Below are 72089 nucleotides of genomic sequence, written 5' to 3'. Positions count from 1 at the left end.
AAGTTTTTGCAAAGAAAAGACCAGAGCTCTGTGGAAAGTTTGATATCAAAAAACAAAGAGCATGGAATACCTGAAAAGGTAAATATGAAGGAAAGGGAAAAGGAGAAAAATGTTATCTTTTTCTTTTATTCAAATTCTCTTTTATAAGGACTATATTTATATCAATCTATGTATATTAATATGTGGGGAAAATGTAGTGTGTAAATAGGGGGAAAAGATAGAACAAATAGAATAAGCTTTCTCACACAAAGATTCACATGGGAAGGGGAGGGGAAGAAAACTCCTATATAAAGGAGAGGAAGAGAGTTTTTACTTAAACCTCACTCTCAGGGAAATCAACTCTGAGAGGGAAGAACACCCAGATCTATTGGGATCTTGAATTCTTTCTTACCCAACAAGGCTAGGGAGAAGGGAAAACCAAGGGGTGAAGAGGGGGAGGGAACATAAAAAAGGGAGGGAAGAAGAGGGGGTGGGGAAGGGAAAAAAGGGAGGGGCTAGAAAGGGAAATATATCAAGGGAGGGGACAAGGGGGACTGATTTTTTTTAATTTTTAAACATTATTTTATTTGGTCGTTTTAATACATTATTCACTGGAAACAAAGATCATTTTCTTTTCCTCCCCTCCCACCCCCCGCCTTTCTCTCTCCCATAGCCAACGCATGATTCCACTGGTTATCACATGTGTTCTTGACTCAAACCCATTTCCCTGTTGTTGCAATTTGCATTATAGTGTTCATTTAGAGTCTCTCCTCAGTCTTATCTCCTCCAACCCTGTAGTCAAGCAGTTGCTTTTCATCAGTGTTTTTACTCCCACAGTTTATCCTCTGCTTGTGGGTAGTATTTTTTAGATCCCTGCAGATTGTTCAGGGAAATTGCATTGATACTAATGGAGAAGTCCATCACCTTCGATTGTACCACAATGTATCAGTCTCTGTGTATAATGTTTTCCTGGTTCTGCTCCTTTCGCTCTGCATCACTTCCTGGAGGTTGTTCCAGTTCACATGGAATTCCTCCACTTTATTATTCCTTTTAGCACAATAGTATTCCATCACCAACATATACCACAATTTGTTCAGCCATTCTCCAATTGAAGGGCATCCCCTCACCTTCCAATTTTTGGCCACCACAAAGAGTGCAGCTATGAATATTTTTGTACAAGTCTTTTTGTCCATTATCTCTTTGGGGTACAGATCCAGCAGTGCTATGGCTGGATCAAAGGGCAGACATTCTTTTATCGCCCTTTGGGCATAGTTCCAAATTGCCCTCCAGAATGGTTGGATCAATTCACAACTCCACCATCAATGAATTAATATCCCCACTTTGCCACATCCCCTCCAGCATTCATTACTTTCCATAGCTGTCATGTTAGCCAATCTGCTAGGTGTGAGGTGATACCTCAGAGTTGTTTTGATTTGCATCTCTATTATTATAAGAGATGTAGAGCACTTTTTCATGTCGGGGACTGATTGAAAATAAATCACTGGATTAAAAATTTAGAGCTGAAGAAGAAAGGTTAGAATTAGGGAAGGATATCAAAATGCCAGGGAGTCCACAAGTGACAATCATAACTTTGAACATGAATGGGATGAATTCACCCATAAAATGTAGAAGAATAGCAGAATGATTAGAATCCAAAATCCTACTATATGTTGTCTTCAAGAAACACACATGAGGCAGGTAGACACCCACAAGGTCAGAATTAAAGCATGGAGTAAGACCTTCTGGGCCTCAACTGACAGAAAGAAGGCAGGAGTTGCAATCATGATATCTGATAAAGCCAAAGCAAAAATAGACCTGATTAAAAGGGAAAGGGAAGGTAATTACATTTTGTTAAAAGGGACTTTAGATAATGAGGAAATATCACTAATCAACATATATGCACCAAATAATATAGCACCCAAATTTCTAATGGAGAAACTAGGAGAATTGAAGGAAGAAATAGAAAGTAAAACCATATGAGTGGGGGACTTGAACCAACCATCATCAAATTTAGATAAATCAAATAAATAAATAAATAATTAATTAATTAAGTAGGGGTAAAAGAAGTGAATGAAATCTTAGAAAAATTAGAATTAATAGACATATGGGGAAAAATAAATAGGGATAAAAAGGAATACACCTTCTTCTCAACACCACATGGCACTTTCACAAAGATTGACCATATACTAGGTCACAAAAACATGGCATACAAATGCAGAAAAGCAGAAATAATAAATGCAGCCTTTTCAGATCACAAGGCAATACAAATAACGATCAGTAATGGTACGTGGAAAACCAAATCAAAAACTAATTGGAAATTAAACAATATGATACTCCAAAATCATTCAGTTAGAGAATAAATCATAGAAACAATTAATAATTTCATAGAGGAAAATGACAATGGCGAGACATCCTTTCAAACCCTTTGGGATGCAGCCAAAGCAGTAATCAGAGGTAAATTCATATCCCTGAGTGTATATATTAACAAACTAGAGAGAGCAGAGATCAATCAATTGGAAATGCAAATAAAAAACTCAAAAGCAATCAAATTAAAACCCCCCAGCAGAAAACCAAACCAGAAATCCTAAAAATTAAGGAAGAAATTAATAAAATCAAAAGTGATAGAACTATTGATTTAATAAATAAAACAAGAAGCTGGTACTTTGAAAAAAATGAACAAAATATACAAAATACTGGTCAATCTAATTAAAAAAGGAATGAAGAAAAGAAAAAGATCATCAAAGATAAAAATGGGGATATCACCTCTGATGAAGATTAAATTAAGGTAATCATTAAAAATTACTTTGCCCACTTATATGGCAATAAATACACCAATTTATGTGAAATGGATGAATATATACAAAAATACAAACTGCCTATACTAACAGAAGAAGAAATAGAATTCTTAAATAATCCCATAAGAAAACGAAATCCAACAGGCCTTCAAAGAACTCCCTAAGGAAAAATCCCCAGGGTCTGATGGATTCACAAGTGAGTTCTATCAAATATTCAAAGAACAGCTAATCCCAATACTATACAAACTATTTGACATAATAAGCAAAGAGGGCATTCTACAAAACTCCTTTTATGATACAAACATGGTACTGATTCCAAAAAAAGGCAGGTCAAAAACAGAGAAAGAAAACTATAGACCAATCTCCCTAATCAATATAGATGCAGAAATCTAAAATAGGATACTAGCAAAAAGATTCCAGCAAGTGATCAGAAGGGTCATCCACCATGGGATGCAGGGCTGGTTCAATATTAGGAAAACCATCCACATAATTGACCACATCAACAAGCAAACCAACAAGAACCACATGATTATCTCAATAGACACAGAAAAAGCCTTTGATAAAATACTACATCCATTCCTACTAAAAACACTAGAAAGCATAGGAATAGAAGGGTCATTCCTAAAAATAATGAACAGTATATATCTAAAACCATCAACTAATATCTTCTGCAGTGGGGATAAACTAGATGCATTCCCAATAAGATCAGGAGTGAAACAAGGATGCCCATTATCACCTCTACTATTTTACATTGTACTAGAAACACTAGTAGTAGCAATTAGAGAAGAAAAAGAAATTGAAGGCAGTAAAATAGGCAAGGAGGAGACCAAGTTATCACTCTTTGCAGATGACATGAGGGTCTACTTAAAGAATCCTAGAGATTCAACCAAAAAGCTAATTGAAATAATCAACAACTTTAGCAAAGTTGCAGGATACAAAATAAACCCACATAAGTCATCAGCATTTCTATATATCTCCAACACAGCTCAGCAGCAAAAACTAGAAAGAGAAATCCCATTCAAAATCACCTTATACAAAATAAAATACCTAGGAATCTCTCCTGAGACAAACACAGGAACTATATGAACACAACTACAAAACACTTTCCACACAACTAAAACTAGACTTGCACAATTGGAAGAACGTTAACTGCTCATGGGTAGGAAGAGCCAATATAATAAAAATGAACATCCTACCCAAAATTATCTATCTATTTAGTGCCATACCCATTGAACTCCCCAAAAATTTCTTTACTGATTTAGAAAAAAAAAACCCAACAAAGTTCATTTGGAATAACAAAGGATCAAGTATATCCAGAGAAATAATGAAGAAAAACAAAAATGATGGGGGCCTTGCAGTCCCAGACCTTAAACTATATTACAAAGCAGCAGTCATCAAAACAATTTGGTATTGGCTGAGAGAAAGAAAGGAGGATCAGTGGAATAGACTGGGGACAAGCGACCTCAGTAAGACAGTATACGATAAATCCAAAGACCCCAGCTTTTGGGTCAAAAATCCACTATTCGATAAAAACTGCTGGGAAATTTGGAAGACAGTGTGGGAGACATTAGGAATTGATCAACACCTCACACCCTACACCAAGATAAATTCAAAATGGGTAATTGACTTAATCATAAAGAAGGAAACCATAAGTAAATTGGGTAAACACAGAATAGTATACATGTCAGACCTTTGGGAGGGGAAAGACTTTAAAACCAAGCAAGACATAGAAAGAATCACAAAATGTAAAATAAATAATTTCGACTACATCAAATTAAAAAGCTTTTGTACAAACAAAACCAATGTAACTAAAGTCAGAAGGGAAACAACAAATTGGGAAAAATCTTCATAGAAACCTCTGACAAAGGTTTAATTACTCAAATCAATTGTACAAAATATCAAGCCATTCTCCAATTGATAAATGGGCAAGGGATATGAATAGGCAATTTTCAGTTAAAGAAATCAAAACTATTAATAAGCACATGAAGAAGTGTTCTAAATCCCTTATAATCAGAGAGATGCAAATCAAAACAACTCTGAGTTACCACCTCACACCTAGCAGATTGGCTAACATGACAGCTATGGAAAGTAATGAATGCTGGAGGAGATGTGGCAAAGTAGGGACATTAATTCATTGATGGTGGAGTTGTGAACTGATCCAACCATTCTGGAGGGCAATTTGGAACTATGCCCAAAGGGCGATAAAAGAATGTCTACCCTTTGATCCAGCCATAGCACTGCTAGGTTTGTACCCCAAAGAGATAATGGGGAAAAAGACTTGTACAAAAATATTCATAGCTGCGCTCTTTGTGGTGGCCAAAAATTGGAAAACGAGGGGATGCTCATCAATTGGGGAATGGCTGAACAAATTGTGGTATATTTTGGTGATGGAATATTATTGTACTCAAAGGAATAATAAACTGGAGGAATTCCATGGAGACTGGAACGACCTCCAGGAAGTGATGCAGAGCGAGAGGAGCAGAACCAGGAAAACATTGTACACAGAGACTTATACACTATGGTATAATCAAACCTAATGGACTTCTCCATTAGTGGCGGTGTAATGTCCCTGAACAATCTGCAGGGATCTAGGAGAAAAACATTATCCATAAGCAGAGGACAAACAGTGGGAGTAGAAACACCGAGGAAAATCAACTCCCTGACTACAGCGGTTGAGGGGTCACGTCAGAGGACAGACTCTGAAGGAACACTCTAATGCAAAGACTAACAACATGGCAATGGGTTCAAATCAAGAACACATGTGATACCCAGTGGAATCACGCATTGGCTATAGGGGTGGGGGGAGGAAAAGAAAATGATCTTTGTCTCTAATGAATAATGCTTGGAAATGATCAAATAAAATATTATTTAATGAAGGAAAAAAAAACAAAAAACCCAATAATATTGAATATATTTTTGAGAGTTACAAATAACATTTCCCCATATATTAATATATATAATTTGATCTTAATCAAGCCCTTAAAGAAGAAAGTTTGAATAAAAAAAAACATTTTCCCCTTTTCCTTCTCTTTCTTATTTAGCTTTTCATGTTTCTCTTCATCTTTGTGTTTGGACATCAAACTTTCCACTTAGTTCTGGTCTTTTCTTTACAAATACTTGAAAATCTTCTATTTTATTGAATACCCATACTTTCCCTTGGAAGTATATTGTCAGTTTTGATGTATAGGTGATCCTTGGTTAAAGACCCAATTCCCTTGCCTTTCAGAATATCATGTTCCATGCCTTGTGGTTCATTAGTGTGGAAGCTTCCAGTTTTGTTTGTTCCTGATTGGTGCTCCCTGGTATCTGAATTGTATCTTTTTGGCTTATTGTAGAATATTCTCCTTAGCTTGAAAGTTCCTAAATTTGACAATTACATTCCTGGGAGTTGTCTTAAGAGAATTTTATGTAGAGAATGTTCTACGAACTCTTTCAATGTTTATTTTGCCCCCTTCTTCAAGGACATAAGGGCAGTTGTCTTGGATAATTTCTTATATTATGATATCAATATTTCTGTTCTTTTCTGGCTTTTCAGGGAGATCAATGATTCTTAAATTGTCTATCCATGATATGTTTTCCTGATCTGTCATCTTCTCAGTGATATATTATATGTTTTCTTCTATTTTTTCAGTCTTTTGACCTCGCTTTATTAATTCTTGCTATTTTGTGAGATCATTGTCTTCCAACTGCCTAAATCTGGATTTTAAAGACTAGTTTTCCTTTTTGGTTTGGTGTATCCTTCTTTTTGTGACTTCTAGCTATTTCTCCAATTGGGAATTCTTGTCCTTTAAACTGTTATTTTCACTTTGAACTATTAACACCCATCTTGTAGAAGGCTTCCATCTTATTGATGAGCTGCAATTTAAATTCTTCAAGAGCTTTTGGATAGTTTCTATTTTTTTGGAAGGTTGTGTTGCATTTATTTTAATTTCCTCTTCTATTTTCTCTAAAGTCTGGGTTTTTCCTCTGTGAAAATTATCCCGGGTCAATCCCTTCTTGTTTTTCTTTTTCATTTCCATTTGAATTAATTTATTTAGTCAATTTAGAACATTATTCCTTGGGTAAAATAATCACATTATTTCCCTCCCTCCCCTCCACCCACCCTTACCATAGCCAATGCACAATTTCATTGGGTATTACTTTTGTCCTTGATCAGAACCTATTTCCATGTTGTTGATGTTTGCACTACAATGCTGATTTAGAATGTAGATCTCCAATGCTATCCCTTCCATCCAAGTAATCAAGAAGGTGTTTTTCTTCAGTGTTTCTACTCCCACAGTGTTTCCTCTGAATGTGGATAGTGTTTTTTCTCATGGATTCCTCCAAGATGTTCAGGGTCACTGCATTGTCACTAATGAAAAATTCCATTACATTTGATTGTTACACAGTGTATCAGTCTATGTGTAAAATGTTTTCCTGGTTCTGCTCCTCTCACTCTGCATCAGTTCCTGGAGCTTGTTCCAGTTCCCATGGAATTCCTCCAGTTTATTATTCCTTTGAGCACAATAATATTCCATCACCAACATATATCAGGATTTGATCAGTCATTCCCCAATTAAAGGGTATCCCCTCATTTTTTTAAATTTCTTGCCACCACAAAGAGAGCAGCTATGAATATGTTTCTACCTGTCTTTTTCCTTATTATCTCTTTGTGATACAAACCCAGCCGTGCTATGGCTGGATCAAAGGGCAGACAGTCTTTTAGCACCCCTTGGGCATATTTCCAAATTGGCCTTGTAAAGGGAGAATATTATGGTTGAGACTGAAAAAATCTAAATTTAAATGGTCACCAAGGGATATTCCCAATTAATAAAATATCCAAGTCAGCTGTCAAAATTTTATGGTGATTTAATTACAACAGGGGGAAGAAAATATTAGAGTGGAGAGAGAGAGAGAGAGAGAGAGAGAGAGAGAGAGAGAGAGAGAGAGAGAGAGAGAGAGAGAGAGAGGGAGGGAGGGAGGGAGGGAGAGAGAGAGAGAGGGAGGGAGAGAGAGAAGGAAAGAGGGAGAAAAGGAAAGAGGGAGAGAAAGAAAGGAGTTTAACTCAGAACCACTCTGACTCAGGCTGAGCCAAAGCAGGCACTAAGGCCTTGGAAAGCCAAGGCAGAGAAAGGGGTCAGTCCATATCGCTCATGTGACTGGTCTGAAGGAAAGCTGTCTGTGGGGCTTCTCCAAGCTCAGGCTCCAGTATCAAACTGAACTGGCTCCCACTCCACAGGAAGTCACAAGAACTCAGAGGCTATTCTCTACCTCACTTCCTGCATCTCCCATGTGCCAATGGTGGCTCAAAGTTGACTTATAACAGCCCAGAGGTCTGTCCTTTTTTTTTGCTCATGTCTGTTGAAGGCCATATTCTCAGATAATTAAATTTTGAGTTTAATGCAGACATTCCTAATCTTGTTAAACTAAGAAGGGAGGAGAAAAGTAGTTTCCAAGACCCAATTCAGTTATTCCAAGTATCGCTATTGTTATTGATAGGAAATAGCTAAATCAGATCTTCTAAAGAATGGTCTGATTAGGGTGCAATCGTTTTGAAATTCACACTTTCCAGAATGGTTGGATCAATTCACAACTCCACCAGTAATGCATTAATGTCCCAACATTGCCAATATCCCCTCCAGCATTCATTACTTTCCTTTTCTGTCATGTTAGCCAATCTTCTAGGTGTGAGTGATACCTCAGATTTGTTTTGATTTGCATCTCTCTGATTATCAGAGATTTAGAACACTTTTTTATGTGCTTATTAATAGTTTTTTATTTCTTTGGCTGAAAACTGCCTATTCACGTCCCTTGCCCATTTATCAGTTGAAGAATGGCTTGATTTTTTGCACAATTGGATTAGTTATTTATAAATTTGAGTAATTAGACCTTTGTCAGAGGTATTTGTTATGAAGGTTATTTCCCAGTTTACTGTTTCCCTTCTAATATTGGACACATTAGTTTTGTTTCTCCATCATATCATCCTCAAAGAGTGATAGCTTGGTCTCCTCATTGCCAGTTTTAATACCTTCAATTTATTTTTTTTCTTTAATTGCTACTACTAGTGTTTCTAGTACAATATTAAATAATAGAGTTGATAATTGGGCATCCTTATTTCATGCCTGATCTTATTGGGAAGGCTTTTAGTTTATCCCCATTGCAGATGATGTTGGCTGATAGTTTTAGATATATACTGTTCATTATTTTTAGGAATTGCTCTTTTATTCCTATACTTTCTAGTGATTTCAATAGGAATTGGTATTATATTTTATCAAAGGCTTTTTCTGCATTTATTGAGATAATCATGTGATTTTTATCAGTTTGTTTGTTAATATGGTCAATTATGTGGATGATTTTCCTAATATTGAACTATCCTTGCATTCCTGGTATGAATCCTTCCTGTTCATAGTGAATAATCCCTGTGATGACTTGATGGAGTTTTTTGCTAGTATCCTATTTAAGATTTTTCCATCTATATTCATTAAGGAAATTAGACTGAAGATTTTTAAATTGTCTCTCCTTGAATGATTTTCTAAATCCTCTGTTTGTGAATGAGATGCATCATATTTTCCTCAATTTTTTTCAGTCTTTTGATTTTGTTTTATACTATCTTCCTGCCTTGTGAGGTCACTTGCTTCTAATTCTTGTATTCTTGATTTTAAAGACTGGATTTCATTCCTGGCTTTTTGGTCATCCTTCTTCTTCTGGTCTGATTTTCTTTGGAGGTCATCTTTCATTCTCTTTACCTTATCTCTCATATCCTTTGCCTCATCTTTCATCTCCTTTGCCTCATTTTCAAGCTTGTTGATTTTGGCTTTCAAGACACTATTTTGTGTTTCTAGATGACTTATCTTAGTTTTTAAATTCTTTTCCCAATTGTCTTCAGCCTCTCTTAATTGTGTTTTTAATTGCATTTTGAATTAGTCCAAAGCCTGTATCCAATTGACTGGGATTTCTGTTTTATTGCTTGCCTCATCCTCTGTTCTGTTTGCTCTTAGATCTTTGCCTGTATAGAAGCTGTCTATTGTAATTTCTTTCTTCTTTATCTGTTGTTTGCTCATATTTACCCCCTTCTTTGCTCCTTGTATTTGTCTATGCTCTTGCTCCTCTAATTTTTTTCTTGGTTTTGTGTCTTTCTTCAGTCTCCCCTCTTGGAACTTTGTCAGGAGATCTCTCTGTGCAGTCTGTGGAGGATGGGTGTTGGAGTTTGAGCTTCCCTGTTCTCTAGAGACTTTTGATTGGATTAAAGTCCAGCAGCCTGTGAGGGAGGGGTGTTGGAGCTTTGGATTCTCTGACCTGTGAAGAAGTTTGATGGGATTAAGTTCAGCTGGGTTGGGCTGGGTGTACTCTGAGGCCAAAACCTCCTTGATGGCTGGAGCAATATGGAGGGTCTCTGCAGCTCTGACCAGGCTGTCTGCTCTATGCTCCATCTCCAGCTCTTTCTCTGCTGCCTGCATTGGATGCTCTGAGCCTGGCACAGTCCTGCTCGCAAGGTACACACTCCATAGCATCGCCTTTGCCCGCCTAGAGATTTCCTCTGCTGCTGGAGGCTTAGCCCTGTAGGTTGGGTGGGAGGTGTCCTGGGACCTTCCTTCTGCCTTCCCCTTAAACCTGAGTCTTCTTGGATTCTGGCTTTTTGGGGGGAGTACCTTTTGAATTGCATCCAGCAGGAGGGATCCTTAGCTCTCTCTTGTTTTTAGGTTTGACTTTCAGTCCCCTAGGAGCATTTAATTTGTGATCAGTAAGGAATGTATTCAGAGGTCTGAAATTCTGCTGCTTCTAGGCAGCCATCTTGACTCTGCCACCCTTCTTGTTTTTCTTGATGGTGGGAAATTGTTGTTCCTGGGAACTATTTGCAATCACTGTGGAGGTTTTTCCTCCCCTTTTAATCAGAAATCTGAGTAAGAAGGGCATGCTTCTGTGTATGGAGTTAAGGAGCAAGGATTTTGCCTGAGGCAAGCCCTCAAATCTCCTCAGCTTCTGCTGTTTGCTTCCCTTCTCTGTGTTATCTTCTCACGAGAGCCCAGGGTCTGGTCTCTTCAGACTGCTGGGGTTTCAGCTCTAGTTGTTCTCAGGGGTAGGTCCTCAGTGGTCTTATTCAGCTGCCAAGGACCCAGAGGTGTCCCTCACTTGCTCCAGAGGTGCCCCTTGCTCACTCACTTTTCCTAGTGAGAACTGGCACTGGCTCTGACTCTGACTCCATAGGTGGGATGGGGGAGGATAGATCAGCTCACATTTTGTTGGGTGCTTGTTTACCCCCTTATAGTGTGAAATTACCCAAATCCCATGTACCTTCAACGATGCACCCTACTGTATATTCCCTTCATTCATATGAATTCGGTTTTTTTGTTCTTTTGAGATAGGAAGAGTACTGCATCTAGAGTGCTTCCATGTTTACCCAGAATTCCCCTGAAAATAGAATATTTAACACATTTGGGTCTATCTCTCTAGGTAAACTCACCATTATAGGATCAACTGACACAAAACTTCATATCTTGGCATTTAAATTTGTTCATTTCATCCATTGCTGCTACCCAGATCCTTTTCTACATCAAGACATCTGCTTATCTAATCTCCTGGCTCAGTTTTCCAGGATAAATTTCCCTCCCTTGGTGCCTCACATATGCTTTTTCTGAGTGTATATTTTAGAGATGCTTTCCTGGGAAGGCCCTCTGTATAAAGAAATTTTTCAAACACTGTCCTGGACCATCTCTATTTGTCTCTTGGTTCCAGCTGACCTGATAGGAAGCAGTAATGGTTCTTCAAACCAGTGGTAATTCCTTTTGTTCCCCATTCCCTGAATAACTGCTGGGCAGTAGTGGTGATTCTACTTGATTGCTTAGTATCCTGATTTTGGTCATGGGATTTCAATAGATGTAATTTAAAACTTGAGTCTTAAGAGTATATGATAAAATATTAGTGTAAGTGTGAATGTCTGTCAGAAACATGTAAATTAGAGTGGAGAAAAATAGACTTAACTTATTGAGGAAGGCAGGAGAATGTCCATGAAGGAAGAGAGAGGTGGGCTGTAGATAACATCTAACAGAACCTTGATTACGTGATGAATTTTAGTTGATTTCCCTTTTCATGAAGGGAACTAGCCACTTCACAATCTTCTTGCATAGCTCTGAGCACCTAAAAGGGAAGCCAGGGGCTGTGAGAAAATGGGTGGAAGGGTTAAATATTAAGGTAGAATGGACATAGAGAAAAATAACAGAGAGAGAGACCCAGGAATCAGTGTCATGTCAGCCTGTCAGCTCCTTCTCAGATAGGCAGAGACAGAGAGAGTGAGTGAGCTGAACTCTTTTTATTATGGATGGAAGCAATGGGGATGGTGAGATGTCAGTCAAACAGGTGGCATATCAGAAGTTTTAACATAGCAGTGACAATCAAGAGGCAACAAATGGTAGTACAATATTAAAGCCAGAAATCAGGAAAGTAGCCCATGTGAAGCCTCCTCTCCGCCATCCTAGCTTATACACATACAGTGGTCAGTCTTTGACATTACAAAGAACCTGTAGAACTGGTATGCTAGCTTTCAGACTGCAGATAACATCATAGGCTTAATTTGTAAGTTCAGTAAAATTTTAAGTGCCATTCAATTTAAGCATTCTGCAATTAATCATGTTAAAATATTATTAAAATATATATCCATAAGTCTGGTCAATGAGCACTTTGCTCATTAGAGTCAACATTTGAATACATCTTCAATATCTTCATGATTCATTATAACTGAGACCCTTCACTTCAAAGCAAATTACTGAATGATGATGGTAGAGGTAGAGTTTTGAAGTAGCATTGGGGAGGAAAGAATATTCTAATGCTTTCACCATGATTAGTGTATCTTAATGAGGTAGTTAGATAGCACAGTGGAGAATGGATAGAAAGCCAGGTCTGAAGTCAGAAGACTCAGTTTCCTGAATTGAAATCTGATTTCAGATACTTAGTAGATGTATCACCCTTAATAAATTACTCAACCTTCTTTTCCTCTTTATCAATCCTTGTCCAGCCAGTTGCCAGATACTCTTAATTCTTCCTTCATAACATCATACATATTCACCAATCTTCCTATTCTGACAATACAACTACCACCCAGGTACAGATCCTCATCCCATTATCCCTAATCTATTATAATACTTTTCTATTTTCCCCAAATTTCCCCCTATTCCAATCCTGTGTAGTCCACTCAGACATAAAACTGATGTTCTCTGAATGCCAATCTAATCATGTCTCATACTCCTTGCCAGTCAATAAATACTAATGACTCCCTAAGATCTATGGGATCAAACATAAAATTGTCTTTGGATTCTAATGTCCCTTATTACTTTTCTCCCACTCCTATGTAGTTTTCTTATCAATAATACAATCTTCCATTTACTCTATGTTGTAATGGCACTGTCCTCTTTTCTTTTTCTTTCATAGGATGCTTCATTTCCTAATTGTCCATTTTCACTGGCTATCTATGCACAGAATTCTCTTCAATTCATCTTCACCTGGCTTCCTTCAAGTATCAATTAAATTTCCATATTCTACAAGAAGCCTTTCCCGATCTACTTTAATGTTAGCATGTTTTCTCTGTTATTATCCTAAATTTATACTCAATATATCTAGTTTTTAAAAAGTTATTAGTATATCTTCCTCATTAGACCATGAGCTCCTTGACAACAGGTAACAGAATTTCCTTTTACCTTTTTTTTTCCAAATCAAGAGGTCATAATGTCTGATGCTTAGTAGGGACTAAATAAATGTTTCTTGACTTGTCTTGACTTCCTTTCTATTAATAAATGAGGAACTCTGAAAATGAAAATTTATTGTTATTTTCAGTTACTATATTATTTCATTTTGCTTAGCTTATTTTATTTGGAAATTATTATGGAGATTATTTACTGAGTAGTAACATTGTCCTAAAAAATTAGCAATAAAAATATTACTTCACTCTGATAATAGCTCAACTGGAATATAAAATCAATAAAGTTTATTATTAGAAAGTTAATACAGTCTTCCAAATTGATGAAAATTATATGTTAGTGATATATATTTTTAGCATCTGGATTTTAAATCAACAAGTCTGATGGAATTTTAGACATTATTTCCTTAAAAATCCTTCTTCTCTAGTCAGTAATATTATTCTGCCAATTTGAGACCAAATATGGTTTCATATAGAGCACAAGACTGTAAATTTGACTTAACAAACTACCTTATAGATCATCACATACAATTATCCCCGCTCTATAAAAGAGGCTATTTTAGCCAAGAAGAGTAAAAGATTACATTGAAGTCACATATATAGTAACTATCAAAAGTGGGATTCAAATTTAAAACTTCTATGCCAAATATAGAATATTTTTCATTGTACCAAGCTGTAATTGTCTTTCTACCTAAAACTGTATTACAATCACTTTCACCTTAGGAAAGGGGCTAATTTGTCATAATTGGAGCTTAATATAATTATTTCTATTATTATGAGATTATCTCAAGACTGCAGATTGGTTCCTTCACAACATAAAATTTCTGAGTATATTTCCAGGTGAGGACAAATTTAGAAGTATGTTGTATGTATTAAAAGCCATTGCTCTTCCAGGTAAACATGGCTGCAATCTAGATGCAAATCACTTCCTCTCCCCAGCACCAAACGAAATAGACTACTTCAAAAGAGCATAAAAATCATCCTTGGAAGAATGGAGGGACTCTCCAATATGCCAAAGCAATTAAGGTACATGGGGTTTGAACATTTCCACACTATAAGAAGGAGGAAAAGCTTGCACAAAAAAGTGAACTGAGCTGCCCTTTCCCCACCTCCTCCATGGAACCAGAGTAAGGGCTCAGAGAGCTCACTGGGGACAGCGAGTGAGTAAGGAATGCCTCTTTCTGGGGGGAGGGAAGTAACCAGGGTCCTTGGGATCTAAGGAGGTCTGCTAGGGAACTACCTCTCAGGTCAGTTTCAATGAAAAACCCTGTGCACTTGAGAGATTGCAGACCGCAAGGGGCCTTGCAAACTGCGATCAGTGTGGAGTCTCAAGAAACTGTAGAAACTGGCTGAGCCCAAAACTCTGCTCCTCACTGTAGTGAGGGGGGCGAATACCAGGGTCCTTGGAAACTGAAAGGGATTTCCAGGGAACTACTCCTCAGAGAGGTTTTACAGGAGATTCCTGTGCACCAGTGAGAAGAGACCACAGAGCATGGGGGTGATCACAATAACAAACCTCAGAAGCTGGGAAGAACTAGTCTGAAGCAACTTAAATCCACAGAAAACCTGCCCATATCACCCAGACCTCTGACCAAAACGGAAAGGGAAAACCATCAAAGGGATGGCTCACACTGCCCAAGATCAACCCTCCAAGAAAAAAGGGGGAAAAGTCACTATTGAAAACGTTTAAGGAGGGAAAACCCAGGCGACAGAAGAGAAAGAGGATGAAATTCAAACAAAATCAAAACATGTCCCCCAAAATGGAAATTATCCACAAGTTCTGGGAGAACTCAAAACAGAACTTATCCAAAAGATGGAAACCTTATGGCAAGGAAAATGGGGAAAATTCAGAAAGAGATCAACAGCCTGACAGCCAAAAACTCAAAATTGGAGAAAGAGCTAAAAGCCTCAAACAGAATAGCAGACCAAACTGAAAAGCAAAACCAGTCCTTGAAGACCAGAATTAAGCAACTGGAAGACAATGATCTTGCAAAACAGCAAGAATTAATAAAGCAAAGTCAAGAAATTAATGAATTAGAAGAAGAAAAAATATCTCACTGACAAGATGACAGACCAGGAAAACAGAGGAAGGAGAGACATCTTGAGAATCATTGGTCTACCTGAAAAACCAGAGCTAAACAAAAATCTCAATACCATACTATGAGAAATCATAGAAGAGAATTGCCCTGATGTTCTCAAGTAAGGGGGCAAAATAGAAATAAAAAGGTTTCATGTAACACCCTCCATACTAAATCCCCAAAAGACAACCCCCAGGAATGTAATCAACAAATGCAAGAATGTCCAAGCAAAGGAGAAAATCTTACAAGAAGCCAAGAAGAGGAACTGCAGATATACAGGAGCCCCCATAAGGATCACACATGACCTAGCAGAGAACATGCTAAGAGACCGCAAAGCTTGGAACATGATATTCAGAAAGGCAAGAGAAATGTGTCTCCAACTAAGAATCATCTACCCATCAAAACTGACTATATACTTCCAGGGGAAAGTATGGGCATTCAACAAAATAGAAGATTTCCAAGTATTTGCAAATAAAAGACCAGAACTTAGTGGAAAGTTTGACATCCAAACACAAAGGGCAAGAGAAACATGAAGAGGTTAATATGAAAGAAAGGGAAAAGGAGAAAATCGTTATCTTTTTTAATTCAAACTCTCTTCTATAAGGACTACATTTATATCAAATTATATATATATATATATATATATATATATATATATATATTAATATGTGGGGAAAATGTGATGTGTAATTCTCAAAAACTGTATGCATCACTAAATTTAGAAGGACCACATATAGGGAAAGATTGGGGCATCAAGATGATATGGAGAAAGGGGGGGAGAAAAAAGGAGAGGGGAATCATTGATGGTACTAAGATATACTTCAAGACATAGAGAAAAACTAAATAGAATAATCTTTCTCACACAAAGATACACATGGCAAGAAGAGGGGAAGAATTCTCCCATAAAAAGGAGAGGAAAAGAGTGTGAATTGGTATTACTAAAACCTTACTCTCAGTGAAATCAACTCTGAGAGGAAAGAACATCTAGATCTATTGGGATCTTGAATTCTATCGTATCCAATCAGGCAAGGGAGAAGGGGAAATTAAGAAAGGGGAGGGAGGAAGGAGTATAAAAAGGGAGAGAAGAAGAGGGGGGAGGGGAAGGGAACAAAAACAGAAGGGCTATAAAGAGAAGCCTATCAAGGGAGGGTACTAGGGGGACTGACCTAAAGTAAATCATTGGTTTTAAAGGTTATATATAAAGAAGAAAGGTCAGAATTATGGGAGGATATCAAAATGCCAGGGAATCCACAAGTGACAATCATAACTTTGAACATGAATAGGATGAACTCACCCATAAAACATAGATGAATAGCAGAATGGATTAGAACCCAAAACCCTAAAATATGTTCTCTTCAAGAAACACACATGAGATGGGTTGATACTCACAAGGTCAGAGTTAAATGATAGAGTAAGACCTTTTGGGCCTCAACTGATAGAAAGGAGGCAGGAGTTGCAATCATGATATCATACAAAGGCAAAGCAAAAATAGACCTGATTAAAAGAGATAGGGAAGGTAAATATATCCTGTTAAAAGGGAGTATAGACACAGAGGAAATATCACTAATCAACATGTATGCACCAAATGGTATAGCACCCAAATTTTTAATGGAGAAACTAGGAGAATTGAAGGAGGAAATAGACAGTAAAACCATATTAGTGGGAGACATGAACCAACCACTATCAAATTTAGATAAACCAAATCAAAAAATAAATAAGAAAGAGGTAAAAGATGTGAATGAAATCTTAGAAAAATTAGAGTTAATAGATATATGGAGAAAAGTGAATAGGGACAAAAAGGAATACACCTTCTTCTCAGCACCACATGGCACATTCACAAAGATAGACTATACACTAGGTCACAGAAACATGGCATACAAATTCAGAAAATCAGAAATAATAAATGCAGCCTTTTCAGATTATAAGGCAATAAAATATTGATCAGTATGGGTACATGAAGAGACAAATAAAAAATTAATTGGAAATTAAATAATATAATACTCAAAAATTGGTCAGTTAGAGAACAAATATTAGAAACAATTAAAAATTTCATTGATGAAAATGACAATGGTGAGACATCCTTTCAAACTTTATGGGATGCAGCCAGAGCAGAACTCAGAGGAAAATTCATATCCCTGAATACATATATTAACAAATTAGGGAGGGCAGAGTTCAATGAATTGAAATTCAAATAAAAATACTTGAAAACAAACAAATTAAAAACTCCCAGAAGAAAAACAAACCAGAGATCCTAAAAATTAAGGGAGAAATTAATTAAATTGAAAATGATAGAAGTATTTAACTACTAAATCAGACTAGAAGCTGGTACATTGAAAAAAATAGACAATGTACAGGTCAATGTAATTTAAAAAATGAAAGAAGAAAAGCAAATCAACAGCATCAAAGATGAAAAGAGAGACCTCACCTCTAATGAAGTGGAAATTAAGGATATCATTAAAAACTACTTTACCCAATTATATGGTAATAAATATACCAAACTAGGTGATATGGATGAATATTTACAAAAATATAAATTGCCTAGACCTAAAGAAGAAGAAATAGAATTCTTAAATAATCCCATATCAGAAAAAGAAATCCAACAGGCCTTCAAAGAACTCCCTAAGAAAAAATCCCCAGGGCTTGATGGATTCACAAGTGAATTCTATCAAATATTCAAAGAAAAGCTAATCCTTATACCATACAAACTATCAGACAGAATAAGCAAAGAAGGAGTTCTACCAAATTCCTTTCATTACACAAATATGGTACTGATTCCAAAGCCAGGCAGGTCAAAAAAGGAGAAAGAAAACTATAGACCAATCTCCCTAATGAATATAGATGCAAAAATCTTCAATAGGATACTAGCAAAAAGTCCCCAGCAAGTAATCACAAGGGTCATTCACTATGATCAAGTAGGATTCATACCAGGAATGCAAGGATGGTTCAATATTAGAAAAAAACATGCACATAATTGACCATATCAACAAATAAACCAACAAAATTCACATGATTATCTCAATAGACGCAGAAAAAGCCTTTGATAAAATACAACACCCATTCCAATTAAAAACACTAGAAAGCATAGGAATAGAAGGGTTGTTCCTAAAAATAATAAAGAGTATATATCTAAAAACATCAGCTAACATCATCTGCAATGCGGATGAACTTGATGCATTCCCAATAAGATCAGGAGTGAAACAAGGATGCCCATTATCACCTCTACTTTTTGACATTGTATTAGAAACACTAGCAGTAGCAATTAGAGAAGAAAAAGAAATTGAAGGCAGTAGAATAGGCAAGGAGCAGACCAAGTTATCGCTTTGTGGATGATATGATGGTTAACTTAAGGAATCCTAGAGAATCAACCCAAAAGCTAATTGAAATAATAAAAAACTTTAGCAAAGTTGCAGGATACAAAATAAACCCGCATAAGTCATCAGCATTTCTATAATTTCCAAGACAGCTCAGCAGCAAGAATTAGAAAGAGAAATCCTATGCAAAATAACCTTAAACAAAATAAAATACTTACGAATTTATCTCCTGAGACAAACACAGGAAATATGTGGACACAACTACAAAACACTCTCCACACAACTAAAACTAGACTTGAGCAATTGGAAGAACATTCACTGCCAATGGGTAGGATGAGCCAATATAATAAAAATGACCATTCTACCTAAATTTATTTATCTATTTAGTGCTATACCCATTGAACTTCCAAAAAAATTTTACTGATTTAGAAAAAAACATAAAGCTCACTTGGAAGAACAAAGGATCAAGGATATACAGGGAAATAATGAAAAAAAAATACAAAGGAAAGTGGCCTTGCAGTCCCAAATATAAAACTATACACTAAAGCAGTGGTCATCAAGACAATTTGGTACTGGCTAAGAAACAAAAAGGAGGATCAGTGGAATAGACTTGGGGTAAGTGACCTCAGCAAGACAGTCTATGACAAACCCAAAGACCCCAGCTTCTGAAAAAAAAAACCACTATTTGACAAAAACTTCTGGTAAAACTGGAAGAGAGTATGGGAGAGTTTAGGTCTGGATCAACACCTCATATCCCACACCAAAATAAACTTAGAATGGGTGAATGGCTTGAACATAAAGAGGGAAACTATAAGTAAATTAGTTGAACACAGAAGAGTATACATGGCAGACCTGTGGGAAGGGAAAGACTTTAAAACCAAGCAAGATATAGAAAGAGTCACAAAATGTAAAATAAACAATTTTGATTACAACAAATTAAAAAGTTTTGTACAAACAAAACCAATGTAACCAAAATGAGTAGGGAAGCAACAAATTGGGAAACAATTTTCATAACAAAAACCTCTGACAAAGGTCTAATTACTCAAATTTATAAAGAACTAAATCAATTGTACAAAAATCAATCCATTCTCCAATTGATAAATGGGCAAGGGACATGAACAGGCAGTTTTCAGCCAAAGAAATAAAAACTATTAATAAGCACATGAAAAAGTGTTCTAAATCTCTTATAGTCAGAGAAGCAAATCAAAACAACTTTGAGGTATCACCTCACACCTAGCAGATTGGCTAACAGGACAGCAAAGTAAAGTAATGAATGCTAGAGGGGATGTGGCAAAGTCGGGATATTAATTCATTGCTGGTAGAGTTATGAATTGATCCAACTATTTTGGAGGGCAATTTGCTTTTTGGTTGATTCCCTGGGATTCTTTAAGTAAATCATCATATCACCCACAAAGAGTGACAGCTTGGTCTCCTCATTGCCAATTTTAATACTTTCAATTTCTTTTTCTTCTCTAATTGCTACTGCTAGTGTTTCTAGTACAATATTAAATAATAAAGGTGATAATGGTCATCCTTGTTTGACTCCTGATCTTATTGGGAGGCTTTTAGTATATCACCATTGCAGATGATGTTTGCTGATGTTTTTAGGTATATACTGTTTATTATTTTTAGGAAAGGCCCTTCTATTCCTATACTTTCTAGTGTTTTCAATAGGTATGGGTGTTGTATTTTGTCAAAGGCTTTTTCTGCATCTATTGAGATAATCATGTGATTTTTGTTGGTTTGCTTGTTGATATGGTCAATTATGTGGATGGTTTTGCTAATGTTGTACTATCCTTGCATTCCTGCTATGAATCCTACCTGGTCATAGTGAATAACCCTTGTGATGACTTGCTGGAGTCTTTTTGCTAGTATCTTTAAGATTTTTACATCTATATCCATTAAGGAGATTGTACTTTAGTTTTCTTTCTCTGTTTTTGACCTGCCTGGCTTTGGGATCAGTACCATGTTTGTGTGGTAAAATGAATTTGGTAGAACTCCTTTGCTTATTCTGTCAAATAGTTTGTATAGTATTGGGGTTAGCTGTTCTTTGAATGTTTGATAGAATTCATTTGTGAATCCATCAGGCCCTGGGAATTTTTTCTTAGGAAGTTTTTTGATCGCTTGTTCAATTTCTTTTTCTGATATGGGGTTGTTTAGGTAATTTATTTCTTCTTCTTTTAGTCTAGGCAATTTATATTTTTGTAAGTATTCATCCATATCACTTAGATTGCCATATTTGTTGCCATATAATTGGGCATAATAGTTTTTAATGATTGCCTTGATTTCCTCTTAATTAGAGGTGAGGTCTCCCTTTTCATCTTGGATATTGTCAATTTGGTTTTTTTTTTCTTTCCGTTTTTTAATTAGACTAACTAGTACTTTGTCAATTTTATTTGTTTTTTCAAAGTACCAGCTTCTAGTCTTATTTATTAAATCAATAGTTCTTTGACTTTCAATTTTATTAATTTTTCCTTTGATTTTTAGGATCTCTAATTTAGTCTTCATCTGAGGATTTTTAATTTGTTCACTTTCTAGTTTTTTAATTTGCATGCCCAATTTATTGACCTCTGCCCTTCTTAATTTGTTTATATATGAACTCAAGGATATAAATTCCCCCTGAGTACTGCTTTGGCTGCATCCCATAGGTTTTGAAAGGATGTCTCAGCATTGTTGTTTTCTTCAATGAAGTTATTAATTGTTTCTAAGATTTGTTCTTTAGCTGGTTTTGGAGAATCATATTGTTTAATTTCCAATTAATTTTTGATTTATCTATACATGTACCCTTACTAATTATTATTTTTATTGCACTGTGGTCTGAGAAGGTTGCATTTATTATTTCTGCCCTTTTGCACTTTTTTGCAATGATTTTGTGCCCTAGTACATGATCAATTTTTGTGAATGTACCATGTACTGCTGAAAAGAAGGTGTATTCCTTTTTGTCTCTATTTATTTTTCTCCATATGTCTACTAACTCTAATTTTTCTAAGATTTCATTTGCTTCTCTCACCTCTTTCTTATTTATTTTTTTTTATTTGATTCATATAGTTCGGATAGGGGAAGGTTCAGATCTCCCACTAGTATAGTTTTTCTATCTATTTCATCCTTGAGCTCCTCTAGTTTCTCCTTTAAAAATTTGGATGCTCTGCCATTTGGTGCATACATTTTGAGTACAGATATTTCCTTGTTGTCTATACTGTCTTTTATCAGGATGTAATTACCTTCCCTATCTCTTTTAACTAGATTTATTTTTACTTTGGCTTTGTCCGATATCATGATTGCTACTCCTGCCTTCTTTTTATCATTTGATTCCCAATAGGTTTGGCTCCATCCTTTTACTTTCACCCTATGCGTTTCTACCTTCCTCATGTGTGTTTCTTGCAGACAGCATATGGTAGGGTTTTGGATTCTAATCCACTCTGCTATTTGCTTGTGTTTTATGGGTGAGTTCATTCCATTCACATTCAGAGTTGTGATTACTAGCTGTGTATTTCCCAGCATTTTGCTTTCTACTCTTGGTCCTGCCTTTTCTTCTTTCACTATTTCCTTCTATACCAATGTTTGTTTATAGTCAGCTCCCCCATTCCCTCCCTTATTTTACTTCTCTTTCTACTCCCCTCCCTTCTTATTCCCTCCCTTATTTTCCCCTGTAGTCTTTTTAAAATTTCCCCCCACCCTCTCCCTCCTTTGTACTGCTTCCCTCCCCACCAGAATGTTTTTTACCCTTCTACTCCCCTATAGGGCGCAAATCTATTCTCTTCCCCAATGGATTGGGTTGTTCTTCCCTCTTTGGGTCAGTTAAAAGTACTTAAGAGTTGAGTATTTCCTGTCTCCAACCTCTTTACCCTTCCAGTGTGTCGATGTTCTCCCCCCTCCCGCCATGAGCTTCTTTGTGACATATAAATTTACCCCCATTTGTTTCTTTTCCCTTTTATTTTAGTCATAACCTCTTTCCTTTTTTTGCTCTAGACATGTATATATATATATATATACATACACATATATATTTATGTATGCATATATCTATATACCTATTTATGTCTTGTCCTTTCATCCTATACAGTTTGTCACTGTTCCCTCTGAGTGTAATTCTTCTAGCTGCTCAGGTGATAGCAACAGTTTTTAAGAGTTACCAATGACCTCTTTTCTTATAGGGATACATATCATTTTGACTTATTTAGTCTCTTATAAAATTTTTGTTGTTGTTTTGTTTGTTTTTTCCCCTCTTTTTCAATTACCTTTTGATGATTCTCTTGAGTTCTGTGGTTGGACATCAAATTTTCTGTTCAGGTCTGGTCTTCTATTTATGAATGCTTGGAACTCTTCTGTTGTGCTGAATGACAATACTTTCCCCTGTAAGAATATAGTCATTTTTGATGGGTATTTTATTCTTGGTTGTAGACCTAGTTCCCTTGCTTTCCAGAATATCGTATTCCATGCCTTTTGGTCCTTCAGTGTGGATGTAGCCAGATCCTGTGTTAACCTCACCATGTTTCCACGGTATCTGAATGGCTTCTTCTTGGCAGCTTGTAATATCTTATCTTTCATCTGATTGTTTTTTAATTTGGCTATAACATTTCTTGGTGTTATCAGTTGGGGATTAAATACAGGGGGTGATCTGTGGATTCTTTCAATTTCCACTTTCCCCTCTTGTTCTAGGACCTCGGGACAGTTTTCCTGGGTAATTTCCTCTAGTATTATATCCAGGTTTTTTTTTTTTTGTCGTGGTCTTCTGGTAGTCCAATTATTCTTAAATTGTCTCTTCTTGAACGATTTTCTAAATCATCTGTTTTGTGAATGAGATGCTTCACATTTTCCTCAATTTTTTTTCATTCTTTTTGTTTTGTTTTATAGTGTCCTGCTATCTTGTGAGGTCACTCGATTCTAGTTGTTGTATTCTGGTTCTTAAAGATTGGATTTCATCTCTGGCTTTTTGGTTGTCTTTTTCCTTCTGGTCTGATTTTCTTTGAAGATTGTCTTTCATCCTCTTTACCTCATCTTTCATCTCCTTTGCCTCATTTTTCAGCTGTTTGATTTTGGCTTTCAAGACACTATTTTCTTGTTTTAGTTCAAATGCCTCTGTTTCCAGATGACTTATCTTAATTGTTAAGTTATTTTCCCAATTGTCTTCAGCCTCTCTTAGTTATGTTTTGAGTTCTTCCACAGTCTGTATCCCCCTCTGTTCCATTTGCTGAGTAGTAGCTGTCTATTGTAGTTTCTTTCTTCTTTTTCTGTTGTTTTCTCAAATTCACCCCTTCTTTACTCCCCGTATTTGTCTATGCTCTTGTTCCTCTCATTTTCTTTGTTTTTGGGGACTTCTATCAGTCTCCCCTCTTGGAGCTTTAACAGAAGATCTCTTGGTGTAGTCTCTGGGGGAGGATTGTTGGGGGTTTGAGCTTCCCTGTGCTCTGGAGGCTTTTGATTGGCTTAAAGTCCAGCAGTCAGTGAGGATGGTTGGGGAGCCTGGGCTTCCCTGTGTTCTGGAGACTTTTGATGGGATTAGATTCAGCTGGTTCATTCAGAAGACTCTGCTCTCTAAGGGTTGAGGGGTCATGATCTCCCTGGGCTGTGAGGGTTCTTGATGGGATTAGGTTCAGCTGGATTTTTCAAAAGTCTCTGCCTTCTAAGGGGGGAGGGGTAGTGGCCTCCCTGGGCTCCTGATGGTATTAGGTTCAGCTGGTTTGGTCTGAATGAGCCCTAAAGCAAAAAAACTCCTCCTCCACAATCTGTGTTGAATGCCTGGAGACTAGCCCAGGTTACTTTCAAGGTAAGCTCTTTGGAGCAATCCCTTTGCTGGCCCTAAGTTTTCTCTCCTTTCAGTAGCTCTGAGGGCTCCTGATGGGATTGGGTTCAGCTGGTGCCCTAAAGCTGGGACCTCCCTTGAGACTCAGTTGGAAGGACCCAGCCAGGGGGCTACAGGCTTCCCCCTTCTCTCTATGTTTCCCTGCCATCTGTGTTGGGCGTCCTGGAGACTGGCTCAGGTTGCTTTCAAGGTGATTCCTTCAAAATAGCCAGCCCTGGGGCCCTTTTGCCGGCCCTAAAGTTCCCACTGCTGCTGTGGGCTCAGCACTCTGGGTTGGGGGGGATGGGTCCTGGGACCTTCCTTCTGCCTGCCCCTTAGATCTGAGTGATCTAGGGTTCTGACTTTTGAGGGGCCATGCCTTTTGATCCAGGTCCGGGAGGAGGGTTCCCCGGGTCTGTCCTGTTGTTCAGCTTGAATTTCGGTGTCCTAGGAGCACTCAGTTTGCGATTGGTATGGAAGGGTTTCTGAGGTCTGAACGTTCGCAGCTTCTAAGCCGCCATCTTGATAACTTTTTCAGGAAATTAGTTTAAAAAATATTCTAAGGCAAATATGTAGTATAACAAATAATATGCACTAATTGAAAAATATACTACAGCAAAAGAATTTGAATTCATGAATTTTTTTTTGTCAAGAGAAGTAGATTTGGATGAGTACTCCCTAGAATAAAGGGGAAAATCAATAGTTATGTGGACAGTTGAAATATGATTCCTTTTGCAAATAGTTTGAAGTCACCACAATAAAAGGAAAAAAAAAGACACTTGGAAATTGTAATTACATAGATTCATCTTGTTTACAAGTTTTTTGTTTTTGCTTCTTTATTGGTATATTCTATATGTGTAGTAATCTGACACTATATTTATATATATGGAAGAGTGTCCCCCATGTTTATAGAAGAAATCCTTTGTAGTTACTGTTCTTGGGGCATGACTTTGCTTTATGATGATATTTTATCCTGACTGAAAAATAATATAAACACAACTGGTGGGGGCTTATGAAAAATATTTTTATGAATGAAGAGCCATAAAATCCTTTTATTTCTTTCTGTCTTAGAACAGATACCAAGTATGAATTCCAAGGCAGAACAGCAATAAAGGCTTGGCAATTGGGTTTAATTGAAGCTAAGAAGCTTCTGAGGCCAGATTTGAACTTAAGACATCCCATTTTTAGGGCTGGCTCTCTATCCACCTAGCCCCCTAGCTGCATCAAATAAAATACTGTAAAGAAGGGGAAGTCATCTTCTTCAAGTTTGTGAGTCTGAGTTGGAGGTAGTAGACCCAGAAAGGCTGCTCTACCTGTTTTTCAGTATTTATTGCCATTTTATAGCATCATATAAACTTACTCTTAGAACTACCCAACTGTGAAAATAAGAGAAATCCAAAGCAGAGGGACTGTGGCACATTATGTATTACCTGAGTAAACAATTTACCTTCAGTCACACAGTTAATATGCTTCAGACCCAGGACTTATGGGCTTCTGAAATCCCAGCCTTGTAATACTGTCTGCCTCTCTATAGTGGTTTCACAATATTTAACATCTGAAAATATGAAGAGCACGAATGTTACCTGGACAAGCTATATCTTATTGGTGGTCTATGTCAGTCTGGCAGGCATCAGGACTGTATGAGATGCCTGTGCAGAGGTTAATTAAAAAGCAGAATCATCCATAAGAGGATGGGTAAGGAATGGGAGAAAACTGAACCTATTTCTAATTTTCTTAAATCTACTTTAGTTTTCTCTTTCTCCAAGTGCAATGAAATAACTACTGGCAAATAGGAACTTTCATTCTAAATGAACCAAAAATCATTTCAGTGTCAACAGCCACCTAATTTTTAGAAGGACTAAAATGGTCACATGACTAACTCATTATGTTGCAACTAGGTAGAAAGTGTTTTTATACTGTTGCTCAACTTCTATTGAATACAGTTATTGAATTTGGTTGAGTAGTAGTGTATGACTACAGTTCTCCTGACACTTTCAGGAAAACAGAAGCTTCTCCTGAAAAAATCCCAGGGAGCAACATGTTTGAATTGCCAATGAAGATGGCATTTATATCATTCCTTCTCAAATCGAATGTGGGTAATCAAGCATGTGCAAATTGTATTCCTGTCTCATCTTCTGCATGTAGATTATGGAATGTTTACAGAAATAATTATGAAGAGATTGAACAAAGAGTTTAAAATTAATTAAATATAATCAGGTAAACTTTATGCTACAGTAGGTAGACAGGAAGGAGATAATTTGAAGAGATTAATGTATTCTAGATGGGAAACCCTAAAAAATGTGAAATCTTTGCAGTGGTTTCACATGTGACTGAACCAGCACAAACCAATGGCATTACTCTTAGGAAAATAAAACACATCAATAAATATGCATAGTCGAGGTATTGTGTTCTATAAGAAAACACCATTCAGACAGATTATTGAAGTGGGACATGGCTCAAAGGATTGTCATAACCGAAGTGCTTAGCAGTTTTAAGATCTACTTGATGTTATCATTAACATTTTACTCAAAGTGCTTATCTCAGCCAACCTCTCTAATATTCTTCTTATGTGAAAAAGTATATGCAAAAGACTTGGTCAGCCACATTGTGAGACTGAACTCAGATATGGATCCAGAAAAGCTAAGCAATTAGAATAAAACATTGCTTAAAGAAATGGAAATAAAAATTTTCATCAAGAATACAAAAAAGAATTTTGTCTGCTCCAACATAGTGAAAAGGTAATTACTGAGACATTTCATAAATTATTGAGTGACAAGAATAGGTGGTATATTTTTCTGAAGTATTAGACGTATCTGTCAAAAATGATCCCTACACCATTGTCCAAGAAAGAGATCATCAAAAAATAATAATAATAAAAGGAAGAAAGAAAGAAAAATAATAACTCAATGTTGGCACAATAAATTAATCATAAAAAGTTCGTAACATTTTTCTTCGTTATGTACGAGACAGGAGAAAGTAATCTATACTGCAGGGGCTAGAAAGAAGAGTTAATAATATCCCAACACACACTACAGGGAAAGGGATTTAAAAACACAAATGGTAAAAGATTAATTATTACCCTCAACTTATAGACATACCTGCTTCCTATTCAGGACCTATGATGTATTGGGGCATAAAAAGGGAGAGAAATCTCCATCCCTCCCGGTTTTATCACAAGTACGTCAGGACTTGGTATTTAAAATTGTTTCTATATCTCTTTTTCCCCCAGCAAAACATGTCTACCCTTATTTGGTAGATGGAATCAGCAGATTTTGTTCAATTTAGCAACAAATCTTTCTATGAACAGTTAAAAAATTCCTGTTCCAAGTTGTTTTACTAAAGAAATAAATCATTATACTCTATATCATATAGTTGCTGAAAGCCTCATTGAGCATGACCAGTTCGTAGAAAAATTGAGCCTCTTCCAATAGAACTTTAGAATTTGAAGAGTCATTAGATGTCTTAACCTAATGAAAGAATTTACTCGAAAATACTGCTAACTATACCTGATACATATATGTATGTATAATAGATATTATATGCACATATTGCATAAAATAAGCAATTCAGCATCTTATAAAAAATATAAGAAGATCCAGGGCATTTGTTATCCCTCCTCCTAATTCCATGTCTCTGCAATATTCTTTCCTAACAATTAAAGATATTTTTCAGTTTTATGGTCTTTATGAAATTTCCAGACTTTGAGCCACACTGCTTATTCTCCTCTAAAATTTTATAATTTATGAATTCCATTCTTGGAAATTTCTATATTAATTGTCATTTTTTCAATTAAGAAGGTTTTATTTTCTCTCTTCAACCCACATTACCACTGGAAAAGATAAAGAAAAACAAAATCATTATTAAAATGTACACAATTGAGGAAAATATTACCAAATTGAATATTAATTTGTTATAAAATTATTCAGTTATGCTTTCTACCTTTCCATTATCCCAAAATCTCTTAATGGTGACTTCTATATATTGTATAAGTTGCTTCCATTCAAGAAGAACAATATTCAAGAAGAATATCAAAAACTAAATTTAAAAATGTCTCTCCAGTTTGGGAATATAAACAAAACTTATGTATATGGTATATATGGGAAGTATCATAAGATATAGCACTATAATAAGTTCTCTTTTTGTGGTCCTAAACATAGACCCATACACATATTTATGCAGAAGAAAAAGTATCCCTTATTTCCAATAGTTTAAAATTCTAAGTAAATGACCCCAATACAAAAATGTGCTAGGATATAAATTAAGAATATAGAAATAAGTATCATTATTAGATTATTAGTTTCATAAGGTCAGGGACTTCTTTTAATTCCCAAAAAGCCTAGCACAGTGCCCTACATAGAGTTGACACTTAAAAAGTAACTCATATTTTACTGTAATTTAATATATAATGATAAAATGTAGGGCATCTCAAAGCCTGGGAGACTTACACATATACTTCCATGCATACATATATAAATAGATACAAAAGAATAGTCAGTCATCCCTATTTTACTTCCAAATAATAAGAATTTGGAAAAAAAGGATTTGAAGTTCAAGTTTAATACTTCTCTCTCTCTCTCTCTCTCTCTCTCTCTCTCTCTCTCTCTCTCTCTCTCTCTCTCTCTCTCTCTCTCTCTCTCTCTCTCTCTCTCTCTCTCTCTCTCTCTCTCCTTTTTTACTTTCCCATACCAGGTGATGTGCACTGGAGACCAAAAGGCACCTTGGGTTGAAGAAAACTAGATATCCTCAGATTCTCGAAGCTTTTGTAGAACTTTTCTGGAAGACCTCCTCTCTTTCAATGTGTTCATGTGGCTCTAGATCCACATACGGTGGTTAAGTAGAACTATAAAGGAATTTCTATTACTAAGTCAGATAATTGGCTGACATGTAATGTGATTCAACCCTAGAGAGTGTAAATTCAAAGAGAGAGGAAATGTGCATAAGAAGTAGTCCTTCCTTTAAAAATGACTAAAGGCAATGAGATGGAAACAGCAAATATAAATCAGGATAGATTAGGCACAGATAGTCAATTCCCCATGCCAGGAAAAGTCCCAGCAGAGTTCGATATCCAATAGGAAACACCCACAGTGAGTAGAGTATAAAGACAAATGGAAAACGTCGGCAGACTTGTAGCATCAGAGTAGTGAGTTGTTTCTCCTTCTGTACTCCATGTTCACTTCATATATTCCCTTATATATTCTGCCTATATTTTCCTATGGAGGAAGACAGAAATGAAACAAACCTGTCAGGCATTATGTGAAGCACTTTACAAATAGTTTCTTATTTTTCCTTACAATAATCCTGTGAGTTGAGTGCTGATTAGGTATATTTATTAGGAGACTGAGGGAACAGAAATTAAGAGATTTGAGCAGGTTCTCATAGATATTAAGTTCCCAAGGAAAGATTTGAACTCAGGTCATTCTGTCCATATTTCCAATGCTATATCCATCATGAATATGTTTCTATGTTTCTATGAGAAAACTCATACATTATCACAGACTGGGACATTTATTTTCCCATTTGATTATTTAGGTACATTCATTGGAGACAAGTTAACTGTAGAAATGTTCTGCTGGGGGCAGCTGGGTAGCTCAGTGGATTGAGAGCCAGGCCTAGAGATGGGAGGTCCTAGGTTCAAATCTGGCCTCAGCCACTTCCTAGCTGTGTGACCCTGGGCAAGTCACTTGACCCCCATTGCCTTGCCCTTACCACTCTTCTGCCTTGGAGCCAATACACAGTATTGACTCCTAGATGGAAGGTAAGGGTTTAAAAAAAAAGAAATGATCTGCTGCCAGTTTTCTTACTATGCCATTTTACAGAATACCTTTGCTTTGAAGTAATTGTGACTGATAATATTAATGTGACATTGATGAGGGCTCTTTGATTGGATGTAAAACCCATAGACTATCCTGAATCTGATGAACCATCTCTACTTTCAAAAAAGGATATCCTCAGGTAGTATGAAATCAATACAGCACTGAGAAAAATATAGTATATTTTTCTTGAAACTATTGGTGGCATTTTCATCTTTTTTTTTAATAAAACTTATCTTAAAGTGAAAACATCTTCTAAAAAAACTGTAGAGAAAAAGAAGTTGAAGTAAATGAAATCCATTTTTAAAAACCAAACTCTTTCAAATCTATATTTATTTATGATGAAGGTATATACAATATTAAATTCTGTGGGATTTTAGATTTGAAATTACATTCATATCTAATGAAGCTAACTCCTAATTCTATTTTTATTTTTAGCTATGGATAAAGATATAGAATGTACTATATTTGGATTAAAATTAACAAATAAAAGACATTAAATTTAAAATCCACCCTTAGTTACTGGAATAGCATGTTATATTGAACTATCAAGTAAAGTAATCTGAAAAGTAACATAACCCTTTTAGTTCGAAAAGGCATTAATATAGTATAGAGTGATGTCCTCTAAATGTACACTAGGGAGTAATCATTCTGTATCACTTGCATGTGTTTCCCAAATAATAAATAAAATAAAAAAGATATATGCATGTGTAGGTATATATCATATATACATACATAATATATGCAGACCTATATTATTTGCAAGTGTAGGATCCTCATACATCTTTAGGCTTCAGAAAATAATGTAGTATAAATCTATTTCTGACAAACCTAATTGTTTGAACTCTAACCTTCCAAAATTATACAAATATAAATAAGTTCTCAAATTTTTGATGTGTTCTATAACCTTTTCTCTACAATTGTATAATTTATAGAACAAATGAATTTTCTCTAGCTGAATGCTTTGAAAATGTAATTCATTTTCTGTGCTATTTATGAATTAGTGAGTTTTTTCTTTCTCTTTAAAGGAAACCTAAAAATGCTTTGAATTAATATGCCATGTAGTCTTCATTTTCAGGTATTTCTCTGGATTCTCTGGAAATTTGAGGGATTTATTTTTTTTCAAACTTTTGAATCACCTCTACACCTGGAATTTTAAGACCCCCATTCCCTGCACTGATGAAGTGTGAGTGATGCCGTCATCTACAGGTGTGGAAACATAGAACTCTTTAGAGACTTAAACTAAGACCCTAATATGTGAAAGGCCTTTAAGGGTAGCTTTAAAATATCATTTACCTTGTATTTTAAAGCTCATACATATTTTATAATTGAAATTTAGAATTTCTAAAAATTTTCTTAATGTTTTTAAAAATATTTTACTCTTTTATGACTAGCACAGCCTCTACATTCTGAATCTTCAAGTTTTGCCTGAAGGATGGAAAACAAGACTATTTTTTATCCCAACTATCTTGCACTACTCCCAATAGACAGCATCAAACCTAATGAGGAATCAAATGAGTAACTAAAACAATAAAATAGCATCAGTTAATATTGGTCTTAAATATATTTAGAGTGGAAGGTCAATAGGAAGTGTTTTCTGAGTAGTTTCAATGGCCAACCTTCCCACTATCACTGTAGACCTTGTCATCAGAATCATGGACTTTCAGTATAATAGGTATTAGAATAAAGCTAGAAGGTCTTGACCTAATCCTGTCTATGTTGAATAATAGATACTGATTGCTAGTGGCATTTATTTTGGAAAAGCTATTAGATACTTCAATCATTCTGGAATTTGCTTATCTAAACACAGCCTCAGGTTGGTGAGGCTAAGGCTCTTTTCTATAGAACTCAAAGAAATAGATTTTGTCTTAGATTCCTACGTTGTTGGGAACATATAAAATGGTCCTGTACCTAGGTGCTCTAAGCACATGCCTATGAAATAATAACCAATATGACAATCACAAAACTTGGGATTTGGAAGTAATTTCAAAGCCATGGAGTCTAATTTGAAACTAAAGAATTCCCTCTGACACATCCAATAAGTCATCGTTAAGTTTTTGCTTAAAGGTCTCCAATGAGATATAACTCATATCTCCTGAGAACAACCATTACCCTTTTAAATGGTTCTAATTACTGGGAACATTTTTTAAATTGTATCTAAAAGTTCTATCTTGTTACTTTAAAGAAGAAATATTATTATGTCTCTGACTTCCAAAGATTTTGGGGTTTCATGAGACTTTCTATTACTCAGAACCATAAAGCAATGCTTATTTTTTTTCTTCTTCTCCCAAGGATGAGACTTTAATACTGCCCCAAAAATCAAACTTTAGTTGTGGTTCAGTTGTTTGGGTTTTATGACTCTTCATGATTCCATTTAGGTTTTGTAAGGAAAGACACTGAAGTGGATTAACATCTCCTTGTCCAACTCATTCTAAAGATGAGGAAAATGAGGCAAACAGAGTTAAGTAACTCGCCCAGGTCACACAGCTAGTAAGTGTTTGAGTCTGGATTGGAACTCATGTCTGCCTGACTCCAAGTCCTGCAATCTACTCATTGTGCCACCAAGCTGATTCTCAAAACAAATTGTGTTGTAGAAAGAGCACTAAAGTTGAGGTCAGAAGATCAGGATTTACAACCAGGTTATTCTACTTCCTAATTAGCATGCTCATTGGCAAGTTACATTAATATTTTGATGAGGCTTGAACCAGCCAATACCTATGGTCCCTTCCAGTTGGGAATCTCAGTTCAAAAGGCAGTTAATAATTGAGATGAATGGAAGTAAAGGAGAAGCAATCAGAAATGAGGAAAAGAATTTGTACATTGGCAATGAAGTATCCATAATCATAAGTATGGACAATATGTAAAGAGAGGGTGTTAGTGTGCTAAGCATTGAAGAGTTCAGGCAGAATTTCATTTTTTGGAGAGAGATATGATAAGGGAGCAACAGGATACACTCTTCACAACCCTACCCTGAGGTCCAATCCCATAGCAGATGGAGTTCAACTCCCATATTTTACAGATGAGGAAGCTAAATTTATATATGTGTGTATTTATGAATGTGTTTATATATGTCACATATAACAATATCATGTTTTTCTCCCTATTTCTTCCTTTCGCTGATTCTGTGCATGTTTGCCTCTCTGTCTCTTTGTCTCTGTCTTTTTGTCTCTGTCTAAATCTGCCCCTCTGTTTCTCTTTTTGTCTCTGAATGTCTATTTGTCTTTCTGCCTCTTTGTCTATTTTCTCTATCTCTGTATATCCATTTCTCTCTCTATTTCTCTTTTTTTTTCTGCCTTTCAGCTTCTGTCACTCTTTTTGTCTCTTTCTCTTTGTGTCCATCCCTCATGCTCTCTCTCTTTCGCTGCCTTTCATTAAAACAATCCCATAATTCCATTGACATAGAAACTCCTGATCTCTTCATTTTAAAACACTATGCTAATTCCACTTTTCAATTGCATTGCAACTTATAGTTGTAGAGGTCTATTTAATTATCAGTGAAATAATTGAATAATTGAATTATATTTCCTTGCATTTCTCCAAATTAATAGAAACAAGTATTCATATGAATTTCCCTTTGTCTTTTTCCCAATGTGTGAAAAGTTCACATTTAAAAAATATTAATTTTATTTTCCCCAATTACATGTAAAAAGTTTCCAACATTTAAAAATAATTTTGAATCTCAAATTCTCTCCCTTCATGCCTCCCTCTCCACAACACATCTGAGATCATAAGCAATCTGATATAGATTTTACATGTGCAACCAAAAGCATGTAAAAACTATTTTCATATTAATCTTTTCATGGAAGGAAACTCAAACAACAACATAAAAAGGTAAAGTGAAAAAAGTTTCCTATGGTCTAGATTAGACTCCATCAGTTCTTTCTATGGAAGCATATTTCATTTCTTTGTGAGATCTTTGGGGTTGTTTTGAATTATAGTATTGCTAAGAATAGCTAAGTCATCCACGGTTGTTCATCATAAAATATTATTGGCACTGTGTACAATGTTCTAGTTCTGCTTACATCACTGTATAAATTTGGCGAAGTGTGATAGAGGAATAATCCAGATACTGTGAGTGATAAAGCTTGGAAGAAATGCAGAGGTTTGCATCCACAGCAGGGGTTGGTTGAGAAGGTTTGGAATCTTGAGTGAAGAGGAGATTCCAAGGAGAGGCAGTTGATCTCTCTCTCTATCTTGAGAGAGCAAAGGTGACGGTATGATCAGAGATTGGCTCCTGAGCTATTCAAAATCCCTCATTGAACTTAATTTGCCATTTCCCCCCAAAGATACCAGGAAGTGTGGCAGAAACCTGAGAAGAATAAGAAACAGCATAACAAGATTTCACACAGCTCCTGTGACACCCTGGGTCTGGACATTGGCACTGCTGTGACAAAGACCTGGGGTCACAAACCTGAACCTCTCAAAGACCAGGTTGGCAAGCATGAGTCTCCCAACTTTGGAGGGAGGGAAAGGGCAATTTTAGAAAGACAGGGACTTTGTTTATCCTCTTTCCTATAGGCCCTAACCTTCAGACATCTTTCTTATTTTACTCCTAACCACAATTGTTAGAATAAAGTTGTCAGTTATCCTAAATTGACTTCTTTGTCATAGTGGAAGAGGGAGAGAGTTGATTTATCTCTCTTTCCCCAAGGGAAGAGGTTCACCTATTAAATTAGTTATTAGAGGGGAGTAAAGGCAGGGTTAGTGGGGAGGCATATTTGAAGAGGACTGATGAGGGGGAATCCATTTCACCCTCCTTTTACCTTCTAGGCATTTATCATCAACTCTTTCTCCATTATACCCAAACCAAAGTGATAACTTGGTCTCCTCATTGCCAATTTTAATACCTTCAATTTCTTTTTCTTCTCTAATTGCTACTGCTAGTGTTTCTAGTACAATATTAAATAATACAGGTGATAATGGGCATCCTGGTTTCACTCCTCATCTTATTGGCAAGCTTTCTAGTTTATCCCCATTGCAGATGATGTTTGCTGATGGTTTTAGATATATGCTGTTTATTATTTTTAGGAAAGGACCTTCTATTCCTATACTTTCTAGTGTTTTCAATAGGAATGGGTGTTGTATTTTATCAAAGGCTTTTTCTGCATCTATTGAGATAATCATGTGATTTTTGTTGGTTTGCTTGCTGATATGGTCAATTATGTGGATGGTTTTGCTAATGTTGAACTATCCTTGCATTCCTGCTATGAATCCTACCTGGTCATAGTGAATAACCCTTGTGATGACTTGCTGGAGTCTTTTTGCTAGTATCTTTAAGATTTTTGCATCTATATCCATTAAGGAGATTGGACTATAGTTTTCTTTCTCTGTTTTTGACCTGCCTGGCTTTGGGATCAGTACCATGTTTGTGTCGTAAAATGAATTTGGTAGAACTCCTTTGCTTATTCTGTCAAATAGTTTGTATAGTATTGGAGTTAGCTGTTCTTTGAATGTTTGATAGAATTAATTTGTGAATCCATCAGGCCCTGGGGATTTTTTCTTAGGGAGTTCTTTGATAGATTGTTCAATTTCTTTTTCTGATATGGGGTTGTTTAGGTAACTTATTTCTTCCTCTGTTAGTCTAGGCAATTTATAGTTTTGTTAGTATTCACCATATTACCTAGACTGCCATATTTGTTGCCATATAATTAGACATAGTAATTTTTAATGATTGCCTTAATTTCCTCTTCATTAGAGGTGAGGTCTCCCTTTTCATTTTGGATACTGTCAATTTGGTATTTTTCTTTCCTTTCTTTAATTATACTTACTAGTACTTTGTCTATTTTATTTGTTTTTTCAAAGTACCAGCTTCTAGTCTTATTTATTAAATCAATAGTTCTTTGACGTTCAATTTTATTAATTTCTCCTTTGATTTTTAGGATCTCTAATTTAGTCTTCATCTGAGGATTTTTATTTTGTTCCCTTTCTATTTTTTTTAAATTTGCATTTGACCAATTCATTGACCTCTGCCCTTCTCAATTTGTTAATATATAAACTCAAGGATATAAATTTCCCCTTGAGTAATACTTTGGCTGTATCCCATAGGTTTTGAAAGGAAGTCTCATCATTGTCATTTTCTTCAATGAAGTTATTAATTGTTTCTAAGATTTGTTCTTTAACTGATGTTTGAGAATTGTATTGTTTAATTTCCTATTAATTTTTGATTTACCTCTCCATGTACCCTTACTAATTATTATTTTCATTGCATTTTAATCTGAGGTTTCATTTATTATTTCTGCCCTTTTGCCCTTGTTTGCAATGTTTTTTATTGCCTAATACATGGTCAATTTTTGTGCATGCACCATGTGCTGCTGAAAAGAAGGTATATTCCTTTTTGTCTCTATTTATTTTTCTCTACATGTCTATTAACTCTATTTTTTCTAGGATTTCATTCACTTCTCTTACCCCTTTCTTATTTATTTTTTGGTTTGATTTATCTACTTCAGATAGAGGAAGGTTCAGGTCTCCCCCTAGTATAGTTTTTTCTATCTATTTCATCCTTGAGCTCCACTAGTTTTCCTTTAGAAATATGGATTCTATGACATTTGGTGCATACATATTGAGTACAGATATTTCCTCGTTGTCTATACTGTCTTTTATCAGAATGTAATTACCTTCCCTATCTATTTTAACTAGATTTATTTTTACTTTGGCTTTTTCATATATCATGATTGCAATTCCTGCCTTCTCTTTATCAGTTGATGCCCAATAGATTTGACTCCATCCTCTTACTTTCATCCTATGGGTATCTACCTTCCACGTGTGTGAATCTTTATTTTATATTTAACAGCTTAACCTTTCATACCAAATATTTTTAAACTCATTTTCCTCTATATTATATAATATAGAACTCTGAATCACTTGCTCTTTCTCAAACAGAAGACCCCATCTCCTGATTTTACATTTTTTTCTTTCTATCCTTCCATGCATTCCCTTTTTACCATGCATACCTTTTAGGACATAGTTTCCCTGGCTTCAATCAAGACTCAATTCCTACCTATAAGAAAACTGTGAGCAACTGAAAAGATTAGGACAGTGAGAGGTTAATTATGGAAATTGAATGATCCACAATGATTTCATCTTTTGACTCACTTCTGAAGCTCAGTCAATTCTCTTTCTATTCAATTTTAGGCATTCTCCAAATTCTTATTTATGAAAAAAGACTGAAAGGGAATTGAATAAGTTCAGACAGCAAAAGCAACATATTATCAACTGGAAAACAAGTAAAATATTTCTAATTCTGAAGAGTAAGTTTAATGCATCAGTAAGTAAAAGTAGCTAGAGAAAAGAGTCTAGAATATATACCTTAGAGGCTTTAATTGTATGAATAATTCAGAGAAAAAAGATGATTATAGAAATTATGAATCAGAGAATGAGGGACTCATGTAAAAATAAAAAGATCATAATGAAGATAAAAAGAAAAATTCTTTTTGAAAACAGGCTCAAATTGTTTTAAAAATAATGTAATAGGACTAGCTAAAGTGGATGAGGGGAAAATGGAATATAGTCAGCTCATATATTTTAAAAAGTTGACCTTCCACTAAAAATGTTAAGAGACTTGAAAATTCTATTGGTATCATGAACAGGAGAAAGTAGGATTTGACTGTGATAAAATTAATATCCTACATTTTATATCACAATGCACTGGCATATAGGAAAACTTGGCACAAACATCAGAGCATTTGGCTAACCTGATTAAGGGTAAAAGCCTACAAATTTATCCCCAACATTTCATTATTAATAAACACTTATTTAATACCTACAACACATATGGAACTAAGCTAAACACTAGAGAAAGAAAGAGGTAAAAGACATAGCCCTAATGCTTAAGGTGTTTACAATATAAATTTAATTTATAATTCAATTTGAGTTCAATTATTTTGGATCATTTTTCCTATACTACATGTAATTAGACTTCCTTCTATTAGTCTTGCTTTGGTAGCATGGCTTTAAAAAGCAGATTTTAATATAATTCTTGAACTTTACTACATTTATAAATGAATTTTCAACACCTTTTAAGAAGAGAAATTAATGGAGACCGAATGTCAAAATTTAATACTCTGTGTCTTGTCACTAGAGATATGAATCTGATTTATAATAATCTAAAAGTAAGTTGATGTGATTAATCTTAGGTTGAGATAAATAATGTACAGAAATGATAGAAATTTTAGATTAACTGAGCAACTATGAGCTATTTTATTAATAAAGCTTCCCCATATGAAAACAGATTGGAATCTCATACTTGGTTTTTTCTCATATTCTCTCCTTTCTGTTCTCTATGATCCCAGCAAACATACATTGCCCAAACCCATTCCCATCTTTCTTTACTGCCATCCCTTCTCTACTTATACTGTATCAATATTTTAACAATATTAAAGGAATGCAGCCAAGATTGGATATGAGATTTAATGGAGAAGTCTCAAGTGAAGCAACTCCTATCAGTACAGTTCAGCATCTTCTCTGTAACTACCAGTTGTAAAGACATGCCTAGAGCACTAAAAAAGAAAGCAATTTGCCCAGAATAAGTATAGTATGTGTGAGAGGTTGAATTTGAACCTAATTATTATTTGCTGTCCCTATTTCTAACCATTACACCACGTTCTCTACTGCTCTTTGTGTTAATTGTTTTAGACATTTTTCAGCCTTGATTCAATCTTTGTAATTCCTTTTGGAGTTTTCTTGTCAAAGGTACTAGAATAGTTTGTGAGAGTGATTTGCTATTATTTTCTCTGGCTTATTTAACAAATGAAGAAACTGAGGTGAACAAGATTAAGTGACTTACCCAGAATCACTCAGCTAGTAAGGGTCTGAGGTCAGATTTGCACTTAAGAAGATAAGTCTTCCAATTTTAGACCCTGCATACTATCAATTGTGTCACCTAATTGTCCCTACTACTATTAAGCCTATTATTATTATGATTATTATTGTAGTCTCTCGGTAACCGAGGATGGCGATTGTTTTTGTGTGTTTTTGTGCACAAAGACACTTGTGCATGAAGATTTAAGTGGAAAAGTTGATGCACAGAGACAGTCCCACTCTCTCGGCATTGGAAGCCTGGGTCCATTGGCATGAAAAGTCGTTACACCTGGAGACTTCCTCAGCTGCATTGGATGGCCATGTTGTCTTTTGTGCTCCAACATGCCCTAAGCACTCCACAGTGCCTTGCTGTATCGCCATCTAAGCCGTTGAACCTTCTTGTTGGTTTCTTCTGCCTGTTCCACTGAAACAGTCTTCACATGCTGGGTGAGCAAAGCCCTAGTTCACCAGTGGTCGACGATGACCCGATGGCGACCCTCACAAGGTTTACCCAGTCTGTCGAAGCCGTTGCCCGAGGTGTGGCCGCTGCTGCATGCTAGCAGCTACTAGGAGCCACAAGTGAGAGCTGGGTGTCAGGTGAGGGTCGAAGGCTGGAGAGCTGCCCTAGCAGGGCATGACAAGCCCTCCATACCAAAGGTATTAATTCTCCCTGAGCACCCCATACACCCCATTTTAAACCTATGCCAAAATAATATCCCTCTACTGTATATTTGCACAAAGTCTTTACCTTCTTTCATAACTCATGCCTCAGTTATTACAGCTCTTACTATAAATTGAAAAGAGATCTCTCACTCTCAATAAATCTTTGGACTTGACCAGGACCTCTTTTTTATAATTATCACATTGCTTCTTTTATTAAAGGTATTTATTGAACTTCAAGTAAACTATCTCCATCTTAATAAACCATCTGGTTATCAAACAATAGGAGAAATATTTTCTGCCTTTTTGTGTGAATAATTACATATATAGATATAGATATAGATTTTTCTTTTCTCCTTGGTATCACTAGCATTCAATTCCTTGAATAATTTCAGAAACACAGAATGAGAACAGAAATCTTGGTTTCATTTGTGAATTTACTGGGGAGATTGTTTCTTTACTACAAGTAATGCTAGCTTTTTGCATTTAGGTTTACATTTTAAATGTAATGTAAATGTAAATGTAAGAATATTACTTGTCTATTCCTAATCTTTGTAGAGCTTTTAGAAGAATCTTATGAAGAAATGAAAGAAAAACAGAAGAGAAGAGGAGAAAGGAAAAAGAAAGAAATAGGTAAAGAAAAGGAAGGGAAGGAGAAGGAAGGGGAAAGGAGGGAAGGTGAGGAAAAGGGGAGGGGAAAAGAGAAAAAGAGAGGAGAGGATCCTATTAATGTCATCATAATGTGAATATTTAGGTTATGTTTTTCTAATTTTGAAGGATCTTTTGATCCCAAGTGTGATTTACAATGAATGATTTTTAAAACTCATCATATCTTTTTGGTGAACTTTTATTTAAACATTTTAATCAATATTCATTAATAATATTATTCTATGATTCTTTTTCTTTATTATTTCCTGCCCTAGATTATATATTATGAGACATTTGACTCATAAAAGCATGTTTGTAGGATGATTTCCTTCTCAAATTTTGACATTTTGCATAACACTTATATTAATCTTTCATTTCATAGTTGGTAGAAATTATTTCCAAATCTATCTGAATTATACATATATGCATATATATATATACATATATATATTTCTCCACTTTGAGAGTCTTTATAGCTGGTTCATTTTTTCCCCTGGGCTTAGATTAAGAAATTTTATTTATTTCTTGATCATTTTGACATCATATATTTATGAGTATATTAGCTTCCAATTATTTTAAATAATTAGTTTTAATATGATTTGTAGAGTAAGTTCAAATTAGTTTTATTTATTGTTTCTTATAATTTTGGATGCTATTCATTTCTATTTTGACACATTTATTTGATGCCTCTTCTTTTTGATAAACATCATCAGTCTTTCAAGGAAAGAACATTTAATTTCGTTGACTAGGCTACAGATATTTCAGTTTATAATGTATTTCTCTTCTTTTTTATATCTTCTGTTTATTTTGTATTTTCTAATTTGGGTTTCTGTGTGTGTATGTGTGTGCATGCCCATGTGTATTTTATCCATTCAATATGAAGTTAATATGAAGAAAATGAAGATGTGCCTAGAAAAGCACATAACACATCCTCATCTATTTGAATAGTTGTCACATAAAAAGATTAGCTTTGTTCTTTCTTGCCAAAGAATGCAGAACAAAGATGACCACTTTATATTTATGATGTAGTGGGAATTATTTTTCAAGAAACACAATTAAAAGTTAACTTCTTGCTTACTGTGAATCTTTCTAGTTCTGATATTCTTCTCTAATTCTGGCCTTACTTTCTGCTCTGATGCTTATTAGCTCTATGGATATGAACAAGTCATACATATAACTTCTTTGAACTTCCTTTCCCCAATCTGTAAAATAAGGATAATGATATTCATATAACTTATTACTGTATAGTTTACTTAAGGAATAATTCTAAAATAGAAATTATAAAAGTGAATTATCAATAACTTTATATAGCTGGATCTAGTTAATTAATGTTGCTAGAGAACTGAACATTAAAACAACACCAGATGCTATGTATTGTGATTATTTTCATTCACTCGAGAAAAATGCAAGTTATTTTAATATATAGCATCTTTTTGGTATATGATAATATTCTAAAACCTGTAGTTTCCTCCCCTGGAAAGGATAATGGGAAATTTGCCATTTTAACCTACAGTACAGAAAGAAAGGTTCACCAGGGTTGCCAAGTTTCATAAAACATAGGCATACAATCCTTATGGTATTAATCACATGTTCTGATGGGGACCAAGGGAACAAAATAACTTTCTCCATCTCCCAATGAGAATGGTATATCTTCTGGTCACAGAGAGTTATGCCAATAAGTCTATGAGAGTTTTAAAAAGAATATTCTCTATGTTTTATAGAGATATAAAAGCACTATATCTTTATGTTAATACGTCTCAAACATATGACCTCTTCCTCATTTATCTTCATAAAGCCGTAGACTCAGTAATATTTATAGCAAACAGGTGATTTTATTGAAGCCATTTCTAGAAATCACTAAGATATGGAACTATGCAAAAGAGAAGTCAGTGCTCATCCATGAATTAAACTGGAATAAATACAGTTTATAATGTCATGAAACTGATAACAATTAAAGAATGTTAGCTTCATAATTTGAGTTGGACGAGTATTCTTAGATTTTCTTACCATCAGCAAAGATGTTTGCTAGTGTCAAGGAGGATATTGTCCACAAGGTCCAAAATTAAAAAGGGATTCCTTATAAATGATATCATCCTCTCATTTCTCCAACATGGGTTTGATGTATAAAAACAAATGATACATAAATATATAGAAAGAGATTATTTCAACATAATTGGTTTCTTTTGTAATATTATGCATTTTATTTTATTAATTAAAAACATTGTTATTACAAAGGCTTTACAAAACTTCCAAAGGGGTCCAAGACTTTAATAAAAGGTTAAGAAATCCATGACTAGGATCCATATTACACTGACACTTTTCTCTATCATTTAAAAATGTGTGCAATCATAGCAGTTTTTTTCTGACAGTTAAGAAAACCAACCATCTGATAAGAAGTTTCTGAATTTATAAAATTTTCTCAATGAGTTCTACATTTAGTCTAAAGAGACAAGATTAGCAATCCATTGTATATATACACACACACAAATTTGATAAAAGAAAAAGGCCTATTGTCTAAAAGGCAATGTGATAAAGTGGAAAGAATGTTGGATCTGGAATCAGAGAAACTGGATTCAGTACATGATCCTAGTCAATTCAATTAATTTTTCTGGGCTTCAAGTTAATCATTTGAAATATGAAGGAGTCAGCCTTGATGATGTTTAATGTCATTCTGCTTTCAGATCTTTCATATTATTATCATTTAAAAGGAAACAAATCCTTTCAGAAAGTAGGACAATCACTAATAATATAGAAAATACAGACAAACGAAAAATTACCAGTTCCATTTTCTGTTTAATACATATAAATTCTTCTAGTATACAAGCCAGAGAGACTTCTTTTTCCACCTTTCTGCATATATTTTTCAGGACAGATATATTCAATTATGGGACTTCATTTAGTTAGTGAAAAAATAGTAAACTCAAAAACATTAAGTATTTATTATATATGCACCTATAGTTCTAGAAAAAGTCAAGTAACTCTTTGTATGAGGCTAGTTACTTCACTGTACCTCTCTTTGCCTCTTTTTTAGCATCTTTCAAATGTATGGGTTAGCTATTCTTGACCCTAGAGAAGAATTGAGGAAATATAACCTGTTATTTTCCTTAAAGAGATGGGGTTTGGGGGTTTGGATGCTAGGTGTTTTATCAGAGGATTGGTCTTGCTTAACTGTCAGAGCAAAGCTGCTGTGACTATACAGATTTATTGTTACAGAGAAGTGTCAGCTCAGAGACTTTAGGGCAGAGCTTCTTATTCCTTTTGCGTGTCAAAAATTCCATTGGTATCATGAACCTCTTCTCAGTGTGTTTTTAAATAGGTAAAGTAAAACACAGGGGATTAGAAAATATGAAAATGCAACTAAAGAGAGAAAAATGTTCATGGATCTCAGGTTAATAACTCCTAATCTATGGTCACTTCTAAATTCCCAGGAGATAAATAATGTATTTTTTCTTTCAGCCTCAAAACCTTGAATTTTTGAGGATCCTTAAACTTTTATCGGAGAACTAAACTACATATCCAAATGGTAGTGTAAATATGCATCATTTTGCTATTAAATGTCAACAATGTAATACTAAAATTTGAACATTTGTAAGGCTAAAAATGCTTTTAGGTCAACAATTCATTTCATGGATGATTTCTCAAAAGAAAAGAGAAAAGAAAATAAAGCTTACCTAACTCAGGTCAAACATCCATATGAAAAAGAGGGCATCATGACAGCTAACCTTCTTGTATTTCTAGCTTTCCTTAGGTGATATGATTAAAATGGCAGCATGCCAACTGGCTAAGGGAGCAATCACAAAACTGAGATGATCAAATAGAGTACAAGATTTCAAATCATAAAAAAGCTTTTAAACATACTGAGCAATTCTAAATAAAATCTATACAAAGCACATTTTAACTAACAAAGTAAACATTTAAAGAATATATCAGAATAATAACTCACTCAGAAATACATCAATATATGAAAGATATGTTTGAGAATTTGTTTAGAGAAGATCTATGATTTCATTGGTAAAGTAAATTCCTAGAGAGGAAATTCCTTATACCAATATACCTGCTTTGCAACTGAGAGTCAAACTCAAATGATTGGGTTCATATAGTCAATTTGTATAAGAAGCAAAACTTGGACCTAGGTTGTTCTGATTCTGAAGCCAAATCCAAATCCATTGAAGCAAATTGCCCTTTTCTAAAGTTAAAATGAAACTTTCTTTTTTTCTTCCTTCTTTTCTCCTTTCCTTCCTACTTTTCTCTTGCTCACCTCCTTTCTTTCTCATTTTTTTTTATTTTTCTTCCATCATTCCTCTCTCCTTTCTTCATTCACTACTTCCTTTCTTCTTATCTTCCTTCCCTACTTCTTTTTTGTTGTTTATATCTATATATATGTGTATTCATGCTAATAAGTGTGTGCTATGTGTATTCACAGCTTTGAAATTCACACATAGAAATGATTTGTATGTATTCATTATTGTTTCGAGAAATAACCTTTCCAAAATTTCTGGGAGACATTTCTTTGACTTCAACATTGATACGCTAATATAGATCTCTAAATTACTATCCTTGGAAATTTATCATTCATTGTGAGTGTCTTGAATCATTTGAAGTCTCAAGATCTAATAAAAGCTTTTATTTAATTACTACCTTTCATCATAGCAGTAGTAGAATCTCACACAGTGAATGCATAGATTTTAGGAAATGACACACTTTTAAAATGTGGATAGTCATATGCAGTGAAGCAGTACTGAAAAACCCAGTTTGTGTGCATGGAACTTTTCTCAGTCTTCAAAAAATGAAGTCATATGAAGGCCTGAAGATTTCAAATGAGGGCTATTACTCATCTATATATAAAATTCTCAAGAGAGAAAGATGACAAAGCTAATTTCTTTCTTCAAGTCATGAACTTCAGTATTGGAGATAATAGGTCAAATGAATGCCCTAATTCATGTGGAAACCACTTTCATAATAGTATGATCAGGCATGCACACTTAGAGGGTCATAACAATGAGACCTCTTCATGCTGAATAGAGAAATGGAATTTTATTGGTCTCCAGGAATAAGAGAGAAAGGATATACAAAGCAAATTGAACCTATATTTTCTCTCAGACCAAAGAACATTCCTCTAGATAAAATATGATCCTTTATATAAATTTTATTAGGAAGAAATGCAAGCAAAAGTGAACCTCTTCCACTTACAGAAGTGGCTTAATTAAAATAAGGCACAACTCATTTCATGTTGGGGTCAAGTGTACATTATATCCATTTCCATGAATTCCCAAGGGAAAAATAATCTGGGACATAAATTGGCTTTAATAAATATTAACTGAGATCAGAAGTAGTATGTATCTTAATTATTAGGAAATTTAACACAGGAACTTTACATCTTGCTCACATTTACATTAAAAACTGAAATTACCTTTTTAGATTTGGAAAAAAAGGTATTTGTGGTTTTTGCTTTATTGATTTATTTTGTCAAGGAACTGCCACATAATCATGATGATTATACTCATCAGAATAATTAAAAATGATAAAAGTAATAGTTTTTATTGTTTTATTTTGTAAGAACTTTATAAGTTTATCTTGTTTTGTCTTCAAAACAGCCCTATGTCATTATTTCTCATTTTATAGATGAGGTAACTGAAATAAACATAGATAAAGTGACTTATCCAAAGTCATAGTTTTCATTTCATTTGTATAGCAAAGTCCCTATAGGAAAATTTGCTGTGGTTTAGAATATCTGACAGTTGGAACATCTGTGTGGCTCTGTTGAATGAGAGTCAAGTTTAGAGATGGGAGGTCTTAGGTTCAAATTTGACTTCAGCTAATTCCTAACTAGGTGACCCTGGGTAAGTCACTTGACCCCCTTGTCTGGCTCTTACCACTCTTCTGCCTTGGAACCAATACATAGTATTGAGATTCTAAGACAAAAGGTAAGGGTTTCTAAAAAATGAAAAAGAATATCACACAATTATTTCAGCACTGAAAAATAAAATGACTTGCACAGGATCACAAAACCAGTATGTGTCAGAGGTAAAAAAGAACATGGGCGCTGTTGTGCTCCATTCTATCCACCCACCCTGAAGCCAGTTTACTATCCATTATAGGAGATTGTTTCTCTCCTTTGGAAATAGTACAAGAAATGTTTTAATAATTCTTTATTGTTATTATTACAATCATTATATTTACATATCATTTATAGACAGCTTTACATTTGTCAGCTCAAATAATCCTGACAACAATACTGTGATTTTAGAGATAAAGAAACTAAACCTAAAAAAAGTTAAGTATGTAAGTGTATTTATGGTGGGTAGTAGATATATCAGTAAATGTGCAAAACTGTGTCCTTTGTGACATTTCATAAATGTAGTTCTGATAAAATTTAAATATGTTTTATTATTTACATCATTAGCAGTTATATACTATCTCTGTTGAACAAACTGCTGACTATGTCCATTTAAAATTGTGTTATATAAAAATGTTCGATATAATGAAGATTTAAGTGCCATTATAAGATGTGAATTGAGTTTAGAGGATATGAAGAGTCCTTTTGCTTTCTTTTCTTCCTGATTGCACTTACAGCATTACATTTATTCAAGAGAAATATGTGCCTAATGGAAATCCTTTGACTGGGCCGTAGAGAATGCTTGTCAGTAACATCACTCTTAATAGATAAGTAATTTTCCCTTGCTCATTCCAGATCTGGATTTGTAGAGCTCTATATAAAAATTATGATAAAGCTCTAGGACTTCTCAGAAAGGACATTACTGAACCATGAGAACTCTCAATCAACAATCTGACTCTTGAAAGACTCCTCTATTCCTATCAAGCTATGCAAAAACTTAGCTTGTTCTGTTATCCTGCTCATATATTCTGGCGCTGGGATGAAGTCCTTCCTCCTTAGCTTTGCTAATATTTATGCTGCCATAAATTTTCAAGTCATGACAATATAGTAAAAAGCATCCAAATGACTATTGCTTATATAACTTCTTATGTAGCACTTTATATTCTTTTCAAAACTTGATTATTTACTTCATAAAGAAACAAAACCTGACAAATATACAAATGAAAGCATATATGCACCCCAATATATTCTCACAACACTTAAGCAACTTTTCAGAGTGTCATTAAAAAATTAAGCATCTTTCTTTGGTTGAGAAACAGTATGACCAGCCTCAATCAAATCACTTTAATTCAAATAAATTATATATTTCACAATCATAATATAACAAAATTATTAAAATTAACATCTGATTTGGAGACTATATATGAGAAAATATTATGTGCAATTTTAAGTAGTTATGATGAATTCATAAAATTTATAGGGTTTGGAAAATGGGAAGTTAATAAAATAAAGACATTTTTTTCACCTTATCATATGTTAAGATGAGACAAGAGAGGTTTGGAATTCTGAGGATGTCTGACAGGAGTGGAGTGGCAGTTTGAAGAGCAGAGGCTTGTGGGACAAGAACTGTTGGCTGAGAGGATTCTAGAGACATCTTGGGGCTTCTGCCTTGGCACCTGAAGCTGGAAAATTCAATTTATTGAAGGCTGAAGGATTTCTGAACCCACAAGTGAAGATCATGTTTCCTTCCTGAAATCAGCATCTCTTCTCTCACCTGAGATTCAGTCATAGATTCCCTCTTCCAGTATTAAACATCTCAGACCTCTGAATGAACTCTTTTTAACCAGAGCCTTGGCTCTACTGATCTGACTTGTCACCCTGAACTGTTCCTTAAATATGTATTTAGGATATATTGATATTTGAGTCAGTAGAAGGAGTTATTAGCTGGGAAGGGGGCAGAGATGTTCGTGGGCACAGTTACTGTCCCATTGAAATAAGGACTGCATAAGTATTGGGCAGGGCTTCCTCCATCCACTCCCCTCAACCCTTTTTCCTAACCTTGTTAATAAAACCCTTAATAGCAGTCAGATCTTATAATTGACTTCATACCTTAAAGGAAGGAAGCTTCAAGCAACTGGGGACAGGTCTCAAGTTTGAGGTCACTCCTACAATGGTAAGGCCTAGACAAGGCCTGCTACAAACACCTCAGGGGAAAGGGTATAGCTTCCTAACTCTAAGGGTGCTGATTGAGGAAAGTTCTCATCTTCCCAGCCATTACATCAAGAGGATTCAAGTCATAACTGGCAACTTGATATCACTTGAGAAAGAGAGGGAAATGGCAGCCCCTCTCTCCTTATGAGAGAGGGAAATGGCAGGTTCTTTCTCTCTTTTGTGTATTGTGGAAAATAACATGTAAGGAAACTGAAAAGAAAAGAAGGAGCAGGCTGAAAACAATTTTTTCAAATGCCAAAGCAAGGAGTTTGTATTTGGTCCTAGAGACAATTGAGGATTACTGAAGTTTATTGATTGGTCGAGGTCAAGGAAGAGATGTGACATAAATAGAACATTACTTTAGAAAATGCCAAGTAAAACATTATTTTTGGATTGTGGTCAACTACGTATCAGTGGATAGAGAGCCAGATCTAGAGATTGGTGGTCCTGGATTCAAATCTGTCCCCTGACACTTTTTACATGTATGAGTCTGGTCAAGACACTTAATCTCTATTACCTAGTCCTTAATGCTCTCCTGCCTTAGAACCGATACATAGTATTGATTCTTAGATGGAAGGTAAGGGTTTTTTGAAAAAATGCAATGAGAAAGCATCATTATTAAAATGTATGATAGAGAAAGATCAGCTGGTCACTTGTCAATGTTATCATTGTCATATTGTTGATATATGGGCATCTCAAGTAGTCTGTTATTAACCTTATGTTTAGAAAAAATGAGTTGACTATACCTGATCCAGTTATAAGCAATAGTCTTACAAGATCAATAGCCAGATTCCAGCTAACAATTCAAACCAGTGAGATGATAGATCCATTTAAGTATTGTTTTATAATTTCATAATGCTATTCCTGATTATTTAAATCATTTCACAGAAAGGTAAACTTCCCTTCCCTTTTTTTCAAATGATAAAATATTTGTTTTAAAGGGGAAAGTATATGGCTGTAAAATATGTACAACAAAGATTAAAGGCACATTCAAAAAAATTCACTTATTAAACTGGCTCAACATTTAGTAATGGTGGAAGATGTAAATAAAAGCACTTTAAAATTTCAAGATAAAGGGATTCCCATTAGTTTTAATTCAATAATATAGAATACATAATAAGAGTAACATAATAAATTTTCTTAAACAATCTATCCTTCAATCTGAAGCTTTTTTAGGTATTGACACCAAGAAAATTACTTAATTCTAGGTTAATGAAATAAAATCATTTTAAAGAGAGACTATGTAGTAGATAGATATACAGACAGACAGAGAAATAATAGTCTAAAGCTAAATCTAAACCTAGATCATATGGCCTCTAAGGCCCATCTTCTATCCCTATGCACTACTCTCAAAAAATAATTATGTTCCTCCTATTTAAGTATTCTGTATGAAGTGACTCAAAATTAAGGGGAAACCTCTTTTCCTTGAAATTTTAGGGTACCTTTATTTGTATCTTGCATGACTCCTAAATGATGAGTCAATATAGTAACATACTTTTTCATCTTTGTTATGTGTGTTCACAGGCATTTAGGCAATTTTCATTTTAAAATAAAACTTTTTCATTTGAAAAAAGAAAGGCAAGTTTCCCTTTTTCTGAACTGATTTCAATAAACATAAACCAAGGGAGAAAGAAAAGGAGAAAAAATAGTTAACAAAAATAAGGGAAAATAAATCAAAAGGAATGAAAAATAATAAATGGGGACATAAGAAGTAATCATGCTTTGGCCTTCCAGACAAGGCAAAATGAACAAAGAATCTCAGGAGCTTCTACTTATTTTCTTTTTTATAATATAATTGAATAATGAAAAAGCAAGAGGACAATGAAATATGCTGTAAAACTCACTAGAATAACATTTCATATCCTTCTTTCCTTATTGGTAAATAACCATTAATGATTGTTATTTCAATAGAGCCCTAGAGCCAGTTTATGTCTATTCATTTAATGAATCCATTATGAAAAGTAATATTTATCCACTAACTGAAGACTAGAATTTTTTCTGGGTCATGCTAGAATCTGTCCTTGCCCAAAGAAAACAGGATGCAATTCAGTTCAAATAAACAAAGGAAAAGCAGTATAATAACGATAATGATATTATGAATGGGTAAGAGTGGTTATACTGGATTTTGTCAGCAGACAGTGGTATACATAGATGTTCAAGATCTTCAATGTTCTCAGGAAAAAATTCTAGACATTCTCACAGATTGGAAAATCCCTGACAGTCATACTCTTAGTTCTACCTCCAAAATATCTCACATATGTGGTTCAGCTCTCCAAATACAGAATATCTTCCCCAGATAACATCCTTTCCCCCATCTTGACTGGAGTAACATATTAGTCATCTAACTTTTCTTACTTTCAGTTTCTGCCTTCTATCAACTTATATTTTGGTTATCTTGATGGATCTATGATTTTATCAATATGGGAACCTCTTCAATGACAGATATTACAATTAATTCATGCCTTCCCACTCTATGAGACTTTTGCCCAAGCCTTTCTACAAATAAATAATAAAGTAGGGGTGTGTGCTATCCCTGCACCTGGATTATTATAATATCTACCTGCTTAAATCCATGTACTAATTCCATGTGTATGTTTTCTCCCCTACTTCATCATCCTGAGCATTACTTGCTATGTTAATTTGCCTAAAATACTGCTCACATGATGCAAAACCATGCTCGCCACATACAACTTTATCTTGGCATGCAATACCTTCCATGATCTTTCCCTGCCATACCAATCAAATTTCTTCTTACAAAATCTTCCCAAAATAAAACTTCAACTTCAGCCAAGTTAAAAATTTCTTTATCATCTGATAAGTTCCATCATTCATTTAATTATACTGGTTCACATGGTTTCTTTGATAGAATTATATTACTTCATTTTCTCTATTCAAATGTCGGTTCTAACTACATTTTTACAGTTCTCAAGCTCACTTCTCCAAGAAAATTTCCCCAACCACTTCAGGCAACTTAGATTTATTGTTAGCTTAGATGACACTCATCCAGTTATGCTAAGATATGTTGATCTCTGCTTCTCTATAGTATAGCCATTATATACTTGTTATAACTCCTTTGAACTCCTAAAACCTGAGCAGTCTTTCTCCAAGAAGTCATTTACATTATTTTGCAATAGGAACTTTCAAATAAAAGGCTTCCTTTCTGAGGCAAGCCTTTCTTCTCTTTGAAGATCCTCTTCTCTGTTCCATGACTTTTGTGCTTCAAACATCCAAATTTCTTGAGTGGCCTTGATCCTTTGGTCCATTTCTGGGAACTGATTTCTAAATAATTCATATGTCCATATTGCTTCACTCTGATCTTTAGTTCTGTGTCTAATCATTGGGATTGACTTCTTACCTAGTTTCATACTGATGCTTTTGCTTGACCATTGTTGACCAAAGTTGACTAATGGTCAACTTTTCTTGACCATTCTGCTTTTCTTTTTAGAAGCAGAAGTTATTATACTTCAGATGAATAAAAAAAAAATCGGAGGTAGCATTTGTGACTTCAGACAAGTCAAATGCTTAAAATAAATTAGTGGGGAAATTACATTATCCTTTAAGGACTATATTAGTTGGTTGTTTATTTAGATGGGTTATGGTAATGTAAGATTGCTGGCAAACCTACAGTTCAATGAGATAATGAGGAATCAGATCTGCCTCCCTCCTTCCTTTTGTATCCTTTCCCCCTTCTCCCTCCCACTTCAGTTAGTTTCTTCAGTTGGTGACAAACTGGGATTCAGTTCTGAGTGAGTTGCCTGATATATCTGATGGATAGCTCACTCTTTAAGTTTATGGACCAAGGGTTTATTTTAAGGAAAAGGAAATTGGAGAGGAGAGGGGGTTTAGGGTTTCCCTGATCTTAAATAATCCTAAATTGAGAAATAAAATTATATAGAGTCTTGGATGAGGGATGTGGCTAATAGATTTGAGGATCTTTGAGTCACTTCTTGATAAGGTAGAGAGAAAATCAGTAACCAACAAGGAAAAGATCTTCTCAGTCCTTCCTCCTTCGGGGGCCAGAAGAAAGAGAGGTTTTCCAGCAGTTGGGGAGTTTCTTTTAACTTCCTCCTCCTGGTCATATTCTCCTTTGAAATGCTCCTTGATGAACAGCTCTGCAAACCTCCATCCATTTCCTCTTTTTGCAGGTTTTCTTCAATTTACTCTTTCACAGGACACATAAATAATGAAATACTAGTAATACTAAAAATATTTACTAAATGTCAGCATCTAAACATTTAGAAGAGAAGTTCTTTAAATTAGTTTTGACATGAGTGAATAATAAGGAACAGATAACAAAACTCACAAGAGTTGAAGATCAGTGAATCATTTTCAGACTATATGAATTTAATGAAAGGTTAAACAAGAAAGATATGAAGGACTTGAGTTATTAGTAGAATCAAGGTCAGCTAGCTTCACTTTCCTCTATGTCAATAGACATTGTTGAACAGACAAAACGTCTTATAGAAACTGAGATAAGCATTGCTTAACTTGTGATGTGTGAAGGGTAGAAGTAGCATTTGACCTGGTTTTAAGCATAGGTAACATTTTATTAGGTTTAAGAGGTGAGATAGGCATTCCAAGTGTGAAAGATAATTTGAGGTAGGTCCATGGTATTTCTGGGAACCAAGCCAGTTTGGCTTGAGTGTGTGGTTTACATAGAAGCAGGGCTATATGAAGTGATGTTTATATTAATGAGGTCACAGAAATGGTTTGGGGACACACCAAAATGTGAATACAGAAAGCTTGCTTTTAGCTAGGGTCCCATCATCCCCAAATGGGCAATAACCTTCAAATACCCCAGTGTTGTTTATGGATTGGTACAAGGCTGGTAGTTCTTGAATTTGCCTAAACATGCCAAGTTCTTTCAATCAATTATTATATGGCATCATGGTAATATTGTTTTCTATTCTGATTGCCCTCCTCTGTTTCTTCTTCAGTTTATTAGTATCTTCTCTGCAAAGTGATATCCAGAATGGAATAATAGTCTTTGTATAATCTATGCCAGAGTGTATATCATTTCAATTAAACTTGAATAGTGATGTACATGTAAATACTGTTATTTTGTATTGATCCTGGAAAGAAAGGGAGAGTAATAGAGATACATAGAGAAAGAAAAAGAGACATGGAGGGAGGGAGACAGAGAAAAGTAAATTTTATACTCTTTTATAGAAATATTCTTTAATGTCATGGCATATAGCGTCTTATACTAGAAAATCAAAATAATGCCAAAGATATATTTGAGAGCCTACTCAAATGAGTGCATTGTGGATCATATGACATGATGGCAATTGACCTAATTCTATCTTTCAGTCTTAACTTCCTATATGTGGGTAGATGGCACCATGAATAGCCAGGAGGATCAGAATTCATATATGGTCTTAGAAAATTAATAGCTGAAATGACCCTCAGTGAGTCACTTAAACTTTATGTCTCTCAGTTTTATCAACTACAAAATGGGGGAAAGAATATCATCTACTTCACAGCGTTATTGTTTAGTCTCTAATGAGATAATGTTTTTAAAGCACTTATCACATTACCTGGCTTGTAATATGCCTGTTTATTTTTAACACTTCACTTCTGTTTTAGTATCAATTCTAAAACAGAAGAGCAACAAGGACTAGGCAATCAGGTTTAAATAATTTACCCAGGGTCACACAGAAAGATATTCTGCCAACTCCAGACCTGGCACACTCATCCACTGTGCTATCAAGCTATCCATTGTTCATCTTAATAAATTCTCTCCCTATTCCCCCAACTTCAAGAAACTACAATCTCCTTTGTAGAACTATGAAAAATACATAAGACCTAATTAGACAAACCCACAATAACATAAAAATATTCATTCAATAACAAATTTTTATTAAGTGCTGAGTACTGGAAATACCAACAGAATAAAACAATTCCTGCCTTAAAGAGCTTACATTCATTTTGGGAAGTACTGAAAGTAGATACGAAAATAGGTATAAAATGAATTCAGGAAAAAATAGTGGGGGAAAGATATTAAATAACATAATTAAATAGCATGCATGACACAGGGAATAAATTCTAATAGTAGTAAAACAGTGGGTATATCAGAGTCAAAGGGAGTTTTCAAGGAAGCTTTCTAATAACAGAAATTCTAGAAATATAGAATGTTAAAGCTGAAAGAAGTCTTCCTAAAAGATTACATTTAATAAATTCCATTCATTTTAAAGTTCAGGATAGAAAGCTGCAAAAGGTAAAATGATATAGTCAGATAGCTAATTATTTGAACTTAGAATTATAAAAACCTTTCATTCAAACCCTTCACTTCTTCAATAAAGTAACTGAATTCAAGAGAAGCTAAGCAACTCTGGAATTCACATAGGTAATAGGTTACTGGGTTTGGACTCGGATATTGGTCTTGCACGTTCTAATCCAATACTTTACTATAAAACATAGTGAGAATATTAAAATATATATATTATGCTAATTAAATCACCTACATACTTTTGACATTTGGTGCATACATAGAAACCAGATCATTTGAAAATCAATCAGTTTTGAAGTTGATCAATAGGGTCTGCTTAAATATATTTAAAATTGATTTTTTTAAAAAATAATAAAGTTTAAAAGAACAATTATTGACTTTGAAAAAACTAAATTTAAAATATTTTATGTATTTCTCCAAATATATCATGCTATTCACAAAATGAAGAAACAGTCACTTTAAAATAAAAGCCCAAGTCCTTGATTTTTTCAAGAAATGTGACAGAAATGCTAGTATTTGGTTGACTATCCTGTGATAAGTTTACAGTAATACATGGAAATGTTTTATACAGTATAGGCAGACATGAATGGGTGAGAACCTGAATCATTGAAATAGCACCAGCCTTGATAAAATCATAAGATCACTGTAGTATTATGATTTTATCTGACAGTATATTAAATATAACAATATAGCAGAGTAACAGTCTTTGATTTTAAAATAGTACAGATATTTAATAGCAATTGCCTTTGTAGTTGATAGTTTTGAATTTAGCCTTATGTATTGTTTTAATTAACTGAATTATTTTTGATATTCTGAAATAAGCTTCTCAAATGCATTTGGGTAGCATCCATGACCATGCTGCTGGCCCATGTGCAAATATGCCAGTGTCGTCATATGGTCCATAACATACTAATTTAAATATATCCCCAAAGATGTGTTTCTGCCAATAATTTGATAACCTAGAGCAAATTACCATATGTACTTGATATAAACAAAAGTACTCTTCTATAAAATATTTTACAATTCAGACTTCTCACTAAATTAGACATGTTCACCCCTCAAATATCAATATTTAAGAGAAATATGATGTTGAGTCAAATGATTTTTCTGAAGTTAAAATATTATATTAAAGTCTTTGTTGGGAAATATCATGAATCGTGTGGCCTCATAAAATAGTAAGAAGTAGTAGAGGAAAGAAAAACTTTACAAATGCTTGGCAAAAAAGACTAGATCTGAGATGGGGAAATAAATAAAAAGTAGAAAAAGTCAGAAAAAGATTAGTTACCTACATCAGTTACAGTGGAGATAACACCTTAAAACTATAAACAGAGGTTAGCTAGGTATCTCAGGGAATTGAGAGCCAATGTAGAGATGGAGGTTCTGGGTTCAAATTGGGCCTAAGACACTTCCTAACTGTGTCACCCTGGGCAAGTCACTTAACTGTCATTGCCTAGCTCTTACTACTCTTCTGCCTTGGAACCAATAAACAGTATTGATTCTAAGACACCAGGAAAAGGTTTTTTTTTTAATTAATGTAATTAATTAGAATATTTTTCCATGGTTACATGAAAGTAAAGGTTTAGAAAAATTCTCTAAACATACAAGATAGTAAAATGATGCTAAAGAAAACAAAGATGGCAAGGCTTTGTCCTCTGGAAGAAGACTGATGACATTAAAGGGTGATGAAATGCACATGAATTGGGTTTAAGTGAGGCAGAGTTGCACAAAGTCCACAACCTCATTCTCTCTTCCAGTCATCAAAGATCATCATCAAGACAAAAGGCATGACTGGTAATGGCCCACAATGCAGTGAATGAGTCTGGTATCTTTTCTACCTGGCCAAGCTCTAGGCACTCCACATAACTTACTTCAGTCACCTATATGGCCATCAGGACAAACTGTACTCATTCTCCCATTCTAAGGGGAGAATCATTACATGTTTTTATAGTCCCCTGAGTTGTTGAACCCCTAGAAATAAGCCTAAGTACATTGAATAAACTTGGCTGATCTAGAAATGAGCCTAGGACAGGTTTGTGTATCATATCCCTGGAGAATCTAAGGAAGACTCTAGTAGAAGATGTATCATCTTGAGTTTGTGTTCATGTTTCTTATGGATACACTTGGTTGTCTGTTGCCATGTAAATATTTCCTGTAATCATGGGGATGGGTATGTTTAGGGCCCTATAAGTGCCATGCCCTCCCTCAATAAAGCCACCATTGGACTCTTGATTTCCACCAACCCTCCTTAGTCTGTCTGCATTCTTACCTCTTGGGATCCCCAACTGGGTAGTCCCCAGAGGGCCTGAAAACTGGCACCCAATCAGTGTTTGGGTTGAACATCTACCTAAATCACTTAGGTGTTTTGAGCCTATCAGTAACCCTCAACTTGCATTTGGGCCATCTGCCAAGACAGTCTTAGTAGCCTGTGACTGTTGCATACTCCTTGGAGTCAATGGTAAGAGTGTGAATGTATGTATATAATTTGGGTGTATATATATATATATATACACATATATATAACATGTATATGTGTATACACACACAAGATGCCCATGCTGAAGACATAGGGAGATTGGGTTTTAAGGTGTGTTGAATTAGGTCTAAGCACTTATGTATAGATCACTGTGCTAAGTAATTTATAAATATCATAATGTTTAATCCTCATAACAACACATGGTCAAGGAGAGGTGATATGTATATCTTCATTTAGGGAACCTGAGGTAAACAGATTAAATGACTTGCCCAAGGTTCACACAGCTAATAAGTGTCTGAGACTGGTCATCTTGACTCAAGGTCTGATGCTCTCTCAATTGTGCCACTTCTTCACTAACTGCCTCTGAAAATCTTGGAAATTTTTGTTTCATATAATAGTAATAACCATGGATCTATATGATTACTATCTGATTGCTATATTTTTAAATAAAAATGATATACACGCAGGGGAATCCTTGAAAAAAGGTACGAAAAACAAAGAGACAGGCTTTTCTATATAGAATTCTTAACACCATTTTTGTAGTCATGTAACTGAAATGGGCATAGAACCCAAGATCTCAATATGTTTTTTTGTTGGTTGATTATTTTTTAAAATGACTAAAGCAAAACATCAACAAAAAGACTTTCCTCCAACAAGGTGTCTCCAATCATATATAAAAATCACACAAAGTCCCCTAAAAATGGAACAATACACAACCTTTTCACTAACATTCTGATTGTTAACTGTCATAAAATGGAATTATCTCCTCATCAAAGATACAATTGCTTCAGTCTCAGAAAATGTATTGTTCATAGACAAAGTGGAAGAGTAATTCACTATTATGACAATGCCATTTACTCATGAAACCCTGCAGAGTCTTCTAAACAATGATCATTGGTAAAGGTTGAACTTTATCGATTTATTTTTATTTGCATTCTAAATGCTTTAGATAGTGCACAGGATATATTATGTGTTTAATAAATGTTTGTTAACCATTCCAATATAGTGATGCTATCCCTTAATTCTGGACTTTTTTACAATGTTATGATTCCACTTAAATTTGCCTGATAAGTTTGTTCTTCTTAGCATGTTAATTTTTAGCCAGTTTCCTATAATCCATTAGATATTTATGAATTGCCTTTTAAAAATGATTGTACGCCTCTTGGCATCTTTGGTATGGGCTTTCACTGAGTGAAATAGCTTTTAAGTACACAGCCGTGGGGCACAAAAAGTTTGAAGTAGCAATTTAAGTGAAAGATTGCATATATCTTAATTACAGAAAGGAAAAATATACCATTATCATAAAGTGCTCATCTTGTTAGCCTCCTAAAGAGACGTAAGACATTACATGAAGACATTTTGGTGAAAGTCATCAGTGTTTAGCACTTAGCTTTAAAATACTCTTCATAGTTTAAATAATTAATCCTCTCAACACCAAATGTGGTTAGGGAAATGGTATTATCCTCCCACTTCAATGGCCCCATTTTAAGGAGAGGCTAAGAGAACCCAAATTATTATTATTTTTCTTTATGGAGACAGTTTAAAAAAACAATTTAAATATCATTAATGAATAGGTTGTTGAACATGTGGCCATGCAGTTTACAGATTTATGAGATAATATTTCAGAACTCTATCTTTAGTTCTCTCATTTTTTTCAATCTGTTACTTGAATCAAAACAGAAATAGTATAATCATCATAATCTGTGTGTAACACTATGCTGGAAGAGATTGTTGACACATTAGCTGACAGAATTAAGGCCCCTAAACACCTTTAAATGTTGGAATGGTAGAAATAAAACAGCTAGTAGTGTTGAATTTAATACAGATAACTATAAAATCTATTTTTACTTTAAAAAAGACTACACAAATATAGAATGAGAAAAACTTTGGCTTAATTTGAGAAATTGTATGTATGTATAAATATAGATAACTTGGAGCAACTAGGTGGTGCTGTGGACAGAGTGCTAGGCCTAGAATCAGGAAGACTAATTTTCCATGGTTCAAATCTATACTAGCTGGGCAACTAGTGCCTGGCAAGTCATTAACCCTATTTGCCTCAATTTCCTCAAAAATGAGCTGGAGAAGTAAATGATAGATGATTCTTAACTGGTAATAAAAACCAGCTTAGGCCAGATCTGTCTTGTAGTAGCAAGGCAGAGTCCTTTAATCTTATATTAAAAAATATTGAACAAAGTCACTTCTGACCAGGAAATCTTGGCTCCTCCTTCTAAATACTGAAATCAGAGGACCAAGTATGTGATTTTCTACCATGAATTAAGAAATTGAGAAGGGACTGAGAGAATGATGGATTGATGGTCCACTGTCTCATTGGCTATTCACCAAAGAGAGATGTCTTAGGATATGTAGGGGCAGGCTAAATAATGAGCTTCCAAAATTTTACTTTATCATCCATGTTATAGAATATCTTGGTCTTTAAATATCAAGAGAGATTATTAATCAATTTATTGGTTATTATTAGCTTAATCAATAAAGTTTTCTTACCTGGAAGCCAATTTCTCAGAATTTTTTATCATCAGAAGACTTTGCATATGAATTATTTTTTATACCAAGAACTCACATATCCAAAACTTACCACCTCTAACGCAAGAAAAAAATTATTGTATTTGCTGTGAATCTACCGAATGTCCTTTTCAAGACTTTTAACTGCATGGATACAATGAACATATGTGTATCTTCCTTTGTCCCCCCAGTGCCTCATTGGATAACATATTTTTATTTTTATTTTATTTTTTTAAACCCTTACCTTCCGTCTTGGAGTCAATAATGTGTATTGGCTCCAAGGCAGAAGAGTGGTAAGGGCTAGGCAATGGGGGTCAAGTGACTTGCCCAGGGTCACACAGCTGGGAAATGTCTGAGACCATATTTGAACCTAGGACCTCCTGTCTCTAGGACTGGCTCTCAATTCACTGAGCAACCCAGTTGCACCAATAATATGTTTTTAAAAGGCATTGACTACTGAAATGCATTTCAACAGAAACTCAACAAGAGTAGGAGAGGAGGGAAGAAAACAGTGGAATAAGAAGAGGGGGATCTCTTAACAGATCTATTGATGCCCTGCTTAGAGAAGTATAAAAAGGATGAACACATTTTTAACTTCAAATATCAATGCAATAACCAGATACTATGTATCCATCATGTACTACTTATATATTTTATTATTGTACCCTAACTATGGGCAGTCTGATATTTTCACTTACAACTGCTTTATCTCATGATTTACTCAAGGAAATTTGAAGATCTAGGTTTGGGGAGTTTTTTCTTGTTAAAATGTGTATGGTCTTGGTCAAAACAGTTTACATCTTTGAGACCCATTTCTTTCATTTGACAAGAAATGAGTTAAATCTTTTGAATCTAAATTCCATTATTTCCATATAGATGCTGATCACCTCACAGACAATTGTCTGTGCTGACTTATTTTCTCCTACATCTCCAGGTAGAGATCTATAATCACCTTTTAATATTCTTTGGATAAACAAATTTATTTCATTCTGTTTCTTAGTGGTAATAAGGTAAACTAGTGGAATTAAACTGTATGTATATTTCAATCCTTTTTTAAAAGATGTACATATATTTATTATCTTCCAGGACAGATGAAATGTTCAAAAGTAGATATAAAAGGGGCCGAGAGAGTAGAAAAAGGAAAGTTTACTCTTGTTATATAAAGTCTGAAAGTAATCATCCTCTCATTCTTTAAAAATTCCTAAAAATTGTAAGGTAAAGATTAATGTATAATCTCAGCAATTGTTATCTTATGTCTAAATTGAAACCTAAGAAAATCCTGCAAATCAGGCTGCATTATATAAGAATTATATGTCACATTCCATCATCCTCTAGTTTATTTTTTAAATATATAATGCAGGAGAGCTCTAGGGTACTGGTAAAATATCCTCGAGATACAAAGCTACGAGTGGCATGAGTGAGTTGCATCATTTTTACACAATCTTCTATTAGACATGCTTCAAACTTGCTGGACAGGTCAAGATCGATGGGTGTGCCATGTCCAGTAAGCTATGCATTAATCCATGTTCCTGCTGCAAAGACAGTTAAATGTTCCTGATGTTATACGGAAACAAACAATGATATAACTGTGTGTTAGCCAGCTAATTCCATTTTTATAGTTGCTTCAAGTATCTCTGAAAAATGGCAAGAAAAACCTTACCTGAAAATCTATTTCAAAATGAAACCTGTTATGTTCTGCAGGCAGTTACTGTTATTTCCTTCAATGACATTTCCTTAGGCCTTTGATGTATTTTCACTCTTCTAAATGTTCAGGCTAAACCATTTTTCATCTACTCGAGTTGAGACATTTTCTTGAAGGCAATATGTTTCACCTATAAGTCACATTAAAAGCAACTATATTTATATTTTAGTTTTTAATTGCAGTTATGTGAATTCTAATACAACATAAAATGTCACATTGTATTTGAATTATATGCTGCAGATCCATTCACACAAATGATAAAGAATAGATTTGCATTCAGTATAAAAACTCAGCCAAGGGTTATTTAAACCTTCCCTTTTTACCCAAGCAAATGCAGAGAAGTTAGGTAATGTGTTTTTTTCCCTTTAAACATCACCATTTATATTATATCTAAATATCAAACCTGGTTAAACCCAGGAGCAATAAAGAGTAATTAGCAATTTCATGTGGTATAAAATGCAAACTCTGCTATAGCTAAATTTATTATTAGGTAAAATCTTCTTTTATTAAAAAGAACATCAAATGTAAAATTTCTATGAGCATTTCTAGGCTGTGAAATGTCAAAACTGCATATCTTAAAGTATTTTCTTCTTTTTTAAAAAAGTTTCACTGATGCTTAAAAAAATATTTCTCTCTCTATATTCTATCTGGCTTAAATCTCCTTTGAAATAATAGTAACATAAAACCAACAGAGGATAGTATATTCAATCTTCTTTACCTCATTATCTTTTCCTCAAAACCTTCCCCTGACCTCTGAACCTCCATATCACCACACAAAACATCATTATTTTCCCAATTCCTTAGGCTCACAATCTAGGAGTCATCCTAGAATCTTCACTCCTCATTTTCAAGTTATTTCCAAGACCTGTCAGTATCATCTTCACATTTCTCAAATATGGTCCCTTCTCTCCTCTGATATTTTCACTACCAGTACAAGCCTTCATCACCTCCTACCAGGATTACTGCAATAGTTCGTTGGAGTGCCTACCTGGCTTAAGTCTCTCCTCATTCCTATTCAGTCTCTATTCAAACTCAAACATGAACTTCCTAAAATACAATTCTGATCATGCCACCCTCTACTCAATAAATTCCAGGATAAATTTACAAAATCTTCCTTTTGGCATTCAAAGCCCTTTTTAAACTAGTGCCCTCCTGCATTTCCAGCCTTCTTACTCTTCTATACCCACTTTTCAATCTTGTGACACTGACTTCATGGTTATTTCACTAACAAGATCTCTCATCTCTGGGAATTTTCTCTGTTCCCATCCCTTTAAAGTTCTTCATTTACAACTCTTGTCTTTCCTGGCTAACTAAGTCCCAACTAAAATCCAATCTTCAAAAGAAAGCTTTTCCAATGCCTCTTAATACTTATGCTTTCCATCTATCAATTATTTCTTATTCATACTGCAGATAATTTGTGTAAATTTGTTGTCTTCCCCATTTAACTATGTGCAACTCAAACTATATTTTGCTTTTTTGTATCTTGTAAGATTGTGAAATAAAAACCCTTATGATGCTATTTGTTAGCTAGTCTGGATGGTGTTTGAAACCTAGTTATGTCTTCCTTCCTAACTGGAGGGTTTCAAAGGGTTTGTCCCTGTGTTGAAAACTGAGTACAGGGAGAGACAGGATCCTATATTCATATAAAAGACATGAATGGGGTAAAGTATTGTCAGTTTTCCAGGGCTTAGCAAAATTCCTGCACCCCTAGATGTCCTTAATGATACAGACCTTGTCAGGGAGGCAGAAGGTTTGACTAAACCAAAATCTATTAGAACTAGTTCCCTAATTGAACCTTTTTACCCTCTACCTCCTTCAATATCTTCCAAAGATTTATCTGACTGTGTTGGAATACAAATGATCAGTGGTTTATTAATATGATAAGTAAGGGAAATGTTTAGCAAACTGGGATTCAGGAGATCCTTATGCTAATCTATCCAGACTGATCTTGAGTACCCCACTATTGCCCTCAGATGGAACCAGTCCAGAAAGCAATTCTTCTTTCTCCTAAACCAGATTAACTTAAATTCCCAAGTACCAGCTTGAAATTGAGGTTGAGAGGTTATTGAGACAGAAGGTTTCTTCTGGTCAGACACACAGACTTCCCTCCTAGGATTAATCCTTCTTGGGCAAAATCTGAAATATCCTGTCTGACCATCAAAGTTTGGAAAGATGAGCTTTAAAATGATTATTGAACACCAGAGGTACTACAGTCAATTTGGGACACTCCTGGGAATCTGATGAGATTTCCAAATCAGAGCTCAGGAAAACTCCTTCACTCTTCCAGGGCTCAGGATCCAAAACCCTTCCCCTCTGTCAGTTGAAAATCTTCCCAGCATCCCTCTGCACATTCCATCTCTCCAGCTGTCAATCATGTCTTCTGTGTTTCCATCTCCCCTCTTTATTAACCTCTATTCCTATAATCCTTAGTGTCTAACATAGTTCCCGGCATGTGGTAGGGGCTTAATAAATGTTTATTGACTTACTGACTATACCTGTATTCTCTGCTTTTCTATCATTTAGAGATTATAGACTATTCTGTACCTTTTCTACAGCTGATCACTGGTTGATTATTGAGTGGGATAGGTAGAAAGTACATTTTTTTATCTTCAGGTTATATTACAAGTCTCAACTAAAGCAATATTTATAAGGGATATATACTGTACTTGTCATTTCAATAATATAAAGAACTCTTGGTGAGGCAATTTAAGGAAATTCCTACTTAAAATATGAGGTGGTATTTTCTCTGTAACTTCTAGTCATTTAATCCATCATCAAATTTAGGCAGGCTAAGGACACCCCAGACCACTTCTTTACTTCTGTTCCATTGAACTTTATTTCTAACAATGATTTCACCTTTATGACCTCTTTTGTGAATTCTTGTGTTCTCTGAAACTCCATTTGACAAAGCACTGAACACAGACAACAAATTCTTTTCAAACCATTGTTAGTCTGTGATTCCTGTACCATCTTGAAAAAAATGTAATATTTAGTAGATACATACTCTACAACTGCAATTAAGGAAGTTACTAGAAAGAAAAGAGAAATATAAAACTGAGTTCTAAGGTGATTCATCCTCACAGTTATACATTTGTATTGTGACATTTAAAAGAGTAGATGCCATAAACTGTAATAATTAAAATGGTTGAGGTTGTAAACTGTAGTGAGTAAAATAGTGGAAGATATAAATTGTGATAGATATAAGAGTGGATGAGTAAATTTGTGACTGCAGAAAACATGTTTTCACTACAGTGTTTTGTTTTTAAATCAAAATATAAGGTGGTCACCAGGGAAATATTCTCAATTATTCAAATACCCAAGTCAACTGGGTTTTATAGAGAATTTAATTAATAATACAGTGAGGAATCAAAGAAAGGGAGAGAATAAGGAAATAAATGAGAAAAGGATAGACCGGCCCAGGGTAGCACTGGCCAACCCAGGACTAAGTCCTAAAAGAAAAGATCAGTCAGTCAGTTATCACTCACCATAAGATCTGTTCAAGCAAGGATTCTGGGGGACAGAGTCTCCCCAGAGGGAGTTCCAGCCAGTCATCCTCCCTTGAGAGACCTCCTTAGAGATTGTCCTTCAAGAGATTCTTCTCAAGAGACCCTCCTTAGAGCCTATCTCTCAAGAGCTTTTCCTTCTCAAGAGATTCCTTTTTCTTATATAGAGGGTTTTCTCCTATGTTACCTCCCCTAAGTTCTTCCATCTACCAATCACAGTAGATGTTTTCCAAAGTACAGCCCATTCTGAATTCGCAGCTGAGTCGACTAATCCCTTTAGTAAGTTTGAACCAGAAAAAACACAGCTGAGTCAACTAATCCTTTTAGTAAGTTTGAACCAGAAAAAAATTTCTGAATAAGTTTTCACCTCTTTGCTCCTTGTAAATTCACAAGTTGCCTGACCTTTATAGGTACTTAGAACCCTATTGTATTAATTCTAAAAATAGGCATGGCTTAAAGAACTTTTTGCCTCATTATAAGTATGGGTTTAAGTACTTTCATTGTTTAGCAAGGAGTTTTCTCCCCTAAAGCAGTCTTAAGTAGGGGTGGAGTAGAGGTCTTCCCATTTCTGATCTAAGTAGAGTTCTCACATTTAAGATGGGGAATGGTCCCTAATAGGGAGTTGTCCCAATGGAGAATTCCCCAATGGGGAATTTTTTAACATTCACAAGTCTGAGAAATTTCAAGATTCACAGTATATAGTAAATGAATATATACTGATTTATACAGCTCAATAAGGTGCTAGCCACTAGAGAAATTTAGGAACAGTTTTATGAGAAAAATGTTGCTTAAGCTGAGTTTTGAAGTAAACTGCCAGTTTATGGTAAAAGACGATATGAAAAGAGAATGTATTCTAGGCTTAGAAGACAGCCAATGCAAAGGCACATATACAGGAATTTTTCTTCTCAGTTCTTGCATGAAAATCTATTAAGGTCAGTACAAGTTAACAATATGAAGGAAATTTGGACAGGCTATAGCTAAACTTCATAAATTATGAACTTCTTGGTGGATGAGAAATAATCAGAGCACCATAGATTTGGACAAATAAAGAACTTCTGACATGGATTAATGCAAATTATTCATTTTATATACAAAAACAATTAAGACAGAGAAAAGTAAAGTGACTCAACCAAGAATACACAGTCATTAAATGAAAGAGCTTGTATTTGATAACAAAGTTCTCAGGTTTGAAATCTAGCCCTCTTCAATGACTCATGACTGTAACAAGGTAGTCAAAACAGCTAACATAAAAGTAGTAGAGTAGCCAAAAAGAGGGAGGAAATGGAGTTCATTTATCAAGTGCTTCTCAGATCCCATATTGAGTATCAGGTTACATTCTTAGAACTAGAATACAGGAAGAATGCTGCCACCATTTGTAAGGATATCAAAGAGAACATTAGCAGGATGAAAAAAATACTAGGTATCATTCAATATGAATATCTGTTGAAAGAACAAAATACATTTAGCTTAAGGAAGAGAAAATTTAAAGACATAGTATTTGTGGAATGGTCATGTGAAAAATGACATTTTTCTACTTGATTTCAAGAAATAGAAACAGAAGCAATGGGTAAAGTTGTGAAGTTATTGATTTAAGGTCAATAAAAGAAAAATAAAACAATAAATATTCTGAAAAAATCTGGGAATATGTCATGGGTTTGCCATGGGTGATAATATGTTTCCTATTTCAATCCAAGCAGTGGCTGGATTTTGGGTTGCTAGATTTTAGAGAGACTATCTGTTCAAATATGTTTGGGACTAGAAAGTTCCTGAGGTACTTTCATATTTTTTGAAATTCTGTTTTGTTTTCCTTTTTCCTTGAATCCTATAATTCTGTCCATAATAGATACATAATAAGAGGGGAGAGGGAAAGAACAAAGAAAAAGAGAAACAGAAAGAAAGAAAGAAGCAGAAAAAGAAATATTTTTCTGAAGAGTTCTAACTATCCTAAGATGTAGTTCATTATTTTTAAGAAAGCTTTTACTATTAGAGAACACTTTTACATACAATCCTATTATATTCAATGATAATCATCTGAGGTACTATGAAGGACAATATACCTATTTTAAAGATGAAGAGAGTGAGTTAATTGGGCCATGTACTCCCACACATGGTTATATAGCTAATAAGTTACAGAGACTAATGGTAAATATTATATGCAACTCTACATACCTATAGAAAAAGTTGCTTCCTATCTTTCTGCAAAATATAGTTGGGAAAACATAATTAGTTTGAACAGTCTATAAAAAGTCCAATTAACATAGTTTTGCTTTAGATTTTGCTGCAGTTTGTAAGATTCTTGGCTTTTGTCATTTATAGAATTGTCTAAGAATTAGAAAATTTTGAAAACTACTCTTTCATTAGTGACTCTGTTGTTGCTTTATTGCCTAACATATTCCATGGCACATGAGAAAAGTTTATATGAACATTTTTCACGCTGTTTTGTATCTTATTTGATGCCAATATTGAGATAAGCAAAAGTCACTGAATAGTACATACTTTTTAAAACATGTACCTGATAGTTCTGTAGCTATGTAAAAATGAACAAATTCAAATTTCTTAGATTCCTTATCTGTAAGATGTAGCTAATAATGCTGCATTACCTCTGTCATAGGATTTCTCTGAGCATAAAATGAGATACTATAACCAAATCATCTTGAAAAGTGGAGATCATCATTTATGTATTGAAAAAAGTGAGTGGAAGAACCAGGTAAAAGTCACGAGTTGTTTGTTTGAGGGTTTGGCCAATATTAAACTCCATGTTGGATGAACACAGGCTGTAGCCAAGTTGGTAAGCCTCAAGACCTGTGGGATGACAGCAACTCAATCTGACTTCCCTCTCAGTATGACATGAACAAAGAAAGGGGTTTATTATATAAAAGGAAGGAAGGGCAGGTGGTAGTAGGTAGTAATTGCTAAAAGGGTCAAATACAAATAAGTTGAGCCAGTACTCATGGGGGAAAATGATCCTTTTAGATGCCATTTGCGCATACTCCTTTCAGTTACATCCACAGTTGTCCTCAATTAAATATAAAGTTTCCTACAAGTTTATTTCTCCAACTGTTTTTATAGCATTATGTAGAATGTAAACTCTTTTGAGGGAAGACATGGTTTTGGTTTTGTCATGTCATAAAAAGTTGACATTCATTCAACATCATTATTTGTCAGATCATATGGTTTGTCCAACAAAGAATATAAATGTGGAAATTCTCAAGATTATCCTATTAAACAATGAGACTGATGAGTTTGTCAAACCCAGAAACTTTATAGAGTCTCCTAGATAAGATCTCTAACCTTCAAAAATAATTTTGATTAACTATCTGCAGAAGAAAAAAACAGAACACAATATAATTGAATGCTGAATTTTAATTGTTCAGAATATGATAAACAATTGTATGGGTAACTCACAAGGATTGGTTAATTAATATTTGGAAAAATAGGAGAGATGAATTACTCCATGAATTACATGGCAAGTAAAAAAATAATTTGCGTTTCTTCTGGGAAATAGATTAATACCTTTCATGATTTAAAGATTTCCCTTGAAACAAATGTTTATTTTTAATATTAATATTGTTCTCATCATGTTTTAAAGCTGGGAGCAGTGGTATAACTGTCAAGGAATTTAAGAAATAGACATAGGTACCTCAAATATCAGTGGAGAGATATTTAGACTGTAACATGTCAGCAATTAACAACTGCAAAATCAAAATGTCATAAAAGGTGTTATAAGAGATGTATAAGCAGGACTGAGCTAGAACTTTATTGTAGAGGTGAAATAAAATTCCATCCTAGATGGATAGGAGAAGATAGCCACTCACCTAGGGACCTCTTCAGGGACAGCAAAGCATGACCTTGCAATTATTAAAAAAAAAAAACAAGTTTATTAGGGTAGAGAAATAATAAATAAAGTCTTAAATCTACACAACTAGAACTCCTCCTACCAATTTACACTCCCCCTTACAGGGTTTGCTCTCTGGTCTTCTCAAGTCCTTCCTATTCACTCCCTGATCTTTTCTAGATCCCAAAAAGCTATCTGACTACTAACCTAGCTACCCAGACTGTCTTTAAGAAGGCTAAGGAGACAGGATTCACTAGTAGCCTGAATCTCCTCTCAAGCCTGGGGTTAACTTCACTAGGTAAGCTAGAGTCCCAGGTGACAAACCCTTGGGATTACCTTAGCCAAGTGTATTTCTGACAGATGGATCTCAGGCAGATTGTCTCTGTACTTCAGGGAAAAGGCCGTATACTCCAAGGCAAATTATCAAACCAAGGAATCACTAATCTTTCCACAAATTTAGGATTAACATGGGAAAGTTGCCAAAGCAAAGATCCTCCTTCCTGCTCAGTCAAAGTCAGATCCAGAGAGATAATGACTGTTTAAAAAACAGTCAAATCCCAGAATCCTCCTCGGCTTCCAGAATCTTCCCCCTCCCCCAGGGCTTGTATCTACATTCTCCTCCTTTCCTCTTAGAGACAATCCATACTTTTACCTTATCCCTTACTTATATTCCTACAGAGACTTGCAAAAGAAGATTATTCATTGTGAATATTTATGCCTTATACATAGGCAAATGCTACTTCCAATTATTATTTGTTGACTGTGTAGATTTAAGACAGAGATGGAGAAAATGTCACAAATGCAGATTAGACTTAAGAATCTGTCATGTACATTTTTTTTCCTGGAGAGCCTATTGTTAAACATTTATCAGTACCCCCTTTGATATGTAACTAGAAAAGAAAGTATACTGAGCATTTCTTGAAAATGAGCAATGGTTATACAATATGAATAAGTCAAAGAAGGAATTTTCAAGCTGTCAGATTTATGGAAGCCTTTTGAAAATGATTTTAAAGAATCAGAAGGAATAAATGAGTTGCTTCATGAGTGGGATATATATATGAAGAACCCACATCAATATGATCATGAAATAATCAAGGAATCAGATTGTCACCAGGATCCAGAAAGTGTGCTAAACATATGAAACTGTGCCTGGAACATCATGAGTATAAATTAAATGCTTATTGCTTTGGCTTGAATTTTATTGTCTCTGTTCCTTTACCATTATGCTTTATAAAAATGTTGCATTCAAAATTAGAGTTGCCATTGCCTACCATGTCTCTGGTTGTCATGGAGATAAATTATTTATAGCCAAATTAGTTACTTATAGTTATATTTATAGTATATTAGTGTGTATATATATATATATAGTATAGTATATATATTTATAGTATAGATCCTTATACTTCCTTTTTGAGAATAATACAATGTGGCTGTGGCCTTATATGTTGAATCTAATTACATTCTGTTTTGTGTCAACAAAATATCTTGTGAGAAATATTGAAATATCAATGCACAAATTTCAAATTTTAAATGAATGTTTTTTAACAAGTTTAGACTGGACTTAATTATTCTTAACATCTTTTCATCATTGTTTTCCTCTATTTTGGTAGCCTACTTGACCATTTTTCTTAGTAGCCCATGTTATGACTGCACATAGGCAACTTATTCTTAAGAATTGCTGAAACTGTACCAAATATTTCCCATAAACTAAAATAACTTTTAAAAATATCATTTCATATTTGTAGTACCTAACAACCTATTGTGTGAATATGACACTTCAACAACACATGAAAGATTTGGAAGTTTACCCTTGAGGGGTCTCTAAGCTTTTAAATTCCATTTTTAAATCAGGAAATACTTGTCAATAAAGTTTTTGGCATCCTTATGCCCAATTTCACACTGAAGTATCAAGATATAAGTTTCTTTATGATGAGGACCTTCAATATCTTCATCATAATATTATTTCATTCTCTGAAATAGATTGTGGTCTAAAAGCTGCAAGATGTGTTCATGGTTATCTGTTTACTTATAGAGATTGGAGGAAATATGAGCTTTTAGAGAATTCTATAAAATAGAGGCTCTTTTTGCCTGTAGGTGCATGACAAAACCAGTGCCATGAACTTTTTTTTAATCTTTATGAGAACTTCTACATTATATTTCCCTTTGGCAGCAACTTTAGTATTGCTTCTGGTCTCAATTACAGTGACAATATCAAAATGAATAGTGCTTAATACTTCCATTGTGTCAACTTGGTGGTCTTTCAACAAAGAATGTACAAATAGTTATTAACATATGAATTAATGTTTATAATTATTCTAAAACTATGTGTCTCCACTATTTGACCCATAACTCACCCCTCTGTCACCGCTAATTTTGAATTCTGGAACCTGCCACATAAGACTGAGTGATATTTTTTATTTTTATCCATTTCATAGGTTGTAATATAACAGCCTATGTTTTATGCCTTTCCATCTTGGTAGAATTGACTTCACTAATTTTGATGCCATTAGAGCTCAAGCTCTGTCAGGTTCTGGATGACTCTGAGTTCAGACATGGCAATAGACTGCTTCTACTTGTTAAAGTCTTATTCTGATATTTCATTGTGATGTGGAGATAATCTTATACACATAAATATAAGGTCCACTGTGGATAGAGAGCACAGAGTGGAGTCGGGAAGACTAATTTTCATGAATTCAAATTTGGTCTTAGACACTTACCACCCATATGGCCCTGAATGAAAAATTGACACCTTTTGCCTCATTTTATCAATGATGCCCTCATCTAGATTATCAACAAAACAATAAATCAAACCCTGATTCATAAAGTTTGCAAATTTTCACTGTATAAATGTTATAGTGAAAATCACCTTTAAAGATTTTTATAATATTAATTTATGGTCACCAAGGAATTTACTTTTGAAATTCCTAAAATGAAGCACTCAAGTCACAATGGAGTTATGGTGGTTTAATCACAACGGGAGTAAGAAAAAGGAGAGGGAGAGAAGGAGAAAGGGGAAAAGGTTAACTCAACCTTCTGGCAGAGCCAGAGGGAGTTTAAACCCAAAAAGGCCAAGGTAGAGAAGAGAATCAGTCCTTGACACACGTGACCAATCTGAAGGAAAGCTGTCTGCTGGCCTCCTCTCTGCTCGAGCTCCTAGCACCAACTGGCTTCTAGCTCTGTCCACAGGAAGTCAGCAAATTCCAGAGGTTATTCCCTACCCCACTTCCTGTGCCTCACAAGTGCCATTGGTGGTTC

The 72089-nt window shown here is 34.7% G+C and overlaps 1 long non-coding RNA gene across 2 annotated transcripts; it reads right to left on the bottom strand.

Moving 5' to 3' along the window:
- Positions 1 to 29586: 29586 nt before the first annotated feature.
- On the bottom strand, positions 29587 to 69357 carry LOC103100237 (uncharacterized). Of its 2 annotated transcripts, none has more exons than XR_008913893.1 (6): positions 69171 to 69357; positions 68815 to 68847; positions 61455 to 61626; positions 44197 to 44306; positions 42533 to 42628; positions 29587 to 29821 (listed from the first exon to the last, which is right to left on the bottom strand). It is a non-coding gene; the product is annotated as an uncharacterized LOC103100237 (long non-coding RNA). The 2 variants fall into 2 exon arrangements; XR_008913894.1 differs by lacking the exon at positions 29587 to 29821 and adding an exon at positions 41221 to 41727.
- Between the last annotated feature and the right edge of the window lie 2732 nt (positions 69358 to 72089).

The sequence above is a fragment of the Monodelphis domestica genome, chromosome 8 (assembly GCF_027887165.1).
Source record: "Monodelphis domestica isolate mMonDom1 chromosome 8, mMonDom1.pri, whole genome shotgun sequence".
In the NCBI taxonomy this organism is placed as follows: Eukaryota; Metazoa; Chordata; class Mammalia; order Didelphimorphia; family Didelphidae; genus Monodelphis; species Monodelphis domestica.
The sequence above is the reverse complement of the archived record's forward strand: the minus strand, read 5'-3'. Positions and strand labels throughout refer to the sequence as shown.